Below are 51853 nucleotides of genomic sequence, written 5' to 3' on the forward strand. Positions count from 1 at the left end.
TCCAGCTACCCCTCTCTCACCACCCTGCCCCGCCCCAGCCCAGCCTGAACTGCCCTGGCCCCTCTTCTCGGCCCCAGGGCTCCCCAGGTCACAGACAGACGGCCAGGCAGACCAGAGCCTGGCCCTGGGTCGGGGCAGGGAAGCCAGGACGCGCTCCAATCTGCCGCCGCTCAGACTAGCGCTTGGAGAGGCTCGAGTTCAGGAGCTGAGCAAAAATAAACACGGGCTATAAATAAGCCCGTAGATGTCTTCAAGGCCCGAGCGCGACGAGGAGAGGGTGCCACCGCAGAAGTGCTCACTTGAAAAATTCTAAACGCGTCAAAATAACTTTGATAAACTCGCAAAGACGCCTGGCTCAGGGGAAAGGAATGGGCCCCGCGCCCCGAGAGCCCACTTCCCGCGCCGCCGCCGGGAGGGCCACCGCGGGGCGGGCGGGGCGCGGGGTCCCCTCTGGCGCCGCTGACTCACCGCGGCCCGCGCCTTAAAAGGGCAGTCGCTTCCGGGGCCGACCCGGCGTTGGGGGGGGGGGGGCTCGTTGTCACCTCCTGTGCCCTCGCTCGGAGTGGCACCCCTTCCACTTCAAGGCTGACCGCTATGCCTGATCCTACGTCTTTCAACCCGGTGAGAACCCCCCTTCCTCCCCATCCCTTTCCCCCTCTGTGCCTCTCTCCCCCATCTCCCTCCTGCCCCTCCTCCTTCCCCTCGCCCTCCTTCTCAGGGGCAGCTGTTTCGGCCCTAATACATTCTCGAGCACCCACTCGTCCTCCCTGGTCCCCATCTGAGAACATCCCACGCCTCAAACAGTCAGCGCCCTCCTGGGCCTCTCCCTCGCCCTCCAACTTCTCCAAAGCTTGATTGACACTTCCTGACCCACCACCGTGCGCCTGCCATCTCCTCAAAGTATTCTTTTCAAAACAAGAGGATTTTTATGTTTATATTGTTTCAAATTTAAAGAGGTTGCGGAACTTACAAACAATCCCCCAAACTCTTGGCCCAGATTCTCCACTTGTGAACGTCTGCCACATTTGCTTTAGCATTCTCTCTCTCTCTATGTATATACGTATTATTCTCTAAACCATTTGCAGGTAAACTGCAGATGTCATGTCTCCTTATCCCTAATTACTTGGCTGTGTCTTTACTAAGGGCAAGGACATTCATGGCAGAGTCAGCAAAAGAACAAGACTCAGGGATGCCCAGTGACCTCTGAGCCGCACAGTCCGGTGGCCTGGCAGGGTTCATTTGGCTCGACCTTTCTGCCCTTTGGTCTCTGTCTGTCTCTCTCTCTGTGTCTCCATCTCTCTCGCTCTCCTCTCATTCTCGCGTTTCATTGGCTGCTCTCCTGCCTCCCTTCCGAGGTGGGTCTCTGCAGGGTCCAGCTTTCTGTCTCATTTACAGCCTCTCCCTGGAGGAGGCCGTGGACTCCCACGGCGCCCGCGGTCACCCATCCTCGATGAGCCTGGACTCTTCAGCCTGGGCCCCCTCTAAACTTCTACGTGAATGTCCACGGCTTTCCGGGAGCCGCTCCCTCAGTCCAAGTCCCTCGCAGCTCCTCCACTCATCGCTGTAAACCGGCCGTGTCAAAGAGCTGGAGTCATCGCCCCTGCACCCTCCCTAGCTGGTGACCAAGCAGACACCCTCCCTCACCTTTGAACTCTGTCCCCTCCAGACTCTTGCTTCGTCGTTGGTCACGTGCCCAGGCCTCCTCTGCTCTGACTCTCTCATCCACCTCTTCCGTCCTGTGAACTCCTGGGTCAAGCCTCCGCCGCACTTGCTTCTCAGCCCCTGTTGGCCTGGCTTCCTGCGTGGGGCCCCTCGCCCACCCAGAGCTGCCATGGACGTGATCAGGTCCTGTCTTGACTGAAATCGCTGCCCCCTGGGTTCTTCCGTGGGTTCCAAAGAGCAGATTCGTGGGTCCCTGAAAAAGCGTTCAGTTGTGGGGAGAGGAGGGAAATATTTTCTGGGGAAAGGGTTGGACCTTTCATCAAATTTTTGACAGAATTTGTGACCTCTCCCCCAAAGAAAAGAAGCAACTGGCCTGTGGGTTAAAGTTCAAATTCTTTGTGGGATCCAAGACCACTTACTTTTGCCTCAGTCCAGCCTTCCCAACCCAGCTCCCAGGGCTGCTCTCTGCAGCCCGCACATCCAGCCCAGCGCTTCCCAAGTATGCGGGTCACAAGAATGACCCCAGGTACCGGGTGAAGATTCAGGCTCCGGGCGCTCCCCGTGCATTCTGATTCAGAGGGTCTGAGTGGTGGTGTGAGGGTGAGCATGGAGGGAGCCCCAGGGATCTGTATTTAACAAGCAGGGGTTCTAATGGGGAAAAGCCGGGCTAGAATCAGCCAAGGGCTTTCTTGCCTCCAGACTTTTGCATACGATGGAGTTCCCTCTTCCGTAATTTGCACCCACTCCACCCCTCCATTGATAAATTCCTATTTATCCTTCAATGTCCAATTCAAACATCAGCACCCTGGATGAAGTCTCCTGTAATCATTCTCATGTTAGAGAGGTCGCGGCAACGCCGCTGTAACACAGACCCCCGAATGCTGAGGCTTATCTGAGAGGGATGTTTCTCTTCCCTTTCCCGTACCAGCTGGGTGGTGTGGGCCTGCGCGGAGGCTGTGCTCCCGCAGCTCATCCTTGTCTCTGCGTGTTCCAGGTAGTGGCACTCGTCGCTGTGGCTGAAGCCAGGTCCCTGCCAAGCCTGTCAGCAGGGGAGGGAGAAGGGAGAGTGAAGGGGGGTCGTGCCAGTGTGTCAAGACCCCACCAGGACATTGCACACCTGATGGGAGCTCACACCGGCGAGAACTTGGTCACATAGCCCCACTAGCTGCAAGAGAGGCTGGGAAATGTCGTTTCTAGCAGGGTGGTCCTGTGTCCACCTCTCACAGCTGCCTGCTCCGGCCGAAGTCATTGCCATCTGCTCAGACAGAATGGAAACGAGGATGTATTGGGCACTTGCCATGTGCCAGACATTGTGATGGCCATTTTCCGACGTCATCCCCTTTCACCTTCACCAGTGTTTTACCTACACTGAGACAGCTGGGCCCAGCTTGGCTGGGCTGCTGCCTCCCGAGTCATGCTCTGCGGAAGTCCTCCGTCTCAGGGCGCCTCTCTAGGTTATTTTTTTGCATGTCTGCCTCCCCCACTGAGTATGTGCTTAATAAATGCTCTACTAAGTGGTGAATCAGAGTGGGTTCATTAAATTAGCTCATGAAAATTACATAATGTCACCTCACTGGGTTATGTTGTAGGCTATTTTTGTTTTTCCTCCTTTGTCCCCTGAGCAGTAAGTAGCTGTCAGTCCCTGCAAGCGCTCAGGCAGGGTGTGGACGCCCACCTCAGGGAGGTTGTATTGGATTAGATGAACCCCAGGACCCCCACAGTCCCAAGGAGCTGTATTTCGCCTCCACCTCAATCACAACTTTTGGCAATAATTTTCATTCTTCCACTCGGCAAATCTGTGCTAAGGGCCACCCAGTCCCAGGTCCTCTCAGTGCTGAGCACTCAGTCGTGTACTAAGGAGGCCACTGCTCTCAGGAACGAGCATGGGATGAAAAGACAGATAGTAAACCCACCAACAAGAAGACAGATGGCAACTCAGACAGAGATAAGAGCCAAGAAGAAAATAAAAGAGGACAAGATGAGAACTATGTGCCTGACGACCAGGGAAGGCCTCTCCAAGGAGATGACAATTCAAGGGACACCGAATGAGAGAAGCGACAGCCATGGACAGCTTTCCCAGCAGAGAGAACAAGCCCCAGTTGGAGTGTCTGAGGTTCCCAGAGCAGCCAGGGTGGCCGGAGCAGAGCAGGCGAGGAGAGAGATGGGAGAGCCAGGTGGGGGCCAGGTGGCACAGAGACGCACAGACCAGGGGGCGGGGCCTGTTCTAATGGGACAATAAGTCACGTCCAGCTATGAGCCGGGCAGTGATGCGATCCTATTTAGATTGTTGGACAGTTGTCCCAACTGTTGTGTAGAAGGTGGATTTTGTAGAGCTGGAGTGGAAGTGGGCTCCCGATGGGAACATTTTTGAATGGTCCACCAGAGAGCTGACGGAGGCTGTGACCAGGGTGATAGCAGTGGAGACGAGAAGCGGCAGGTCTGTGTTCTGTGAACAGCCCACAGGTCTTTCTGAAAATGCTTCTTTTTAGATAGCTACCACGTCCTCATCTCCTGGGGCATTAACACGTATCATTACATCCCCTGGAATCAAGGGCTCACAACACAGGACCGTGTGGTGGTCAGTGTGACAGCCCCTCTCCCAGGCTCGAAGGCTGCATCTTGTCTGACTGCAGATTATACTCATGGGTGGGCTCTTCACCTTGGCCTGAATCCCTCTTTGGGTAGAGGTGATCATGGACAGTAGCCCTGCCTCCATCAAGCTCAGTCCCATTGGAGAGACAGACAGTGAACAAAGACAAAAATACATGTAAAATGACACCTGTGAGGAGAGGTACACAATGTCAGGACACACAAGACGGGCTTTGACCCCTAAGAGCAGTCAAAGGAGGCTTTCAGGAAGCACTGCTGGAGCTGACACTGGGAGGAAGGAGTGGGGTGGAGGCATGTCAGCAGAGTCTGACATGTGCAAAGGCTCTGGGGCAGGAGGGTCAGTGTTCCTTCCAGGAACCATTATTGAGCAGATAGCAAGGAAGGTTGGGTGGGGACCAGTGTGGGTGTGTGTGTGTCTGTAGCAGAAGATGGAGGCGTTCCTTTAGGGTCTCTGGTCACCTGTGAGGATGGGCAAGCAGCTCAGAGGCTTGGAGAGCAGAGAAGGTTGATAAAGGCATTTTGAAAACAGCATTTCCCACACTATTCCTGGTTTAAGGGAAAGCTCTGTTGCTGAAAATGCATATTTGACCCAGAGATAGTAAGTTTCATTTGAAGCCAATGGATTGTGATCCAAGTTCTGAACTCTCTCCACTAGCCTAAAAGCGATCATCATATAAAATCAGTCTAGCACTGGGGCCGGCCCCGTGGCCGAGTGGTTAAGTTTGTGCGCTCCACTTCAGCGGCCCAGGTTTTCGCCGGGTCAGATCCTGGGCGCAGGCCTAGCACTGCTCCTCAAGCCATGCCAAGGTGGCGTCCCACACAGCACAGCCTACAGCTAGAATATACAAGTATGTACTGGGGGGCCTTGGGAAGGAGGAGGAAAAAAAAATCAGTCTAGCATTTATAAGCCAAGATGGCACTGACATTCTTGGGTAGGATTCCTGAATTATCCTACAGAGGGAGAAGAAGAACAGCCCGGTCACTCCATTTATCCTGGTGAAAATTCCAGGGCAGTCCAGAATTTGCCAAAAGTGCTGAAAGTCGGTTCAAAAGAACTCTTGCATACCTCCCCGTCCAGGGCCACCGCCTGCTAAACGCTTCCTTATTAAAAAGAGAAGATGTCTCTTCAGGCCGATGAGAATGAACTACTCGCTAGAATACAGACGACACCCCCTAATATTTTTTTCACTATTAACTTGGAGCACCTGGAAGGAAGGAAGGCCAACCTCCCACCATGTCTGCCCTGCTTTTTAAGTGAGTTCACTGGGGAGAAACTGTCGCATTGCAAAACTTGAGAAATGCCTGCCAATCCAAAAAGTTTCTGTAACAGGAACCAATACGCATGTAAAAGAAAAATCAAAAAACTAGAAGGAGGAAGGTGCTTAAACACATATGCTTTAAAATGAAAATAATTTTTTTTAATAAAAAGATAGCTTGGACCTGATTTAAAAGAGAAAAAAATTACAGGCAGTCAGGGAACAAAAATTAAGATTTGTTTCCTACAAACCCTGAGACCATGTATGCTGGAGGAGAATGTGTGTGTGTGCGTGTGTGTGTGGGGGGGTTGCATTAGCGCTCAGTTTCAGAAGTGTCAGAGTGTTCATACATAATGATACCCCAGGCCGTCCAACCCTCGGAACTTCTCCCAAGGAAATACTTTGAATGAAAAAAACCAGTTGTGTGCACAAGATGCTTATTGCTTCGTTATTTGCAATATTTTAAAGAAGTTAGACTTTATTCTGGAGAGAATGGGAGCAGAGTGTTATATGTGAGTCAGATGGTCCGGGGCGTTTACAGTCAGTGCCGGTGTGGCGGAAGGGTTAAAGGAGAGGAGGACAACAGGTGAGGCGCTGGTGAGTTGTTCTAGATAAGGGGTGGGGAGGGCCTGACTAAGGCCGTAAACTCCAGCTTAGTGAGGAGAGCCTAGTCAAAGGGATGTTTAAAGGATCATTTAAATGTGCATAAGGAGAGAGAAGGAAGAATCTAGACGGACACTCAGTTTGAGTGGATGTTGGTGTAGCCAAAGAAGATGGAGAACACAGGTGAATGAGTTTGGTGTCTGCCTGTCTGACTGTTTGGGGGCTGAAGTGAAGGGGTGGAGGGAGGAGGCGGTTCTGTTTGGGGTATGCCGAGTTGGAACTACCCACAGAATTGCCAGGTAATGACATCCAGGAAGACGCGATGGAAAATGTGGGTCTGGACTGAGACAGGAAGGTGGCTGGAGATAAATAACAAATAAACGTTTTCCAGAAGAAATGTGAGGGCGTCAGTGGCTCTCCTCTTTCCTCATCTTGGTCTTCATCCTGTTGGTTGGGTCTTTCGGAGGCAGCTGATACTGTTGACTCCCTTCTGGAAGGTCTCTCCTCCGTGAGTCCTCGATCTCACACATTCTTCATCTTTTCTGACTTCTACATTCGTTTCTTTCCTTTCTGTTTTGAAGATTATTTAAAAGTAAATATTTCTCTCCAAGTAATCCATTTTTACTTTAGAAAAAAAAACACTAGAAAATACAGATAATTAGAAAGAAAAATTAAAGTCACAAAGCATTTTGGTGTATTTCCTTTCAAGTCTTACTCTCCCTTCCAGTGCTGTCTGCTCACTGGGTCGGGTCTCCCCCAGCACACACTCGGGGCAGCCTCTCCCTGTGAACTTTCATCACAACTAAAATTAAATAATTATTTGCATCATTACTTCTCTAAAAAGCTGAATCATTTAATGAATGTATTCATATAAATGCATTTTTTACCAAAACGAGACCAATTGGTAGACAATGTTTTATAATGTATTTTCCTCGTGTATTAATGCATCGTAACAATCTCTACTACCCCTGTCAATCTATATGATCCCTTTGATGCTACCTAGTATTGAATTCAACTGTATAGCTGAACCAAAATTTATCTCAATCTCTTGTTATTGGACATTTAAGGTATTTCCAATGTTCTCTGATCTGCTTTAGACGGCTTTAGGCGCACGTCTCTGCCTGCTTCTTTGGTTATCTTCTCAAACTGGCATCACTGGGTCGAAGATTTTCAGCTTTTGCTGGAGGTTGGCCAATTTCTTCCAAAAAGTCCACCAATTTACACTTCTACCTTTTTGTTTTATTAAAACTTCTTTTCCCCTAAAACAAAAATAGCACATATTAACAATAGACAGAACACAGGGGAGTAAATAAAGGAAGTGTGAGCGCCTACAGTCCGGGCTGCAGCTTTACAATCCCTTGGGGGTGGATTCTTCCGCATCTTTCCCGTATTTGTCTATGCAGATGCCCTTGGGAGTCAGACGTTTACTGTTAACTAGCTGTGTGGCCCGAGGCGCGTTTCGTAATGTCTCCAAGCTTCTGTTTTCTCACCTGTAAACTGAAGATGGCAATAGAGCCATGTCACAGGTTGTCCTAAGCATGCAGGGCAAGTATGCTGCCCTGTGCCTGGCTCATTACAAACTCTCAAGCCCTGCTCCCATGATACTGTGTGAACCTTTTTTCCCCGGCCAGTGATGTATACGGACATCTTTCTTTGTGCCTAGTGGACACTTCTAGCTCCAGTCTTTTAGATGAACCTCAGGCGTACAGCTCTAATCACAGACTGTTGATACCACCAATGGTATTTTGCTGACGTCACGTATTCATTTGGTCCCAGCCAACCTAGTTACAAGTTCCTCCTCCTGCTGCCCGTTCCCATCTTAGTCACTGTCATCTGTCCTGGAAGCACCAGGCAGAAACCACCAGAACACCTTCCTCCCGCTCCCACAGGTAACTGGGTTTACAGCAATTCTGTTATTCTATCTGGAGTGCAGCTGAGTCAGACAGGCCTTGGTTGAATCCTGGTCCTGCTCCTTACACAGTGTGACCACGAGCACTCACCTCTCCTTTCTGAGCCTCAGTTTCTTCGTCTGTAAGATGGGGCAACAGACCTGCCACTTAGGGCCGCGGTTCTGATGGTGAAGTGAGATAGCTCGAGTAAATGCTTAGCATCACGCCGATCACAAGCTCAGCTCTCAAAAGGGCAGCTGCAATTAGCAACATTACCATTATTGTTGTCATCTCAGGCACCTGACCTTTGCTGTGGTTGCAGTGCATTTTCAGCCCCTTATAGCACTGACATACCCCTAACCTGTCCCCATCTTCAGCCCTTCCCAGGCCAAATTTCAATGTGCCACCAAGATGACTTTTCCATGGTGTGTCTGGAGCATGTCACACTGCTCACTGTCGAAACTACCTACAAACCAATGCCTGAATTTTCTCAGCATGGTTTCTAGCCTTGTCACTCCACCTGCATTCTCTACGTGTCCCCCGCCCCCCACTTCCAACTCTCCCCATCTCTGCATCGACCTCCCGTCTATCTCTTCCTGTACTTTCCCATCCCTCAGTGTGATGGTTCTACCACCTGGGCGGACACCATTTCCCAGAACCCCAGCAGTCTCCCAGGGTGCTCAAACATTCCTTCTGGGGCTGGTCTTCCCTAATCCTGGGGGCGTTCACCTCCCCCTGCCCTGAGCCCCATGCTTGGGGCAGCCTCCACTGCCCTCTGCATCGTGGAGGGTCCAGTCTCCACCATGACACTGTGCCCTTCTTGGGGCAGGTCCCTTTTTGTCCACCTCTGCATCCATCACTGCCCCCCAGCTCCCCTCCGCAAACCCGCAGTGTTTGTTTGTTAATGGTGCTGTTAATAAATAACACTCCTCTGGGACTTTGATGTCCAAAAGCTTGCCCACAGGCCAAAGGTTTTACATAGACCATTCACCTTTCCCGTGACTTATTCTCAGATGACAAGGGCAAAGAATTCAAAAACTGCAGTGCCCCACCCCAGAACTGACGTATCCACAACGGCTGGTTCTCGTGTGTTGTGAAACGAGCCTGTCTTTGCCGTCATGTTACTGATTTTTCATTATTATGAGATGAGCATAGAAAGTACTCAATGTGTGTCTTTTTTACCCATGCAAAGGCAAGAGAACAGTTATCAGTCTTGCCCACTGGCTCTCTGGGTGCACTACAAAGAGGGTGTGGGGCTCAGACCTGTACCCTGCCTTTCTCTCCTAAAGGCATGTAAGTTTCAAGTAAATCTGTTTCATCCTGTTCAGAAGGATGATGCAACGTGACTAGAAAGGAAGTGGGGAGTTGCCTTACAACTACAAGCAGAGGAATGTCACGTCGCTCCAGTGTTCTTCACATTCCCAGAAATATGTCGTGGTTGAAAAGGAGGCAGATGACTCAGCATTCCCCTGGCTTTCGACAGATTGACCGCGGAGCCCAAGCAGTGCTAATGAGGACAGGCTGGCGGAAGGCGCAATTAGGACGAGCTGGCCTGTCCCGCGAGTCTGGGGGCTGCAGGGTGCTGGGCATGCGGAGATGAACCATGTAAACACAGCACAGTTTTCTCGAAGCTGGATTAAGGGGCCCCTGGGTCCACGTTGCGTTCATGTGAATTCTTAGCTATCCAGAGGTATCAGACTAAACTCTGTGAATTCGGTCGTGGTTCTGATTGTTCACTTTGCAGTGGGGCCTGGGGCTGTCCTTAAAGCAGGCTCCTATCCTAAACTTCCTCTCTTCTGTCCAGAAACCTGGGAGCTTTCTTCTACCTTGGTTATTCCTTCATATTTCCTCCTTCTCTCATTTTCCAAATTAAACTTTTTTTCTAGTAGAAAGACCTGGAAAATTATTTCAAGGACAAGAATTTGGCAACTGTCCCTGAAAATGAAGCACATGCTTTGCAGGGGTTTTATGATGTTCCAGAGAGTGGCCACCTGTTCCTTTCCACCCGCTCCGGGCGCCGGGCCACGGGGCTAATGAGCCGTGAGACAGGGCCAGTGGCCTGTGTTGCAGAGGCTCTCGGTTCTTCAGAGGCCTCCTGTAACCCGCGGTCTCCACGCACCCTGTCCTGCCAGCCTGTCGGTAGTCACTGATCCAAGGCCCATAGCCCAGAGCAACGCTGAGCTGTGGACACCTCCCAGGCTTTATTTCCAAACTCATATTTACTCACCTGGAAGAAAGAAAATTCAGATTTCCCGAGGTTGCTGGTAACAACCTCATATCCACCAAAGGCAAAGGAGCCCCACACCGCCTCTGAAGGATCCCTGAGACTCTCACCAGGCAAAGCCGAGTTTGTGAGGAGAAGCCTGGAAAGAGGCAGGTGGGCACCGGAGCCCCCACATCCGGCCGCCAGCATGCCTCAGCATCTCCTAGACGCGTGACCACTGAAACCAGCTCCGCTCCGTGACTCTGTTTTTTGTCCAGGTGGCAACTAAACTGATAAGGAGACAGCTCTCCCTGTACCATGTGCCTCGGCGGTGGGGGTCCACAGCCCCCTGGATGTGAACACGAGCCAGTGGAGTACGAGGCTAAGGGCTCTGGAGCTGACAGACCGGGTAGGGCTCCCAGCTCCCCATTTTCTGGCTGTGAGAGTCAAAGCTCATTATTTAACCTCTCTGGGCTTCACTCTCTGCACCTGAAGACCACCAATAACAGTGCCCATCTCAGAGGGGTGTGATCAGGATGAACTAACTCCGTATTTTTGTAAAGTGCTGAGAACAGTGCCTGGCACATCATGATGTTTGATGAGTGAATAAACGCCAAGATTCCCTCCCCAGGGAATGTTTACTACCAGGTGGTGCTTTTAAATGTGGGGTTCCCCATCTTAAGTCTTGCCCCGCGGGGTCTCTGCAGGTGAAATCTCACGGCTCCACCAAAACCAAGTGTTAAACATGGGCCGAGCCCAGCAAAGAGCAGAGGTCAGAGTGCAGCCGAGACGCAGAAGGCACAGAAAGGAAGGTCTGTGCCGTTGGAAGATGCCACCTGAAATGGTGAAAGCTGTGTTTCCCAAATGAAAGATTCAAATAATAGGAGAAGGGGCTGTTTGCAGCCTCTCTTCCACACCTCTCAGAAGAATGCTCCTTCAAAGGGTGACATCAGCTCTAAGAAACCATATTCTGGGGCTGGCCCGGTGGCATAGTGGTTAAGTTCACACACCACTGCTTTGGTGGCCCAGTGCTTGCTGGTTTGGATCCCAGGCACAGACCTACACACGGTTCATCAAGCCCCACTGTGGCAGCATGCCACATGCAAAATAGAGGAAGATGGGCACAGATCTTAGCTGAGGGCCAGTCTTCCTCAAGCAAAAAGAGGAAGATTGGCAACAGATGTTAGCTGAGAGCCAATCTTCCTCACATAAAAAGAAATCATATTCTTCACCTTCTCACCTGAGAATTCTTTCAGGCACAAGCCGAGACAGAATCCACCCCCTAACCTTCCACCATTGGAGTCATGAGGTCAGGAGCTGGAGGCCCCCCCAGGAAAGGCTGTAGCTAAAGGCTGCAGGTAAGAAAGGCTGACACGCAAGCTTGCATCCCCACCCGACCTGAGCTCTGTCACCCCTGGGCCATGGCAGAGGTTCTGATGGCTGCCCACCTCTGGTCAGGCCCTGTTTCCTGGGCATGTGGCAGTGAGGACGTACAGGACCCTGCACTCAGAGAGGACCCGCACCTAGGGTTTAATGCTCTGCGCTTGTGATCTTGAACTTCTTAATAATTTTATCCCCAGGCTTGCGGTTTGGGCGTGATGGAATGTGTGCAGAGGGCTTGGAGGCACACGCATGGTCACGCACAGTCCTGCTCCCACGGTTCATGGCTACCCACTCCCAGATCCCCTAGTGTCATACAGGACACAGATCTCCTTCTCAGCCCCCAGTCAGAGACCACTGACACCCTCTGCCCCCCGCAGGCCCTGACCCCAGGCAAGAGGGGAGTCAGGGTTGGGGGCACGCACCTGCATACAGAGGCTCAGGGCAGGGCTTCCTGTCACCTGTCGGGGGCGAGGTGGGTGGGTGATCTGTACTCCCAGGGAGGTCTGCTTGCATCCCCTATCTGAGGGAGTACTCCATTGAACAGCGAATAAAGCACACTATGACAGGTCGAGAGAGAGACCATGGAAAAAGGAACAAAGCTTTTTGAATAAGAATTTTTGCACTGCGGCCCACAAATGATGTAGTGGTCCCGCCTCTGGCCTAACTCCCTCCTGTGGGCGTCATCTCACCTCGGCTGGAGCAGCTGGCCAGGCTGAGGAGCTCAGGTTCCGGTATTTTAGAGTTTTTTGTGTTACAAAGCTGAGGGGAGGTCCCCTTGTCATCCAGAAGCCACGTGGGGTGGTGGAATGAGCCTGCCCACTCAGCCCGCTTGCTGGGGTCTCGTAGTTTTCGGGCTTGGTCACCACAGCCCGAGGCCCACGTCACCTACCGAGCCTGACTTCCTCACCTGTGAAAAGAGATCAGGTAACACGCTTTTCAAGATCTTTTCTATCTCTTAAAATATCTCATGATTCTGAGTACACAATAAGGCCCATTTTCTGCTTGTGAAAACCTCATGTTGTAGATAATATAAGACCCTCCAGTTTCCTGGCAACAAAAAACTTTTATAATTGTTGATGGTGAAAAACAACAGAAAGGGGTCTATGTTTGAAAGACCATTCTATGATCCAGATTTATCGTCTGAGAAACTTCACTGCATCTCGGCCCCTGGGCTTGGAGGACCATGAAGGGAGAGGTCAGCAAACGTCCTTCTGCCACGGGTCAGGGTGGAGTAAGGAAGGCCATGTATAAGTCAGGGATACTTAAAATGGCTAAAACCCTCTCCGTGACAGTGTGCCCTGATTTTCACTCTGTTTTAAAATTTCTTTTATTGGGAAATTAATTGAAAACGTGAGGCTTAATTTAGCATCGTATCCTAAATTGGCCAGCATCATGTTGGCCCATGAGGTTTGTGCCACTAGAGCCTAGACGGTTATTATTCTCTAAAAGACTATGGAAATATGCTTAGAAAAGATATAAGAAAGTTCCAGATGGGTGACTGAAGTCTCCTCTTCCAGATTGTCCCGTAAGTCCAAAGTCACCCAGAAAAGAGAATACCCAGCCTGCTCCATGTCCTGGGTGCTGTAAAAATTCCCAGCAAGGGGTTAATCCTGCTGCATCCAGGAAAAACCTTTTCTGGGCTGAAACTGAGCTCTTTGACCCATCCAAACCCACGTGGGGAACGTGACCCACATGTAATGTCCGAGATCTTGTTCTCTACTCAAATCTATGACAGACAATTTTCCACTCATAAGAAAGAGACTCATATTCAAAATTCCCGAAAATTACTTTTACTTTTCCCTAAAGTGGGACATACAGTCTAAGAAACAGTATTATCACCTCATTAAATGTGTCAGTAAGTTTTAAAATTTGGGATAGAAAGTCAGTTAACACTTGGGGACATGCAATGTTTGCCTGGGAGGTGTCCCTATCGTGGCAAATATTTCCTACACTTCAGGCTGTTTTTATCTGTATCTTTGGAAAGGAGTTTGGATGAAATCGAGGAGACCAATGTTTCCCTCTGGCATCCTTCCAATTTGATGAATTATCCTTCATTGTGAGAGTGTTGGCGTTCTTTCCTTGTTCCACGCAGGGGCCAATATCCTAGAACAACTCACGTGGCCCCAGTGAGCAAAATTGTCCTTCGGGATAGAGCACAGCTGGGATTTCAGAAATCTTGTTATTTCAGGTTGTCAGGCTGGCCCAGGAAAAGGGCCAGACAGCTGTGGGGAAAGAGTATAAGGGAGAGATAGTCATCAGCAAGATTAACAAAAGGCTTTAAAGATTGTGTCATAACAACAGATGCTGAAAACGGTTACAAACACACATACTGTTATTCCTTCTGGCCCGAGCGATTTCCTAAGACGGTGAAATTAGCCACGAAGGAATTTCCTCCTTTACTCGGAATGGAGTTTTGGCTGAAGGTCCAAGATGTCTTGAAAGGAAGAGAGAAGACAGAGGCTTTGATTTCAGCCCCTAAGAGTCTTCTGGAATTTTACAGCAGGTGCAGCAACTGGGGGCAAATATGTGATGGAGAACAAGAAGCAACCCTCTTCTCTTCAAAGCTGTGGTTGGTGAGGTCCCAGGGCTTGCTTAGGTAGGAAGGATCTAGCCAATTCCAGGACCAAAACTTCTCCCTCTATTGACACATTCTGGAAAAATGACTAAACCTTTCTGTACCTCAGTTTTCCCAAGTGCAAAATCAGAAAAATTATTTTAACCCATTTTATAGAACGGTTGCAAGGAAAACACAACCATGGGTAACACTCGAGAGGGACTTTGCTTGTAGCTAATTGGCACATAAATGCTTCAGACTGTCAGGCCCTGGGGAAGCCTGCAGGCCAATCCTCCTGATTGGAATCTATTGTCAGGGCATTAGTAAACACGACCTTAGTGAAACAAAAGCATAAGGAGACCAGCACATGCACTGTGCATTGTGCCAGAACTTTCCATCGTGTGCTGCTGAACTGAGAGACCGAATACTTCTGTCCTCTCCCTCGGCCCACTAAGGAAAGTATTTTTATTTCATTGCATACATATTTTCCTCCTTCCCTTGGTCATGAATCAGAACACTTTAGAGCCAGAAGGAGTTTTAGGGCTATTCTCGTTGTTTCCCGTTTTACACACAGCAGGTCCTGGAACTAAGCGGCCCGAGTTTTCTGACTCAGGGCATTGTTCAAAGGAACCACCAAGCTCAACCCAGCCACAGCTGGGGCAACAGCCCTGCTCACTGTTCCCACTACAGGGCGAGCTAGTGTGTCAGAGCGTTCTTCCTCGGACCTCGTTGACATGCGTCTTTTTGTAGAAGGCTCGCAGTGGGCCAAATGCTGAAGGGCTGGGCTCAGGACCGGACTCTGGGTCTGTGGAGGGAAGAGGTGGGAAGTCAACCGTTGTCTACAGAGTCCTGCCATGTGCTCGGCGATGTGGTGGGTTATCACATTGTGATCTTCACCATAATCTTGGGAAACAGGCGGCGTATTCCCATCCACGGCCATGGGAAATGAGGGTTAGAAGTGTAAGCAACTTCTCCGGGGGTGAGAGATCCAGGCTTCCAGCCCAGATTCCGAAGCTTGCCTTCTTGCCACTCCCCCTCGGGTGTTATCAGAGAAACTGTGTCCTGGGCAGATGACCAAGGCAAGGACTTGGCCTCAGGGAAAAGTCTGGGATGGATTCCTGAAAATGGAGGATAGGCTTGAAGGAACAAGGCAAGAAGCCAATTCACAGGCCTGGGGTTCAGGGAGGACAGAGCTAACTGGATGCCAAGACCGGAGCTGTGGGCCCTGGAGCCCTGCACAGCACTTGCCCTCTGTCCTGAGCAAACACAGCCCCTGTTACTTTTGACTGATGGTGCCTTGACTCTGGAATCTGGCAGCCCTCCTGACTTTTAACCGAACGTTTTATGCTGAGTCAGCTGCCTTGTGAACTCCTTTTAGCCACAACAGCTGGTCACTGAATGGGGACATGGAACCCCCGGATACCTGATGGAGAGCTCCGCGTCACGGTACACAAAGGTTACAAGCAGAACCGTCAGCCTGCTGGCTTTTGATCCTGCCTCTGTCACCTACAGCAGTGTCAGCTTGGGCAGGTCACTGAGGCTCGGGGTGCCTCAGTTTCCTCATCTGTAAAGTGGAGGAAATAACGGATGATAACTGTACCCGCCCCGTAGGGCTGTTTGAAGATGACATGAGTTAGTCCACATAAAACTGCTTCCAACAGCGCCTGGCACATAGTAGGTGCTCAAAACTAGGTGGTTGTCTCTGATTCCTGCACACGCCCGTCACAGCACGGGGCAGCACTCCCCTAAAGGGACCTCATGGGGACCTTATCCAGGCTGGGGACACGCTGTCTTCTGAGCCAGGCCATTCCGTTTTTGGACTGCTCTGACTAAGAAAACGCTTCCTTGCTTTCAGCCAAATCCACCTCCGCGCCGCTCCCACTCATCCTTCCCAGCTCTGCCAGCAGGCAAATGTCAAAAAAATATTCTCGAAAGAGAGGACACAGAATGTAAATAATCATGATAGAATCGGGTTGAGGAATGACAGTCGTCCTCGCAGCTGCCATTGCCGCAGGGAGGCACAGCCCGGGGTGAAGTCAAAGACCTTCGAGTTAAATTCGAAAACCGGCAAAAGTTCTTAGTTTTTCTCTGCTGCCTTTAGGAATGCATCAAACAACTTCCTTCTCCATTCTCGTCAGACCATAGCATGCTGCCGGACGGCCACGAGACTGAGGGAAAAGTCGCTGCACGTGGGCAAAGGTGATGGTCACAAGGGCGGCAGAGCTGTGACCTCATTCCCTCGCTACGTGCGGGGCGCCCTGTAATCGCCGGGCGCCCAGGGAGTGTGCTGGGAGGCGGCGGCCCTGGCGGGCGGCCCTCCTGTTTACAGAGCCTCTCTGGCGTCAGGTATAAGATCATGACCCATGCAGCCCTTCCTGCCTCCACGGCGTGTACTGTGACATAAGACGACTGCACACATCTTTTTCTAGAAAGATTTGACAGCCTAGCTCGCCAACGACTCTTGTTAAAATGATTTGTAACAGAGATTTTGAGTGTTACAAGATGAAGAGTTCTGGAGATCTGTGGCACAGCAACGTGAATATATTTAACCCTACTGAATTGTACACTTAAAAACGATGAAGATGGGAAATCTCCTGTTAGGTGCTTTTCACCACAATTAAAAAAGATATATAAAAAAGAATGAAATGTATAGATGAAATAATATGACAAAGTTGCTTGAAAATGATACAAAAAGATGCAAACGTTCATCAAGCTGTAGAAGGATGATTTATGCGCTTTTCTCCAACATTAGACGTGATTAAAAAGTTTACGTACTGAAAATAATAGCAGAGGAGGAGGAGGTAAGGGGACTATAGTTGAACAAGATGATCCGTGAGTTTGCGCCCGCTGCCATTGGAGGGGTGCTAGTCTGTATTTGTGTGTGTTTGCAAATTTTCATAATAAAAATTAGATTGCATGAAACATTTACAATGTTAGAAAAAATGATTGGAACATTTCAAGAATAAATCACTTGGAACTCAGGACATGGGTGTGGACTCCTCTCAGTTGCTTCCGGCGGGCAGGGGGGAATTCGGTGCCCAGTACGTGATGCAAGAACTGCCACGTCGTGTTTCTAAATCGAAGGTAATGTGGCTCTGAAGGACGGCAGGGCAAGGTGGGCACAATGTCAGTCACTATCGGGGCACTTTTGTTCCTCTGAGTGTTCGTCCGAGAATCCAGAACAAAAAGAAGGGGCCCATCTTTGGTCCACGGCAGCCGGGGCCTCCTTTCCCCATCTCCTCTGGCTGAGCATCGCTGGAGTCTCGAAGGCCCTGGGGGTCCCATCTCTTGCGAGTTGTCCAAGGACTTGACCCCTACACCCCTCTCAAGGTCAAGTGCAGCCCCTGCCCCCGCCACTTCCCAACAGAGGAGCTGGGTACAGTGGGGCCCTCCCTGCACCCACAGGGCCCTCCTCGGCCCTGCACTTCCCGGGCCCAGAAGCTTTCTGCCAATTGCCCTCGGTCACCTCGGACGAGCCCTCCTCCCTCACCGTGGGACAATCCAGTTAATCTCCCTCCACGGGCCTAAAATAGAAAAGATTTTTAGCTCCCCCACTCCAGCGGAGGCCGTAAGAAGCTCACACCTCTCAAATCAACAAGGGGTTTTGGAAGGAAGGGGTCTGTCCTTCGCCCGTGCCTCCACCGGGGTGGGACCAAAACAGACACCCAAGGCGAGAGTCCGGGCTTCTCCTTAATCCTCACCAAGTCAAAGTGGCTAAAACCGTCAAACTCAGAAGCCCCCCTCATTACTCCATCTCTGGGTCCCCAGTGAACTCTCAAGATCACCCAAAGTGTGACTTCTGGGCAGGGTGGCTCCTAGGATCTGGTGAGATCCCGTGAAGTCAGGCCTGGGGTGGGGGTCGCCCCAGCGCCCCCTCCTGCTCCTCTGCCATCAGGTGAGAGGTTGGGGCTGGTGACTGGCAGGCAGGGGCCCGTCGGCCTGGGTTCTTAAAGCTCAGAAAGAAAAAATTGTGTTCGATAGACAGAGCTTACATGTCCTGACTTTAAAACTAATTGTTAACTAGTGCTAAAACTAAACGTTAACCAATGCTGAGGCCATCTCCTCGCTCCAGGTTGGTCCTTCACCCCTTGAAATCAAGCAACCGAAACAACTAGAGCACTGATGGCCTCCTGATGGACAGTCAGTACGGCCTTGTCCCCGGAGGCCCCCGCTGCCTGGCTCCAGGGACCACCCCCTCTGGAGCTGACCTCCCTCGGCCTCTGGAGCGCAGCAGCATCTGGTTCTTCTCCAGCTTCTCTGGCCACTCAGTCCAGTGCTCTCACTGGCTGCCTTTCTCCTCCCTCCTCCTGCACGTGGAGGTGTCCAAAGGTTCTGGCCTTGGACGCCACCCCCACCCCAGCCTTCCCTGCCCAGGTCATGACCGCTCCTAGCAGACCGAGGGCATGAACTCCCTCCCGCCTGTATCAGCAACGGGCCCTGACTCAGGGTGGGAGGCTGTCCTGGGCACCCGACCTTCTCTCCCTGGAGCCCTGGCCCCACCACCTCGCCGCCTGCCCCAGCACTTGGGACCCCTGCTCGGTCACCAAGCCCCTCCCTGGGCCCCCTCTCTCAGCTCCCGAGTTACAGAAAGCTCCTGGAGGACACAGGGCCCCACCGTCCCACCAGGTCCATCCTTCTGTACACCTCTCATGTTCTTCCTATCAAATCCCCCAGCCCCTAATATAGGAGTCCTTCTACTCGGTCCCTGAGACCTCTCTCCATCCTCTCAGAAAACCCCAAACAGGGCAGGGACGTTGAACCCACAGTGTGGACTCCCAGACTGGCGCTCGGGTTAATCTCAGGGAACTGTTGCTTCTCCACGGTCTCTACCTGCTTCCGCTTTCAGGGGAGGATGTTCCTCACTTCCCCTCCCTACAGGCTCTGAGTCCCTTCCCAGACCCTCTGCCGAATCGCAGCTCTCCCTTCTCTTGCCTGTGTGGCCTCATTTCTCCCAGCCTCAGACTTCTCATCTGCAGGGTGGGAATAACTCCACCAGCCCCAGACTGGGAGCCTGTTACCCAACGAGCACTCGTTTCAAGGAAGCCATGATGGTGCCGACGACCATGGTGTGCCTGCCCCTGGTAACGCACAGATCAATCCAGAACGTCTCCCCTTCCCTGAGGGCACACGTACTCGCAGCCCTGCCGCACATGTTCGTTCCGAGGCCTGCGCTCTGGAGTCTTTGTCCCCATGAAATCCAGTCACAGCGCTGCCCGGCTCTCGAGTTCCATTCATCCTCCCTTGTCGGTGCCCCGCTTCACCCAGCTGTGGAATCTGCAGAGGGAAGAGGCCCGATGGGTGGTCGGTCCAACTCTGAACGCCCTCTGGGTGCCCTTCAGTCTTTTTCCTGTGCCCTCCCACCACCGCCGACATCACCAGATGTTGCTTCCTCAGCCTAAACTCCCTCACCCTACAAATATTTTATGAGTACCTACTATGTGCCCGGTGCATTGCTAGACAAGGTGGTGCAGTCACGATGAAGATGAAGGTGGAGGAGGAGGAGGGCAGGAGGACGGCTCTCGTTTACTGAGTGCTCACGTGCCAGGCAACGGCCTGTGTGCTTCACGTATTCGGACTCGTTTAATTCTCGTATCAGATCTGTCTACTCCTCGGAAAACCCCAGTGACACGGGGGCGCTCCTCATCCTTGTTTCACAGATGTACAAACGGGCTAGGCTGCCTGAGGTCACGCAGCCAGCGGAGAGGCCACCTGATCCCGGGGTCCCAGGCTGCCAGCCCCTGTGGGGACCACACAGACCGTGTCCCTGGAGGTCTTCTCTGTTGGAGAAGGGGAAGATTAACAAGGATGTGGACCCAGAGACAACGCGATGAAGTCAGAGAACAGAGGGCTGTGGGGAGGCTCAGTCAGGGAGGTGGCCGTAGACCAAGCTGGGAGAGAAGTGGTCCCAGTTTCGTAAGGTGTGGATGGAACAGCAGTGGGTGGAGAGCGGCCAGGACTCAAGCTCTCTGCCGTCCTGGGTCGGGGCCTCACTCAGGAGGAAAGCCACAAGGGACAACGTTGGGACAGCTGATGAGGTTCGGATACGGAGTATGGATTGGATCGTGGCTCCTGTTCGTTTTAAGATTCCTGACTTTGATCATTGTGTTGTGGTCATGCATGAGAAGGTCTTAGTTGTTAGAAAATACACAGTGAAGTATATAGGGGCACAGTGCCTCTTGCTTACTCTCAAATGGTTCAGAAAAAATATTCGTGTGTGTGTGCGTGTGTGTGTGTATGGAGAGAGCTAGAAAGAGGGAGAGAGAGAATGATACAGCTAATGAGGCAAAGTGTCGACAAGTGCCTCTGGGTAAAGGGTATATGGAGCTCCTTGTACTGTTCTTGCAACTTTTCAGTAAAATCACAAGATCTTATAGAAACCAAACAATACTCATCAAACACTCTAGAGTGACTGACTGTGAGAGGGAGGGGAATGCAAGAGGGGCCAGGGGAAAGAATAAAAAATAGGGAGCACAAAAGAAAGAATGATGGGGGGACAGAGGAAGACAGAGAGAGGGAAGGAGAGAAGGAGGGAGAAAGAGGGAGAGAGAGAAAGGGAGAAAAAAGGGAGGCAGGGGAGGGGGGAAGGAGCAAGTCTGTCCCTCGTGCTCTCTGGTTCCTGAGCACGCTCACCCCTTCTCCTGACTTCAACTTTTCACTTCCAGGTCATGACTCCTAAATTCTTATCTCCAGCTTGGTCAAGCACGCCAATCCTGTATTTAGAATTGCTTGGCACAGGACGCTCTTCGATACCCCACCGTTACTATGATTCAGGACCCAAATCTACCTTCCACCTCCTTCCCAGCTGACCCTATTTTCCCCAGGGCCCTCGCCGTTCCTCCAGGGGCCAGCGCCTCCCTAGCCTTCTTCCCCATGTCCCTGTTGTTGCCATGTCTTCCTTCCCTTGACCTGTCCCTCTCTTCTCCTTCTCTAGTTCAAGCTCTCAGAACTTTGCCCCAGGATGACTACAGTGGCCTCCCACCTGGGCTCCTTTCCCCAGTCTGTGCGCCTTCAATTCAGCGACCATTTGTGGCCAGCCCAAACTTCCTGCAACACTGCCACTCTCCTTTAACTCAAGAACATACTGCACGCCAGCTCACCACTCTCTCGTGTCTGATTTTCTTCCCAAGTGTTTGTCTCAGCTTCCAGCTGTATCACATGTCCTTGGAAGCAGCACTAAACAGATCTCGTGGCTGGATGCATAGCCAGGGAGGGTGATAGACTCCTGATCAGTTAAGGGGGTTTTCCTTATTTCTGATTCAGTTATCCCTAAAGAAATCCTCATGCTCACCTTACATATTTGGAGCAAGAATAGCTGAGAATAAAAGGAAAGCCCAGGGCCTCAGGGCTGTTAGGGTCCCTCTTCGGGTGTGCCCGGAGGTCAGAGGGGATTCTTCTGATGACCACGAGGCTCTGCCCACACCCGCGCCAGAGGAGCTAAGGCCACGGTGGCGGCTTTGTGTTTTCATGTTTCCCACAAAAAGGAGTTAAAAGTATGACATTGCTTTTAGAACATACATTTATTTCTGCAAACATTCCAAAGCTCAACCCACATGAAACATACTCCCTAATCATTGGCCGCTTCCTAGTTTTCTCTTTTCCCAGCCCAAGACATATGGTTTTGATATCATAGCAAACAGCAATTGATTCTAATTCTAGTTAATTCAAAAACAACTCTAATAGCCTAGTCACTGTTCAAACAAGGAAAGGCTGGGTGCATTCGCCTCCTTATGTCACCATCTGAGTATGGTCATCAGAGCTAAACGTCTCACAGCCCCCCAGCCCCATATATGTAATTTCTTCTTTTTTGATATTTCATCATCTCAGCTCATAAAAGAGAGAACGATGTAATGCCTAATAAATGCCAAAGAACCTTTTCGAGAAGTGACACCAAACATGGGCAGAATGCCTAAGCTAAGTTTGCTCAGGCAAATATTCAGATATCTGTCGTCATCCACCTTGTCATCTGAGATGCTGGTTCATCAGCAGGTTTTGGAGAGGTTTTGATCTATCTGATTCCAAAGCACTGTGGTTTGAGCCCACCCATGATGCACATGCTAGAGTCTCTGTACCACTGGGGAACAGGTACCAAAACACATATATCCTCCCAGAGCCACAATAATATCATCAAGGACCGCTTACTGTGGGTGGAGGTTTTTTTCACTACAATGTAAACTTCCTGTTGTGATTTTAACCAATTTCTTCTTGTCCGGTTCTCAGGGGAGATGGTAAAGAGTTCATCACAGTTCTCTGAACATGCTTCAGCCCTTCTACATGAACATAGCATCGCTGATCCTTGTTCTACGGACCACCTGCTATGAACTGTTTGTCCAGGTGCGATGCATTTTTCTTGTTAATTCCCAAGTTCTTCTCTGTTCTCTTTTAAGACTAGGACATATACTGGCTATTCACGGATCCAGAGGAAAGAAAAGTGTCTTGGCCGTAGAAGGGTGTTCAAACTCTGACTTAGGCTCCTCAGACGCTACATACAAAACAGCTGGCTTAGTGAGCCTCCTGCTGTCTCCCTGCACAGACCCGACAATCTCAGAGGAGGAAGAAATCTCAGAAATTCTTGAGTCCATCCTTCTCCCATGTGAGCTTCCATGGAAGCCAAAATCAGCTACAGTTATGGTCTTTAAGACACAGGTGAGAGGTACGTCCAGAATTATCCACATATTTGACTCCCTCCTCCTGCTCCTGGTTTTCTGCTGAAACAACCCAACAAATGTGACTGGACAATTCTGGCCACTCTAAAACCCTCACTTAGCCCCAGAAAGCCCTGGGACGGAAGCTGTTTGAGAAAGGCCACTGCAGGGAGTCAGGCAGAGGCTGAGCAGGGGGCATCCGCCAGGCTGTGGGAAGCAGGGTGATTTCCCGGGTGGCTTCAGGTCGCTGGAGAGGTGGCTTCCATCCTCGCATCCCCTCCCTCTCCCATCGTCTCCCTGGACCGCAAAGAAAAATTAAGATGCAGCATTAAAATAAATTTAAAATACTCCCTCCTCCCACTTCTGACTGGGTCTAAATAGATGACCAGTGACCAACACTAGTGGCTTTCAAAGTTTGCTAGCGATTCCGTTCAATCGACGGCCTCAGCCATGCCTTTGTAAATAAATTCTGCTGAAATTACCCAGTTTGACTGAGCCACCAGTCTCCTGCAGAGAACTGGACTAACGCAGAGCTCATTTCTTCCCCAAACTGACCTACAAATGCAACACAAGTCAATTCAAAATCCCATTAGGGCTTTTCTTGCCTTGGTTTGTTCTTAAAAATTGACTAAATGATTATAAAATTTATTTGGGACAAACGTATGAAGAATAGCCAAAACTTTTTTTTTTTTTTGAAAAGTAGTGTTGAAGGGGAATTTGCCCTGAAAGTTCTAAACCCATTATTAGGCTATAGTAACTAAAATAACAAGTAATGGAGAATAGTAAGTTCAGAAACAGACCCAAGTGAATGTGGGAATTGAGTATATGACAAAAGATACCATGTTGAAATATCTTAAAAAGATTATTTAAGGGGCCAGCCCCGTGGCCAAGTGGTTAAGTTCATGTGCTCTGCTTCGGTGGCCCAGGGCTTCACCGGTTCAGATCCTGGGCGCAGACATGGCACTGCTCACAAGGCCATGCTGAGGTGGCGTCCCACATGGCACAACCAAAAAGACCTACAACTAGAATCTACAACTATGTTCTGGGGGGCTTTGGGGAGAAGAGGGGGGGGAGAAAGATTGGCAACAGATATTAGCTCAGGTGCCAATGTTAAAAAAAAAAGATTATTTAAAAAATTGGGACAACTGACTCCTGATTCAGAAAAAAGAGAAAGAAAAAAGCTAGATCCCTACCTCATATCTTTTACCAAACTAAATTCTAAGTGGATTAAAGAGTTAATGTTTTAAAAATATAGGAAAGTGTTTGATGAAAGCATAAGTAAATATTGTCACAATGCAGGAATGAGGAAGAACTTTCTACGCCACGGCAAGAAACCATAATTTTTAAAATCCTGAGATTTGAAGACATAAGTATTTATACTTCTGAATGCAAAAATACTATAATCAAAGTTGAAAGACTGAAGATGAACATGTTTCCTGCAAACGTAAAAAAATCACAGGTTAAATTATATAAAGATGTGTTACAAATCAATACAAAAAGTTGAATTCTCCAATGGAAAAATAGACAAAGACAGTGATTAGACAGTTTTTTAAAGGTGGTTGATATGCTACAAAAAAAGAAGTTTCATCACCTTAGTAATCAAAGATATTTGAATTAAAATGAGATTTTTTTAGACTATTGTATTTCAAAAATTTTAATAGAGGAACCACTGTGGATAAGCATATGAGGGGCTACATTGGTGGGCTCTTTCTGGAAAGATAGTTGCCAATATCTATCAAAGATCTTAGAAAGGTCAGCATTTTTATATACTGGAGAAATAAAGCCACAAATGCACAAAGACACACAAAAAAGTATAAGATTGGCCACTGTGGGGCCATATAGAATAGCGAAAACTGAAAGCGAGTGCTATGTCCAACGAGAGGGGTTAATTACACAATTGCCAGACTGTCTTTCAATGGAGTACCACACAGGCACTTAAATTTGCTATATTTGTTGACTTGGAGTGATAGCTATATACAATGTGACACAAAAAAGTAGTAAACAAAACAATGCCTGTTAAATAACGTCATTTCTTTTTCTCTTCCTCCCCCTCCTCCTATTTATATACTACTTCCCACCCGCTAGGACGGCTATGACCAAAAATACTGAGGGTTGGTGGGGATGTGAAGAGATTGGAATCCACCTCCCTTGCTGCTGGGAACCTAAACTGGTGCAGTTGTTTTGGAAAACAGTCTGGCAATTCCTCGAAGATTAAATATGGTGTCGCCATGAGACCCAACGATTCCATTACTAGGTGTGTACCCAGAGAAATGAAAGTGTATGTCCACACAAAAACATGTACACCATTTCACAGAAGCATCACTCGTAACCGGCAAAAAGTGGAAACAACACCAACGTCCATCGACTGAAGCATGGACAGAGGAAATGTGGCCCATCCGTACAATGGAATGTCATTTACCATAAACAGGAGTGAAGTACTGATGGATGCTACAACCCGGATGAATTTTGAAACATTATATTAAGTGAAAGAAGCCAGACATAAAAGACCTCGTGTTCGCTAATTCAATTTATACGAAATGTCCAGAGCAGGCAAATTCATAGAAACAACAAGCAGATTAGCGGTGCCTAGGGTTGGGGTGGGAATGGTTTGGAGGTAAATATGGGGTGATTGCGAATGGGTATGAGGTTTCTTTTTGGGATGATAAAAATGTTCTAAAATTGATTGTGGTGATAGTTGCACAACTCTATGAATATACTAAAATCCATTGAATTTAAACGGGTGGATTAAATGACATGTGAATTACACCTTAAGGAAATTGTTTAAATAATCTATTTATGTGTAGAGAGGCACAGAAAAAACTTTGCAAAGTATTTTTTATTGCATTCATAATAGTTTATAACATTGTGAAATTTCAGTTGTACCTTATTATTTGTCAGTCACCATGTAAGTGCACCCCTTCACCCCTTGTGCCCATCCCCCAACTCCTTTCCCCTTGGTAACCACTAAACTGTTCTCTTTGTCCGTGTGTTTGTTTAACTCCCACATATGTGTGCAATCATATGGTGTTTGTCTTTCTCTGTCTGGCTTATGTCACTTAACATAATACCCTCAAGGTCCATGCATGTTATTGCAAATGGGACAATTTTGTCATTTTTTATGGCTGAGTAGTATTCCGTTGTGTATATATACCACATCTCCTTTATCCAATCATCAGTCGATGGGCACTCGGGTTGTTTCCATGTCTTGGCTATTGTGAATAATGCTGCATAAGCCTCTTTGAATTGTTGATTTCAAGTTCTTTGGATAAATACCAGTAGTGGGATAGCTGGGTCATATGGTATTTCTCTTCCTAATTTTTTGAGGAATCTCCATACTGTTTTCCATAGTGGCTGGAGCAGTTTGCATTCCCACCAGCAGTGTATGAGGGTTCCCTTTTCTCCATCCTCTCCAACATTTGTTATTTTTTGTCTTGGTGATTATAGCCATTCTAACGGGTGTAAGGTGGTATCTTAGTGTAGTTTGATTTGCATTTCCCTGATGATTAGTGATGCTGAACATCTTCTCAGGTGCCTATTGGCCATCTGTATATCTTCTTTAGAAAAATGTCTGTTTTGCACATTTTTTGATCAGGTTGTTTATTTTTTTGCTGTTCAGTTGTGTGAATTCTTTATAAATTATGGAGATTAACCCCTTGTCGGATATAGGATTTGCAAATATTTTCTCCTAGTTGGTGGGTTGTCTTTTCGTTTTGATCCTAGTTTCCTTTGCCTTCCAGAAGCTCTTTAGTCTGATGAAGTCCCACTTGTTTATTTTTTCTTTTGTTTCCCTTGCCCAAGTAGACATGGTATTTGAAAAGATCTAAGACCGAAGTCAGAGAGTGTACTGCCTGTATTTTCTTGTAGCAGTTTTATGGTTTCAGGTCCTACATTCAAGTCTTTGATCTATTTTGAGTTTGTTTTTGTGGATGACAAAAAATATTGGTCTACTTTCATTCTTTTGCATGTGGCTGCCCAGTTTTCCCAACACCATTTGTTGAAGAGACTTTCCTTTCTCCATTGTATGTTCTTGGCTCCTTTGTCGAAGATTAGCTGTCCGTAGATGTGTGGTTTTATTTCTGGGCTTTCAATTTTGTTCCATTGATCTGTGTGCCTGTTTTTGTACCAGTACCATGCTGTTTTGATTACTATAGCTTTGTGGTATATTTTGAAGTCAGGGTTTATGATGCCTCCAGCTTTGGTCTTGTTTCTCAGGACTCCTTGGGCTATTCAGGGTCTTTTGTTGGCTCATATGAACTTTAGGATTCTTTGTTCTATTTCTGTGAAGAATGTCATTGGGATTCTGATTGGGATTGCGTTGAATGTGTAGATTGCTTTAGGTAGCATGGACATTTTAACTATGTTTAGTCTTCCAATCCATGTTCATGGAATATGTGGAAAGTATTTTTAATCAGAATGTTAATAGTGGTTTTCTTTAACTGTGGGGTTATCTTCAATTTCCATTTGTGTACCTTCCAGTATCTTTTGAAGTATGTAAAGATTGTGCATTTATACAATCAGAGAAACAAGACAAATCTCTTAACTGTTCAGGACTGTTTTTAAAACCCTTAGGTCTAGGACTTTTACAAGTGGGGCCCCACTCCATCGCATCAGACAGATTAAAATGCCCTGGAGCCCCACGTTAACTGTACTTCTTTCCATGAAAATATTTGAAACAACTCATAATTTTGCCTTTGAAACTATTAGGCTACAAAAAACATTTATAATTGGCTTTGACTTTCTCAGCAGTCATCATGCAAACTTGGGAATTTGTGCAAGGAAGAAAATATGTAAACTACAGACAGTTTTCCAATGTGATAAGATTTTTATGAATTTGACATAATGTTACCTTTCATAGACATTTAAACATTGTTTATTTTTTTCAGGGTTTTGGTTTCTGTATTTAGTAGCCGATACAATTTTTGAGGCCCTCAATACTTTGGTGGGCCTGAGACAAGCTCAGAGGCCCTGAGCCCCAGGCCTGTGGGGTGCCAACATCCAGGGCAGGAGCCCTCCCCATTGGGGTGATGTCCACCTGTCTGTGCCCAGTGCCTAACACAGGGATGGGAAAATAATCTGAACTCACCAAGTATCTTTGGATTGATAGATTTATGGAGGCTTCAAATCTTTCAATCCTCCTTAAGAAGTGTGATTTTATTTGAAAGTCTTTCCTCTATTTCAGAGGAAAGTATTTCCTTTATTCTCCATAGACAAGGAGAACATATGTTTGCATTCTTCCATTAAAAACCCTACATGTTCTTGAAAAAGTAATCAAGATGCCTCTTATCAACTGTTTTATTGATGAAACAATCCCGGCTCACTTAACTAGTCCCTAAAAAAACCTAGTTTTGGGGCCAGCCCCATGGTGGAGTGGTTAAGTTCGCACGCTCTGCTTCAGCAGCCCAGGGTTTCGCTGGTTTGGACCCTGGGCGCAGACATGGCTCCACTCATCAGGCTATGCTGAGGCTGCATCCCACATGCCACAACTAGAAGGACCCACAACTAAAATATACAACTAGGTACTGGGGTGATTTGGGGAGAAAAAGCAAAAAAAAAAACCCTTAGTTTTATGATCAGTTATACACCCTGTCCAGTGTCTATGTGTCATTGCCAACTCTTACTGGGTATAACATTTCATAAATGTTTGACTGATACAAAACACAGGGGAGGATTTATTCTCCCAAATCATACTGCTGTTTTCATTTTATTTTAAAAGCCAACTGTTACTCAGCTTGTGGTCATCCCTGATCCCATGCTCTTTATCTTTCTACCTTGGATCTCGTTAAGTTTTTCCCCATCCCATATTTAAATGATTACTCTTTCTTCTATAACTACTGTCTTGGAATTACGTACTGAGTTTTATAATTTTTAAATAAATTAAATTCCATTTTGTTTTACAGAATTTTAGCTACTGGAGTTTCAATGAATGCACAGTTTGGCCAAATGTTGGATGTCCAACCATTAAACCCAATATTTGACTTAAGATATATGTTTCCCATAAAATAAACTTCCAGGATATAATAGAATATCTGAATATTTTTTCTCCTGAGGAACATTAGCCCTGAGCTAACATCTGTGCCAATCTCCCTCTATTTAACATGTGGGTCACCTTCACAGCATGGCTGACAAGTGGTGTAGGTCCATGCCCCAGATCCAAACCTGTGAACCTGGGCCTCCAAAGAGGAGCACACCGAACTTAACCACTAGGCCACAGGGCCGGCCCCTGACATTTTATTTTAAATATTCAAGCATTAGAACTTCTTACATTTGATAGTCATATTTTAAAGGTTTAATACAGTATGGAAAAATCTCTCATCACTGTCAACTATATCGCTCCTACAGGCACAGTTACAATATTAAATACGTGTTCATTTTCAATTGATGACAGAAGAATAAAATAGTTTAATGTTTCTCACTTTTTGCTAATACATTCTTCATTTATTCAAACTTTTTATATTCTGTGCTATGTCTGGATAGAAGGTAATTCATAATTAATATATTATACATGAGTTCAGAGACTTTCTCTTCGTGAGACTTTGATGTTCTGCTTGTAATTCATCCTACAAGCCATGAAGATTTCCCAAATGCAACTTTTCTCAACAGATTCGTCACCTAAACGGATTCAGCTATAAATTTATTATAGTCTTTAAATATTTTGTTTCATGTCATAAATGCAAGTCACTAAGCAATTCAACAATTAAGATATAATCGAATCTCTCTTACGCTGCCTTACACAATTATTTACATTTTTATAAACCTTTTTTGGCACTCTGCTCTTCTTAAAGTTGTCTAGCTAATACACTCTCACTATTCATACTAAGAATCGACCTATCTCCCTATTTGTTTACCTTTTTGAATGTTCTTAATAATTGTCTTTACACATAAAATTAACATTGCTCACAATCAATTAGTGCAGCATTTTTTTCTTGCAATAAAAATTATGCATGTTTTCTTCAGCTGACTGAAGGATTTGGGGGCAAAGAGCACATAGAAGATATTTTCTCCAAGCGGCATCTAAAATACTTACCTATATCGTGAGAGAAAATCTACCGATATTAACACAACATCCCAATTATAATCCTGACATGGAGCTGACTAGTGACAATCACACAGCAGGTCGGGGACGCCGGGAATGGTGTGGAGGTGGGCATTTGGCTCCCCTTCCAAAGCCAAAGCGAAAAACCAGATTTGGGCCAAATGCTAGGGCCAAAGCTAAATTTTGTGCAACTCTCTATCAGTCACAGGGCATGGACTGTGGGGCCAGATGACCCGGGTTTGAATCCTGGTTCTGCCACTTGCTGGCTGTGTGACCTTGGCTGAGTCACTCTCTGTGCCTCGGTCTCCCCATCCGTAAGGTAAGATGGGGGTGATAAGGTACCGCCTCACTGGGCTGTGGTGCAGGCTTGACGAGAGATTTGCCAAGCGCTTAAAAGCGTGCCCATCTGATGGTGAGGATAGTGTGTAAGTGTTCACTGTTGCAGTTTTTAGCATTGTTATTACTATTAATTCCATGCCAAGGAAACTTAACTAGTGATTTATTGCTTTTAATGGACTCTAGTTTAAGACAACGAAAAGGAGAGAAATCAGACAACAAGAAACAAGCTATTGGGGCACACAGATCTTCTGTATTGTTTAGAAAATTTCAAAAGAACATCAGTGATAAAGTTAATCATAATTCCATATCATGCTTTATCCTATATAAGGGTCTTTTAATTATCTGAGTAAATGGTAAAAACTTTTAATTATAGAAATTGTCAAACATACACAGAGGTGGAGAGACTAGTTTAAGGAACCATATGCGCCCATCACAACCTTCCACAACGGGCGACATCCCCTTCTGGTTTAACCGAGCGCATTCAACCTGAACCCCTGAATCCCTAGGTGACAGTCAGGGCAGCCTGGAGCCAGCTATCCCACAAAATCACACTTTCTAAGGTGTGGCAGCTTTTAACTTATCTGAGCGATGGGAGGAGGCAGGAGGAATTTAGCTCTAGTATAAACATTTATGCTAAAGAATCATTTTTCACATTTTTTATTCAAATTATATTCCAACTCTTGACAATAAAAGAGGCACAAATCACTTCGGCTGCCTTTGGTCTTAGCAGCCCTCACCAGTGCCAAATACTCTTGCTGCCAACAGATCAAATAAAAGCTCAAGAACCTCTGATGTCGACAGACTAAATGCAGACTCATAATGGTGGCCTTGTCTTGTTGCACCAATGCATTCATTTACCAAGATACCCACATCCTCAGGTCCAGAGAACTAGACCCAGCAGTGCCCTTCAGGCTTTGTCATATTGTGGCCATCACAGAAAATGCAATGCTTTAGGCACGCTGTGATAAACAGTTGGGGATGCTCATGGCCAAGTGCCCAGGATCAATAGGTCTGCCATGCGTTTCAAGCCTGGATGCCCTGCACATTGTTTGGGAAGCTCCGGACTGCAGCAAGTGCTTTAAATATACCGACTCATGTAATCCTTAATAAAGAAGGCACTACCATCCTCTATTCATGGTTGAGGAAACTGAGGCACAGAGAGGTGAAGCACCTTACCCAAGATCACACAGCCAGAAAGTGGCAGTCATCACTGGCATCAGCTTCTGTGCACCATCAGCCTCTCTAGGAAACCTTTTCTGATTATCCCATGTTTCCAACTTAGCGACACCGTGACATGTGTGAAAAACTCCAATTCATGGCCTCGGTTTCCATACACATTTTCACACTTCTATCTCATCTTTCCTTTTGAGATGCCATGCTAGATTCTAAACTGCTGGAGAGCATGCACAGAACAAAATGCTGGGCACAGAGTGATGCTCACGTACCTCTGGCCATATGGTTAGCCACAAAGGAACTAGTCAACTCTTTAACATCTATAGACACTCAAAATATTTGATGATGATAAAAATGAGGGAAAAGGAGAAAGGCAAGCTCTGTGGCAGATTACTAACACACTGTTTTGTCAGCATCTGATGGGTCAAAAGAGTCCAGAAAAGAGAATACTTCTACGTTCTTCATCTATAAAGATGCAGACGTTGAATATTTTAGCTTTCTCGTGCTTTTCTGCTCTTACACATTGAGAATTTCTTATTCTTTCTGGCGTCATTTCAGATCTGTGTTTTGATCTCTGTGAATTCCTGAGAATGCCACCATATCACCTAAATCACACTCCATCCGCCCTAAAACAAATCTGCAAAGAAAAAGCTTCAGCAAGCTCAGTAAGGACCTGAAACCGATGCCAGTGTAGACTGATATCACGCTAACACAGAATAGGCTGCTGATACAAATAGGCCATTGTTTTGCAAAGTTCTTGTTCCCCAGAATAGCACAATTCTTTCTTTGGGTTAAGATGAATCACTTAAGTCAGGAAACAAAGTGATTTTAATAAGTAATAACCACCATGACGCATCTTATGTACACATCTTATTTACACAACGTTCGCATCATCAAGGCCACGGCCTCAGAAAGAAGGAAGAGAAGGAAAAGCATGAATGTTCACTGAGCACCTACGATCTGCCAGGCAATTCCGCTCACATGGTAAAAAGCGTGGGGAGACAGGTGGGATTGTTCTTGATTTCCAGTAAAGAAACAGACTCAGAGAGATTAAGAAACACACCCCAAGTCACACAGCTTGAAAGTAATAGAGAAAAGATTAGGAGCCACTTCTGAGCAGCACAAAAGCCCACATTTTCTCCTCAACACTCTGCTGTCTTTTTTCCCTGAGAAAAGCTTTGAGAAATTATGTGGATTCATTAATTTCCCAAAGATTTGGTTTCAACCCTACACCTAATTAGAAAATAACATTTTCTCAAGATGCAACACTTAATAGAAGCACTACTGAGGAAGAGCCAGAGACAATCAACACGCCCGGATTGTCAGGCCGCTTGCTTTGATCACTGGCAGAGAGATGTGACCGTGGTACTCACATTTTCCAATGCCCCTCATTAAGATGGGAGAAACTTAGATATCACAATATTCATAATCCTCCCAAATATAAACGGGTTAAACTCATGGGTTAAAAGGCAGACATTATTGTCCTAGGAGAAATTCTGTTTGGGAGACATGGAAAAGTTGAGCATAAAAAGATACACCAGAAAAATATTAACCAAAGAAGAACTGGCATAACTACATTGATAGCACAAAAAAAATAAACTCTAAGACAGAAAACATCACTATACAATAATAAAATTTTCAATCTACCAGGAAGACATAAGAATTCTAAGTGTATATGAACACAGTAATTTTTTTTACTAATTTTTACTAATTTTTTTATTAGTAAGAAAATCTCACATCCTATAAATCAGAAATTGATAGATGTTCAGGGAGAAATGGACAAACCCACCAACATTTCTCTCTCAATTATTAGTAAGTTGAGCAGCAAGAAATAATCAATAAATATATTTGGATAATTTAATTAACAACTTTGATCTAATGGAATATGTAAAACCCTGAATACAAACAGAGAATGTCCATTTTTCTTAAGCACAGATGAAACGGTTATAAAAATTAATCAGATATGAGGTCATAAAGCGTATCTTGACAAATTTCAAAATATAAATATCACATTCATCACATTCTTTGAACACAATGTAATTGAGTGGAAGTCAACAACAAAAAGATAAGATGTTTTCATACATTGGAATTTTAAAAACAGATTTCTAAATAATTCATGGCTCAAAAAAATTATAATGAAAACTTAGAAATACTTGGAACAAGAATATTTTTAAAAACACATAGAATTTGTGTTTTATAGTGAAAGCTGCACTCAGAGGGAAATGCATAGCTCTAAATACTTACATTTGCGAAGAATAAAGGCTGAAAATTAATGAACTAACTCCACCTAAACAAGTTAGGGGAAAAAAACACAACATAAATCCAAAGAAAGAAAAGAGAGAAGATAATAAAAAGAGTAGGCATCAATGACCAAAGGGGAAAATGCCGTACAATAGAAAGAATCAACAAAGCCAAATGCTGGTCCTTTGAAAAGACCAATAAAATAGACCAATCTCTGGTGATATTGAACAAGAGAAAATAAAAGACAAATATTTAACCATAAACCCAGAAGAAGCTATTTAACTACAAATATAGTGCAATTAAAAAGATAAGATACTACAATAAACAGTTTATGCTGATATAATTGGCAATTAGATGAAACAGACAAATTTCTAGAAAAATATAATTTATTAATGCTGACTTAAGAAGAAATAGAAAGCTTAAATAGTCCTACAATTATTTTAAAAATTGAAACAATATTCAAAGTCCTACCGGAAAACACCAGGCTCAGCTAGTTTTACAGGTAAATTCCTCAAAATTTTCGCAGGATCGATTATTCCAATCTAAGAAAAATTCTTCTAGCACACAGAAAGGAGAACACTCTCCAACTCATTTATGAGCTCAGTATAATCTTAATTAAAAAAAATCAAGGTCAGTAAGAGAAAGGAAAATCATAAGTCAATCTTATTCATAAAAATAAGTGTAAAATTCTCTTAATAATTAGCAAAATGGATCCAGTTATGTTTTTAAAAGATAATATCATATTATTTCAAGAACGCAAGGTTGGATTGACATCAGAAAACCTACGAATGTCATCACATAGAGAAGAATTAATGTTACCCAAAGAGAGATCTGGCCTTTGTTCCAGCTCCTGGAAGATATCCTCTAAACTCTTGAAATTTCCTGAGTAACAGGAGTGTCTTTGTTATTCCGTGGGCCCCTTGGGCCAGACCTGAGAGATTACGTTAATAAGATGACTCAGAGTGGGGGCTGGCCAACTATGTGGTTAGAGTTGAAGCTCTGGGCCACTTGAAATCAACCCGACCTGGCAGGGGAGCTGTTGCTGGACACTGAAGTCTACCACGTGGGCAATAATTCAATCAATCACGCCTACATAATGAAGCCTCAATCAAAATTCTGGACACTGAAGCTTAGGTGAGCCTCTGGGGTTGGGAACACTCTGCATATTGCCGCACACTGATGCTGGGAGGGCAGTGCATCTCTGAAGACACTGAAGCTTTGAGCCTGAAACCGTCTCTTTTCCAGCTTCTGCCCTATGTATCTCTTCCCTTGCTGGTTCTGGTTTGTGTCTTTTTGCGATAATAAAACTGTAATAGTCAGTAGAGCACTTTCCTGAGTTCCGTGAGTCATTCTAGTGGCCCTGAGGGGGTCTAGACTCCTGAATTTATAGCCAGCTGGTCTGAGCCAGGGTGGCCCTGGGGACCCCTGAATTTGTGACTGGTGTCACAAGTCCTGGGCAGACTTGGCGGTCTGGAGGACTGTGCCCTTCACCTTGAGTTCGGCCAACTCCGCGCAGTCATTCACCACAATGACAGATTGAATGAGAAAGAACATTTGATAATCTCGATGGGTACAGAAAAAGCATTGATAAAATGTCCTACTCATTTCAATAAAAAAGAAAAACCTTTAGTAACTAGGATCAGAATAAAACTTACTCAACCTGATAAAGAGACTATAAACAAACGAATAGTGTACATATTAAATTGTTCAATGTATTCCCTTCAAGATCTGGAGTAAGACAAGGATGCCACTATCACTGCTTTCCCCCCAAATTTACTGGCATCCTAGAAAATGCAATAGCAAGAAAAATAATTTCAAGGCACAAGGATTAGAAAGGAAGAAACAGGACAGTTATTTGCAAATGATATGGTTTTTTATATAAAAAGCCCAAAAGAATAGAAAGGTACATCTTTTTTAAATAGTAAGATAGTTATGCAAGATGGGTGCCTGTAAGAGCTATATTTTAAAAAAAAATCAGTTGCATGTCATAACATAGATTATTCCTGAAGACAAAATGCTAAGTGGGGCGGAAAAACTTCTGGAAGATTACATACAACACAATACCATTTCTATAGAGCTCAAAAACCAGAAAAAATAAATAATAAGCAAGCATACATATATACGAGATAAAACCGTCTCTACATATGTAAAAAAAAGATGCCCAAGCAAAAAAATATCGACCATAGTATTATTTGTAAAAGCCTCAGACTGGAAACAACGTGCATATCCATCAACAAACAAATGAAAAAACAAATGTAGTTTATTCATACACTAAAACTTTACTCCACAATAAAAAGAAGTAACTCTAGTGGCCGGCCAGGTGGCGCAATGGTTAAGTTCACACATTCCGCTTCAGCCGCCCAGGGTTCGCTGGTTTGGATCCGGGTGCAGACATGGCACCGCTTGGCACGCCGTGCTGTGGTAGGCGTCCCACATATAAAGTAGAGGAAGGTGGGCACAGATGTTAGCTCAGGGCCAGTCTTCTTCAGCAAACAGAGGAGGACTGGCAGCATTTAGCTCAGGGCTAATCTTCCTCAGGGGAAAAAAAAGAAGTAACTCCTGATGCTCTAAATAGTGTGGATGAATCTCAACATGATGGCAAACAACAGTAACAACAAAAACTAGGCACAAAAGAGTAAATGCTGTACGATTCCGTTCATACGGAAGTCTAAAGCAGGCAAAACCAATCCTTGGAGAGAGAAAAACGCATAGTGGTGGCTCTGGCAGGGCAGACAGGATCATTTGGGAGGAAATACGAGGGGCTTTCTGGGGTAATGGAAACAAATTTTCTGAATGGGATAGTAATTCCATGGGTGTAAACATTTTTCAAAACTCATCAAATATACGCTTAAAATCTGCACATTGTTTTGTATATGTTATACTTCAATTTAAAAAGAATATATGTGGAAAGAAATTATATAATCTGAAAAAAAGAAAAAGTAAAGACTTGCTTAAAATTTAAGATACCTTGAGGGGGAGGGTTAGGTAGGGTCTGGGGGGGGATCGCATATGCAGACACAAGCTATTGGTGACGCTCTAGTCTTGGTTCGGGTGCTGGGTGCAAGGATTCACTGTATTCTTACACCTTAATTAACATATATGTTACCTTCAATATTTTCTAAGTATCAAATAATATATTTTTAAGGATATTGAAAAGAAATCACTTTGGGATGGGAAAAATAAAAAAAGATTCATGGGAGAAGTAGTACTTGAAAGAGAGAGAAGAGTTGTATAGACAGAGAGGGTGGGCAATAGAAACTGTAGACAGAATGCCAATGTGGGCAAACGCAGAGGGAAGATGGAGAGCGAGGCCTTTACGAATGACTGAAACGCTTGCTGATAGCCCGTCTTACATGGTTCTCATTTCTAGGATGGAGATCTTATGTCACCAATGACATTAACATTGTTGAGGATACAGACCATGGAAAATACAATTTTTTAGCATCTCTCCAAGAGCCAAACATTTATACTATATAAATGTAGCAGCTGGTTAATAAATGAATGCTGCATCTGACTGGATTCTATGGCTGAACAGAACACTAAAAATTAGGTGCATTTTCTTTCTCTGATTATTATTGAATTAAATTTACAGGCGAAGTTGATGAGGTAAAGTTTTCAGTTATGTTTGTGTCTGTGTGTGTGTGTGTGTGTGTGTGATGAGGACATTCACATGGCATAGCTCAAAGAATACTGCCATTTTTGATAGCACATGGAATTACTGAATATTGTGATTTGCTACAAAGTATTTGACAACAGTATAAGTCCTAAAATCGAATGCAGTTGGGACCTGAAATTGGTTGGATAGCTGAAATTTTGAGTGAAAGCAAGCAATCATAGAAAGTGAAATATCCAACCCCTAAACGTTTTATGGTAATGGAACACGTGTGAGTGAGTGCATTTTCAGTTGACATTCTTGTGATGAAGGGCCTTTCTCTTGCTCACGGGTCTGCCAACTGGAGTTAGACTGGGTTTTGCATGCACCCCTAGTCCTGCAGCGTCTGCAGGGTCCACAACGGCCACCCATCTCCAATGGGCACTCAGCATGCGGGAAACGCCACGTGTCCCCGTGTTTGCTTCCCCACTCTTCAAGATACACCTCCCACCCTCTCCCTGATCGTAAATGCCAGCACCTGTCTAAGTGGGAGCCCCAGGAGAGCAGCTTCAGCATCACCTGGGAGCGTGCTGGAAACAAATCCTCAGGCCCCGCCCCAGACCTGCTGACTCAGAAACTCTTGGGGTGAGGCCCAGCTACGTGTTTTAACACAATCTCCCCGTGATTCTGATGCAGGAGAACTCTGCCTCCCTTCAGCTGAGTATCTTTCCTCAGACTTCACTGAAAAAAACCAGAAGTGAACAAACCTCCCACTGCAGGAACCACCACCTACTCCTGTCCCCACGCTCTCAGCCTTCTTTCTGTTCTGACGTGTGCTGCATCTAGGAATTATCCTTGATTCCTTTTCCCTTCATTTCCAACTTCCAATCCCTGGTGGAGCCCTGTCATCATCCACTTGTGTCCACCTCTTTGACGGCACCCCAGTTGGAGCCATCGTCTCATGCCTGGATTCCACAGTAACCTCTTCCCTGGTCTGGCTGTTTCCACCACCAACACCCAGAGTCCCCTCTCCACCAGTGTCAGGATGCTCTCTTAAAGTGTAAACAGATTCCACCACTGATCTGCTCAAACCCCCTTACAATGGCTATCCCACATACCTGTGCGAAAGCCCTCTATGACCTGGCTCCTGTCAGCCTCCTCACGCTCCTCACTCTGTTTCATCGGTACTCTTGCTCCTGGCACTCAGCTACGTTGACCTTCTTTCCTGCAACATGCCAGGCTCATTGCCACCTCAGGGCCTTTGCACAAGCTGTCTCCTCTGCCTAGAAGGTTCTTCCTCGACCTTTTGTGCTGCTGGATTCTTCTTGTCTTTCAGATCACAGTTTAAACAACACAGAGATGTTCCCAACTGCCTGATCTAAAGTAACCATACCTGACACGACCTGGCTATTTGTCTGTCTGCTTTCCCCCGCTAGAACCTCAAAGGGCAGAGGCTGCCAGGGTCCTGTCCGTCATCCCAGCATCTACAGCAGAGCACATAGTGGGTGCTCACTACCTCTTAGTAAGTGATGAACAATGTGGAGAGGGAAGACGGGGAAAGCTGGGTTAGAAAGGCTCATGGATGTTGTGCTGTGTGACTCTTTGCCAGCTGCTCCAAAAAAAAGCCTTCAGTGTAACAGATGGGTATTTCTCTTGAAAGCCTTTGAAGTCAGATCTGTGCTTCTTTTAGCTGTGTCACTGTACCAAAATCACGGTTTATCCGAGTTACATTTTATTTAGAATTTCCGTAATCTCGAAAGCTACTGCTCTCCATAGATGTTAAAGTACAAATAAATGCTCCAAATTCTTATGATCTGTGCTTAGGATTAATTAGAACTCTTTCATTTACATGCTCAGAATGATTACATACATTTCTAAAAACCTGCATACCCTTCCTCATGGACTTGGGCGCTATTCCCAACTCCCGCACACCCCTCCCCCAGCTCTCCCCGTGGCTTTCTTGCCTTGGTGCAAATCCTCAGCCCTCTTTGCCTGCACCTGCTGGCCACAGGGTACTAGTCACACGACTGCCAAAGGAGCCTGTGAAACACTGATCGTATCAAATCGATTCCTGCTTAAAGCGCCAGCAGCTCCTCTTTGCCCTTCAAGTCCCCAGATGTCACGCAGTTCTTTGCAGGTGGGCGCCTTTGCAGGCTGGCTTTGATTGCCCCCACTGGGCCACCACCCTTCAACTCCAGCGAACTTCTCGCTGCTCCCTGCCCTCCTCTCTTCTCCCTCCCTGTCCCTGCCTGTCCCCTCCTTTCTTTCCTGGTGCAACCCTGTCCCCTGTGAAGCCGGTGGGTTGTGGCTCAGCTCAGCCCTGGTGGTGAAGGCAGTGTCCTGAGGAAGGAGCTCCCAGGACAGCAACGGCACTCTCCTGCATGACAGCGCACTTGCATTATGTCCCGGGGCCTTTACCTGCTCTTGCCATTGAGTCCTCCCAAGAGGAAGACCGACCGGCACCGTTCTACCGTTCTACTGGTGAGAACACGGAGCTGACTTCGTAAGGTGGGCGCCCCTGGCGGATGGTGGAAGTCAGCAGGGGTTTGGGCAGAAGGCTCTGGAGCCCCAAGCACACACGGCCCTGACCGTCTCCTTGTGCTGCCAACAGCAGAGTGGGGCGTCAGGCGACAACTGTGTCAGTTGCGCCCAAGCTCCTGCTGGGGTTCCCCACAGCTACAGTGGGGGCCTCCTGGGCCACCTGCAGTCTGCTTCCTAGAACCAAGGTGACAAGGCTACCTGCTTGTGCACGGCCTGGTCCTCACAGCCTCTAAACCCCCTGCAGCTTGCCCTTCTTCCCAACGAGGATGACAGGAGGGCACCGGGCCCAGTTCTGGAGCCACCCAAGTCCGCTGCGGGCTGTGGAACCAGGGATCTGATGACAGACAGGGTGCAAATGGGTCCCCCTCCCCTGAGGGGCAGATACGTGGACCCTGGTGTAAGGGCAGCCCCTCCACATTGTTATGAGGCTGCGTTTGAACAGGAGGCAACTCTGGCCTTTGCCACTTTTAATTTTTTTATGTTTTTAATTAAATTGCCAGGGTCACTGACACCCTGCAGAGACTGTGAAACATAGCCTTGCATTTTGTTAATGATACACCGTCTGTTTGCTCACGCCGTGTGGTCACATGATCTTTGCTCTGCAGAACATCCTGTCTCACTGGCCTGAACCGGTTTGTGGTGAAATGCTTGGGAAGGTGCCAGAAAGTCTCTCTCTCTCTTTCTTCTTCCTTCCTTCCTGTCTTCCTTTCCTTTCTTCCTTCCCCCTCCTTCCTTCCTTCTCTCTTTCTTTCTCTCACCTATTTTAAGATTGGCTGTTGCTGCCCAACTTGTTGGCAGAATTTTTGTTGCTGCCCATGACACCTAATGCCCCCATTTCCATTGCACTGTTCTTGCCAGACTCCTGATAGGGGCCAGTGAAGACCAGATAACGGGGAGCCATCAGGCCACAGGGGGCATTAGGGGGCAGTACCACCCACCCAAGGCTCAGAGGTTGCAGAGAAGTCAGCTGGACCCCGAGGAGGTAGAAGCTGAAGCTGGAGAGCCCCTCTGAGCTGCTGATTCGCCTTCACCTCGCACGTTCGTGATCATTGGCTCACGTCACACAGAAGCAGATGAAATCCCTGAAGGGTGCTGCTTCTGGGTATTTTTGAGAGCTTTGAATTTTATTCATTTCAGTTACGGCCAGGCCTCAAAAAAAATTAACGGAGGCACATATTCTGACCTTCTGTGGAAAATCCCATCGTTGGTTGAACCAAGAGACAAAGGGGGGAGAGAGAGGGAGAGGGGGAGGCAGAGGCTGCTCTGCATACTCCGCGTGTATCTTACCACACGCAGGTGCGGCGGAGGGAGCGCGGGGTGAACCACTCGGATGCTGATCTCGAGGAACTTCATGTTCATGTGGAAGAGGATGTAGGGCCGTGAAACATTATTTATAAAACATTCAGAAGCTCCACAGCTCCAAAGTGTTGGAACACCCATGTTCAGACACGCACCTATGTGGCCTAACTCAGAGGCTGTGCCTCAGTCGCTGTGTGACACTGTGTGATAAGGTGACAAGCCACTGCAGTAAGGGAGTTAGTCCTGGGAGTGCACCTCTCAGGGGACCAAGTGACCGGAGCACCCAGGAGGTTGTGGGTAGGGAACAAGGAGATGCTCACCCCACAGGAATTTAAAATCCGAGACGTTTCACACACGTGGAATCTCAACCATGCACCCGTCAGCAATGACCCCTTAGGCACATCTCCCTCCGGCTCCACGTCTTCCTGATGATAAGGACTCCCTCACGGCGCCCTGTCCCTTCCCTTCTCTCAGATTTCACTTTCTGGTTGTAATTTGGCGGGAGGGGGCACACACTCTCTCTCTCTCATTTCACCACTTCCTGGGGGGCTCTGATTACAAGGTTTAAGTTGTGCTTGCATTCCTGTGTATGTGTGTGTGTGTGTGTGTTTACTCCAATAGATGGACTTTTTTCGCAGAGAATATGGCCCATGTGGATGATTCATCCTTAGGTGTTTCACACTTCGGGTTTATGAAATACTTCTCCAATCAGCGGAGAACCAATGGCCCAGAACTTCTCTTATCACCTTGTGATAGGAGTTTGCAGCCCATAAAACCCAGCTGCACACTCCCTGCAGAGAAAACACCTGCACCTGGGCTTCTTGGCCCCGAGATTGTTATTTAGTCACTTGTGAGTAAAGGGCAGCCATTGTTCCTCCTCTCCCTCTGTCACTGAAGAGAAGCAGTCCTGCCACCCCCCCGTCCCCCCCTCCCCCCCCCGCCCGTGGGACAGCTGCGCGGGCCCCTTGCTGGGACATACGGGTTTCTCGGAGTTATCTTTCAGCCCCTGCAAGTGCACTGGCAATGATGGTTTTCCTGGACAAGCAACGAGTGATGTTATTCCCAGTTTTCCTGAAAATCCAGTCAACACCTCTGTGCTGACACAGTTTTGCTAAATTAACTCATACTGCTACTGAATCGCTCATGTCATTATTTCTAAATAATGGGGCTAATGAAAGTTACAGAAGACAGATGTGTGATCTGCAGCAAGGAAGAAACATGGCGCGCTTTCCAAGCTTCCGTCAAGAACTCCGGTCCGGCTTCATCAGTGAGCGCTTCGTTTTTATGCATAAAACAGCTGGGGCGCTGCTGTTACCCAGTGTCAGTGGTGTCCCTGTGGACTAGAGCATAATTCACTTCGAGAGGCCTCGACCATTGTGACGCTGGCATTGTGCTGGAAACACACCTGCTGTTGTTTCTTTTCTCTCATCCACACCCCAGAATGGGATAATTTTGTAATCCAAAGAGAGCAGCAATGTCTTACTGATGCATCTGCTACAAAGTAAAATAAGATACAGAATGAAGGATGGATGTGTGTTCGTGCAAGAACTGTACTAAAATGCTCCATAATGGAATCTCTTCCTAGGGAGGGTAATTGGGGAATGGTTATTCTTGAAGCAGCTGTGCTCACCCCTGGAAGAAAAATAGGGAGCGGCTGTGGTCCTTGAAAGTAGCGATCTCCTTGAAAGTAGGATCTCGTTGAAAGTACTTCCCCTCCTCAGGGCCTTCCTGGCGCTTTCACCTCCCCGGCCCTCCGCCCACCCCTGCCCCACCCACCCCTCAGGACTTGGGTCAGCCCCGCCTCCTACAGCAGGCAGTCCAGGTCCTCGCTGGCCGGGCTCCAGATGTGGGGTTTTATCAGTTGAGACAAGCTAGGTCAGGCCACAGTCCTGTCCACCCTCCAGTCCTCTATGGCATGTCCAACGTGGTCTAGAAGGTCCTGGCCGGCAGAGTCACCCAGGCAGAGGGAGGCTCCATCGGTCAGGCACTCCCACAGTGAGCGCGGCAGGGGAAGGAAACAGGATGCAGTGCACGCTGGCCCTTAGAGGTGCCACCCGAGGGGACACATGTCTCTTCCGCTCGTGTTTCACGGAGTCAAATGAAACCACCCCAGCCACAAAAGGCGTGGGAAGTGCCATCCAACAAGAGCCTAGAAAGAGAAGAGCCATAAAGTTCCCATAAAGTGACTTCCATGGGGCCCTGTCATCACGTGTGGTGCCAACTTAGCGCAGGGGACAGCAGCTGTGCAAATGCCACCACCTGGAGAGCCCCAGGCTGGAGGAAGGGGAGATCGCTTGGCCAGCCCAGGCCATTGCATCGACATGGCTGAAGCTGCAAGTGGCACGTTCAGTCCCACAGGTTTCTTTCTCATCCACAGCTGCGCCCCTGCTGCCTGCATGGGGCCGGGCACGAGGAGGCGCTCAGCAAACCCTGCAGAGTAACGACGCCCTCACAGCTCACCGAGGTCCTGTGAAGTCACTTGTGTCGCCCCAATTATATGTTCAGCCTCCTGAGCAGAACCTTCTGTGCCCTCCCGAATTCAGTGAGCATGTGTGTGCTCAGCCCTAGACTTGGAATCGGAGGAGACAAACCAACCCCAATCTCTGACCTCGAGGGTCTCAGGCAGACTCTAGCGGCGAAAACCAGGAACGATGTGCTGCCTGCCGTAATCCTGCGCGACCGAAGCATTCACAACCAGCCTGGAGATGTGGCTGGGAGTGTGGAGGCCACCAGAAACGTTTTCCCTGAGGAAGTGAGGTTGTGTCCAGGCCTCAGGGAGAAGGCTTCTGGTGGGTTGACAGGGACAAGCAAGGAATTCCCACTCAGAGACCAGCGAGCCGAAGCACAGAGAGCAGAAAGTGCTTTTTTCTCCCAATGAGAAGGCTGCAGGGAGGCCAGACTTACAGGGCAGATGGTGAATGTTGACGGCTTTGGGAGCCACATACTTTCTCTGTCACATTTTCTCCGTGTGTGTATGTGTGTGTGTTTTACAACCCTTTAAAAATATTCTTGGCTGGCAGACCATACAACAGCACAAAAGGCTAAGACACACCCACCAGGATGGCTGTAATCAAACAGACAGATAATAACAAGTGTCGACAAGGACGTGGAGAAATTGGAGCCTTCCTACATTGCTTGTGGGAATGTGTAATGATGCAGCTGCTGTGGAAAAGTCTGGCAGTTCCTTAAAAGGTTAAACATAGAGTTATCACGTGACCTAGTGATTCCACTCCAAGGTGGACACCCAAGAGAACGGAAAACATACCTCCACACAAAAACTCGCACAAAAATGGTCACAGTGGCATTATTCATAATAGCCAAAAAGTGGAAACAACCCAAATGTCCATCAACTGATGAATGGATAAGTAAGATGTGGTATATCTTTATAATGGAGCAATACTCGGCAACAAAAAGGAGGGAAGTACTGATTCATGCTACAACATGGATGAACCTTGAAAACATTATGTGAAGTGAAAGAAGCCAGTCACAGGAAACCATTTGTGTCGGATTCCATTGATATGAAATGTCCAGAACAGGCAGATGCACAAAGACAGAAAGTAGATTTATGGTGGCCAAGGGCTGGAGGGGATGGGGGAATGCGGGGTGACAGCAGATGGGTACATGGTTTCTTTTTGGGGCGATGAAACTGCTCTCAAATTAGATAGCAACGATGGTTGCAAAGCTCTGTGAATACACTAAACATCACTGAATTCTTTAAAAGTTTGAATGCTATGGTACGTGAATTATATCTTGATTTTTAAAAAATGGTTTATTTTTTCTTAAAAAACAAAAAGCAGACCAAGGGCTGTCGTTTGCCAAGTCCTGGGTTGGTGAATGAAAGGGAGCACCTGGACAAGTGAGTAGAAATTTCCACAGTCTTGGAGGTTGTGCTAAGGTGCTCGGACTCGGGCCTCCAGGAATGAGGAGGAACCGCCCAAGACCTCAGCGTGGAAGAAACACGACCAGAGATGCTCAGGAAAAACGGGGCAGGAAGACCAGCCGGTGTCTGCTCTGAAATGGCGAGAGGGGTGATGAGAGCCTGGACACGGCGCCAGAGGAGGGACGGACAGGGGAGGGTCCTGCAGGTTCTGTGGAAGAATCAGTAGGCTGGACACTGGCTACTCGTGAGTGGAAGAGAAAGAGAAGCGAAGATGCCTGCAGTTTCTAGATTGGGCTCAATGCACAGATGCCTGAGTCCTGGGACCCAGGAGGAGGAGCAGGCTGACGAGTGGGACATGAGCATCCCTGGGGCACATCTCATCCCAGGGGGGCTCTGAGGCTCCTGCAGGGCTGTATTCTGTAGGCGTGGTGTATTCTGTATGCGTGGTGGAGCGTGTCCACTACGTGGAGGAAAGTGTGTCTCTGCCCAGAAGGAAGAGAAACTGGGGTGAAAGATACCGATCCGAGAGCGGTCAGAGGGGAGCTAGGGCCCCAACATAAGAATTCCCCAGGAGAGCAAACAGCAGCAGGACCTCAGGAGGCTAAAGATGGGAACCACGGAACACTGGCATGTGAGGAGCAAGGAAAAGGAAGGAAGAGATCTGGGCAGGAGGAAGTGGAAATGGTCAGGGAACCAGGAGAGGGCCCAAGAAAGCAGTTCATAAAGGAGGGCGTCGAATATTCCAGGGTGGTGGGGTAGAGGCTAGGGGCCACCACCCAGCTTTCTGAGAGGCTGTCTCACAGCCTGAGAGGATCAAGCCAGCCCGCAGAGCTGAGGAAGAAATGCGAGGTGGGCAGCAGGAACAGGAACGGGGAGGAGAAGGTAGGCGAGGCTGTAGAGGGAGCAGGAGTCTGGGGCAGGAAGATCCTGCATCCTGCCTGCTGGCTGAGGAGGAAACGCTGCTCCAGGCGACCGGTGGAAGCAATCCCCATTTCTCAAGAGAGGAGAAGGGCTCAAAGATGAGAGGGGAGAACCTTCCCCAGAATCTGGTGAGGGAAGGGCACTGGGTCTGGCTGTCCGAAGCACCTGCTCTTTCTCCTGCCTGCGGGGAGAAGCCTGGGGAGCGAGGCCCAAAGGAAGCGGGAAGGGACAGGGTGGGGGTTCACCTCAGACAGGAATCTAGATGCCTCTCCCTTGGGGTCAGGTTAGAAAGCTCAGAATGTAAGGTTATACACACACGTCTGTATCGAGTGTGAATTTTAACAGAACCACAAAAAACTGTCCTTGTGATGGTGAGTTGTATGTGTCAGCGTGGCCAGGCTGCAGTGCCCAGTCATGCAATCAACACCGACAGGGCTGTATTCTGTAGGCGTGGTGTATTCTGTATGCGTGGTGGATTCTGTAGGCGTGGTGGATTCTGTAGGGGTGGTATACTCTGTAGGTGTGGTGTATTCAGTAGGTGTGGTCAGCGTCTACAGTTGGTTGGCTTTAAGGAAAGGAGACGCCTCCTGACAACGTGGGTGGGCCTCATGCTATCAGTGGGAGGCGTTAGGAGCAGAAACTGAGGTTGCTCGGAGAAGAAGAAATTCTGCCTCAAGACAGCAGCATCAGTGGTCACCAGGGGCCAGGAGCTGGAAGAATGGGACTTAGTATTTAATGGGGACAGAGGTTCAGTTGGGGATGATGAAAAAGTTCTGGAAATGGGTGGTGGTGATGGTTGCACAACAATGTGAATGTACTTAAATGCCACTGAATCCTACACTTAAATATGGTTAAAACGGTAAATTTTATGGTATGTATATTTTACCACATACACACAAGAAAGACCGCAGCATCAACTCCTACCTGAGTTTCCATCCTACCGGCTCGTAGCACAGATTTCAGACTTGCCAGCCCCCATGGTCACGTGAGCCAATTCCTTGAAATACACTCCTAAGGTATCCATCCTATTGGTTCCGTTTCTCTGGAGAATTCTGACCGACACAGTAATGTTGTTTATTTCTTTACAGTTGAACTCACCTGTTAACCATTTGGTAAGGGAAAAACCTAATATTACCATCCAAAGTAAGTCTGGGGGCCGGCCTGGTGGCGCAGCGGTTAAGCTCGCGTGTTCTGCTTCGGTGGCCTGGGGTTCGCCGGTTCGGATACCGGGTGCGGATGTGGCACTGCTTGGCAGCCATGCTGTGGTAGGTGTCCCACATATAAAGCAGAGGAAGATGGGCACGGATGTTAGCTCAGGGCCAGTCTTCCTCAGTGAAAAGAGGAGGATTGGCAATAGTTAGCTCAGGGCTAATCTTCCTCAAAAACAAACAAACAAAGTGTGATGCCTGGTTTCAATTCAGTTTTTTGTGTGTAATCAGCTACTCTGGTCAATTTGGGATGCTCCCCACCCTCACCCCATTCTTCTTTCCTCATCCTAGGTGGGACCTGGACTCAGGGGAGGTTTACACGGCATCTCAGTGTCACGGACAGAGATATGCATACCTGGTCCATGATCCTCTGTTCTCTCTGGCCTCTCCTGAGAGCAGCCTGTCCTGCCAGGTCTTGGGCATCACCCTCCATCCCTGTGCCCCTGCGATGATGGCCAAGAGTCTGTCGGAGCCTCCATCTGTCAAGTCTTACACTCTGTTCTCAGTGACCAAATTTAAGGCTTCTTCTGGCCCACCAGTCCTCAAAGTCACTTCTGTGTCCCTCTTAGTGTGTTGGAACCTCTCATCTGTTTCTTCCCAACCACACTGGGTGTGCGGGTCTCTGTAAGGCTGCCCTTGAGCCCATCTGCATAGATAGCTTCCGCAGCCATTGTTCCAGGAGCTTCTCTGCAAAGTCTCCACTCTCCAGGGCCAGGCGGATGCAGGGTCAGGGGAGAGCATTTTTAGGGTTGAAAATACCAGACTACATGTGGATGGCACGGGTAATGATGCAAATCATCATTAGAAAATTCTTATCTTTCACAAAGCTCAGACTTCCTCTGATCCTGTTTTCTTTTGAGAAGTGCTCTGTGCAAAGAGCACAGAACAGCAATGAGGAACCTGGGCGTTCGTCTCAGTTCTACCTTGCCTATGTGATTTGGGGCAAGTTCCTTAATTGTCCTGCGTCTCGGTTTCCACGTGAACAAAACAAGAAGAACACAGTGGGCTGCTTGGCTGTTGCAGGCTGGGTCTCATCTCATGTCCCTTGGCGAGAGCTCAAAGGTCCCAGGATGTGGCCAATGTACGCTCAGAAGCTCTTTTTCTAGATTGATTCGCATTCATATAACTCATGCAAACAAATTACAAATTAACAAAGCAGAATAAATGTAACAATATAATTGCCAAGTGAATTGCTTTTATCCACGCCACCTCTGACATCAAACGTGTGGGTCTGTGTCTCACACCAGCGCCAACTGGGTGTCCACGAATTCAGTTCAGTTCTGATACTGCTCAGAGATAGCGTCAGACCCCATAGGTTAAGGGCTCGGTCCCACATGACTGTCCCCACTTCAGATGCCAATCACAAGTCCCCAGGCCACTCATACTTCTGACCAACTGGATATAAATCAAGGGTTCCCATAACTCCCTCCTCAGGTTCGATAATTTCCAGAATAGTTCACAGAACTGAGGAAAGAGCTTTAAGGTCATGCACCGAATAATGACATTTCTGTCAACAGCGGACAGCATACATGTCGGTGGTTCCATAGAACTAATGTCACCTAACCTGGGTATGTAGCGGACTACCCCATCTCAGTTTGTGTAAGTACACTCTGTGATGGTCGCACAATGATGAAATTGCCTAATGACGCATTTCTCAGAACACATCCCTGTCCTTAAGCGATGCGTGACTGTTCTTACTATTACTGGTTTATTATAAACAAAACAACTCAGGAACAGCCAAATGCAAGAGATGCAGAGGGCAAAGTATGTTGGAAGGGGTGTGGAGTTTCTGTGCCCTCTCGGTAGTGCCACCCTCCCAGCACCTTGATTGTGTTCACCAACCCAGAATCTCTCCGACCTCCATAGTTTAGGGGTTTGTACGGAGGTTTCAGTAGGTAGTCATGACTGATTAAATCTTTGACCACTGGTGATTAACTCAGTCTCCAGCCCCTCTCCCCTCCCTGGAAGTTGGGGGCGGAGGGTGCTGAAACTTCCAACCCTCTGATCGCGCCTTGGTCTTTCTGGGGATCAGCCCCAACCCTGAAGCCATCCTGGGACCCCCAGCCACCAGCCGTCTCATTGGCATACAGAAGACACTCTTATCTCTCTGGATTTCAAGGGTTTTGGGAGCTGTGTCCCAGGACAAAGAGCAAGTATCTATTTCCCATTGTACCACACCAAGGGTACTGAATATTTGTGTCAATGGGTCAGCACCTCTCTTGCCAACAGTGAAAGCTAACGCAGTCATCCAACCGGATATGGCTTGGTTAATATGAGAAGAGCATGAAACTCATGGAATAGCGTCATCAAGCTGGAATAACAGAGGGAACCCCCTTCCACCAGAGATGAACCCACCCTCCAGACAAGATTCCTCAATTATTAACCCCCAGAGGTTCTTTACAACACATTTGATTGTGTTTAAAACAGAATCGCAGTGGTGGGAGGCCTGGGCATAATGGATGAGGGCAGCAGTTAGGCCAGGCAAGAGGAAGATGGGGAGGCAGCTGCTCTGAAGGCCACGGGATGGAGACAGAGCGACCGGGCAGAGGAGTGAGGAGAGGCTCTCTGGCCCTTGGAGAACTGGGTTGCTGGCTGTGCTGTGCTCCAGAGGCCTGCCCCCCCAGCCCCCTCCGCACCTCCCCCAAACCGCATTCCCAGAGAGGCGGAGACTGAAACCAATTGTTCCTGCCAGGCCTGGGCAGATGTGGGCCTTTGCCTTCAGCTCCCCGTCCTTCAAAAGCTTCCAGGAACCACAAAGGCCTGGCTGGGCCAACAGAGCAGATGCAGAGCAGAACACAAAAGAAGCGACTCATGAGTTAATTATGTGTAAACCTCATTGCAAAAACCACATTGCTTTAAAATTTTTTTAAACCACCCGAACATAGTAAACTCCATCAGGGCATGCTGGGTGGCTCTTTAAAAAGATGGAATGAGAACCCATAGATCCTTAGCAGGCCTGGGATGCAAACCTCTCTAAACCTTGGCTTCCGAGGATACGGTCAGAGGAGGTGCTTTCTCCCCTTCTAATAGTCAAGGATTATGTCATTTTACTGCTTTTTCCCTTTTTACTCTGTTTATTTTTTTTCTTACTGTTATTTCAAAAATATTTCTATTTTTCAAAAAATATGTAATTTTTAAAAATTTCTGGTTGTGCATATAGCCTATGTCTTTCCTTTTAAGAAAACACACTTTTTCCAAGATGTATTACACAGAAACGGCTTCCTTCCTCATCTGAAGAAAGGGAAGATCCCAAAAAGCAAAAGCACAATCACAGCCATAGTTTTTTTCTTTAGATTAAAATGCCACTTATATTTCTCACTTCTGACAACAGAATTATTTAATATTCAGTGTGGATTTGGTTTTCACAAGACGACACTGGCATTTACGTAAGGCATGCTTTATCCTGGGCTCCTAAGATAGAGCAAGCTCCTTTAATAATAATTCCCAGAACACCGAGTCCACCGGCAGGCAGCACAGAAATGCTGCATTAGCCGCCATGGAGCAGCCACTCATCCATCATTCCTGGCAGCTCAGCCTACTAGCAGCCGGGAGATGCTCATGAACAAGTCCTTTGTCTTCAAGGGATGAAGAACATCCAGGCTTTCGCTCACTCTAGAGAGACCCCGCAGGAGGGGTTTCAGCATCAGAGTCTGCAACCTTCACGTAAAATGGCTGGAAAGTCACTGATGGAAAATTAATGCCCTTTCTAAGGCTTGATTCAATAGCTTTAAGATTCACTTAAATAGCTTCATCTTTACCACCCCATAGTTACAAAAAATGTTTCCAACCAACATCAAACCAAAAGTCTCCCCAGCGGGGGCTGTCCTCCCCCAGGCAAAATAAAACACACCCACCGGGAACGTCAGCGCAGGCCACAGAGGGCAAAGACCCGAGTCACGACAGCTGGGATCTGCTACGGAGCTGTCACCGCTCCCCAAAGCACACTCGTGACACTTAGCAGTCAGGCCAGCATGAAGCGTGACGAGCTTTTCCTTTTAGGCTGAATTATAGAAAGCTACTGTTGTTTTGGTGAGGGAGCGGAGGGTATGAGAGGGGCAGGGATCAGAATTCCCTAGTCCTTTTCACTGCTGATCTATAACCCTGAACTCATCTCTCCACTCCTAGGTCTTGTGAAATGGGGCTTTCTACCTGGATGCTCCAAAACCTGTGAGCCCAAATAGCACACGTCCTCCTGGGAGGCACGCAAGTTGCTTAAGTGGGACACCGTGGTCGTGCAGACAGCAATCGGGCAGCCTGCTTGAAGGCGGTCACGTGGTCTCCTCCTTCTGGGTGGAGTCCCCCGCTTGACATCATGAATGCCCTGGAATTTGTCCTGACCCAGGACAGTAATTTCATGTTCGCGGAAGGGTCAGGCATACTGCTTAACGGATATCCACCGAGTCCTAGAACCAGCTGTGGTGTCAGCCAGCTGAGTGCCAATGAGCAAACCATTTACATTAGTCTGGGCCCCTTCATCTGTGAATGAGGGGGACTCCCTGGTCTTCAAAGTCCCCCTGTTCTAACATCTAAGACATGGTGATTTCCTCTGGTAACGCAAGGAAAGGAAGAAGAGGATTATATCCTAAAGCCCTAAATCTATCATAATAAGAACACCACTTGTGCATTGATTTTTTAAAGCAGCCCTTCTGAAAAAAATTGAGCAGATGAGATGTATAAGTGTACAAAACACATCTGGCCCAGCCTGGACTCAACTAAAAGCCAAGGGACAAATCAATATTCGTAAAAATTGATCATGATAAGCACACATCGACAAGAAGGATGTTTCCATCCTCCACTGGACTCAACCCCACAGATGGGCCTTTG

General features: G+C 47.4%; 6 long non-coding RNA genes across 6 annotated transcripts; 3 read left to right on the plus strand and 3 right to left on the minus strand.

The window, feature by feature from the left end:
* The first annotated feature begins 246 nt into the window (after nt 1-246).
* Nucleotides 247-3184, plus strand: LOC139082001 (uncharacterized). The gene is made up of 3 exons (XR_011537596.1): nt 247-621; nt 1396-1845; nt 2657-3184. It is a non-coding gene; the product is annotated as an uncharacterized lncRNA (long non-coding RNA).
* A 4164-nt stretch (nt 3185-7348) lies between these two features.
* Nucleotides 7349-8731, minus strand: LOC139082002 (uncharacterized). Its single transcript, XR_011537597.1, has 2 exons — nt 8132-8731; nt 7349-7628 (listed from the first exon to the last, which is right to left on the minus strand). It is a non-coding gene; the product is annotated as an uncharacterized lncRNA (long non-coding RNA).
* A 4649-nt stretch (nt 8732-13380) lies between these two features.
* On the minus strand, nt 13381-16342 carry LOC139082003 (uncharacterized). The gene is made up of 2 exons (XR_011537598.1): nt 13937-16342; nt 13381-13828 (listed from the first exon to the last, which is right to left on the minus strand). It is a non-coding gene; the product is annotated as an uncharacterized lncRNA (long non-coding RNA).
* A 5316-nt stretch (nt 16343-21658) lies between these two features.
* Nucleotides 21659-34529, minus strand: LOC139082005 (uncharacterized). The gene is made up of 3 exons (XR_011537600.1): nt 34408-34529; nt 33592-33634; nt 21659-23099 (listed from the first exon to the last, which is right to left on the minus strand). It is a non-coding gene; the product is annotated as an uncharacterized lncRNA (long non-coding RNA).
* Nucleotides 22114-29214, plus strand: LOC139082004 (uncharacterized). Its single transcript, XR_011537599.1, has 3 exons — nt 22114-22242; nt 22378-22491; nt 24888-29214. It is a non-coding gene; the product is annotated as an uncharacterized lncRNA (long non-coding RNA).
* A 4750-nt stretch (nt 34530-39279) lies between the features above and the next one.
* LOC139080906 (uncharacterized) lies at nt 39280-48210 on the plus strand. Its single transcript, XR_011535755.1, has 2 exons — nt 39280-39688; nt 47321-48210. It is a non-coding gene; the product is annotated as an uncharacterized lncRNA (long non-coding RNA).
* The last annotated feature ends 3643 nt before the right edge of the window (nt 48211-51853 follow it).

This window comes from Equus przewalskii, chromosome 2, assembly GCF_037783145.1.
Source record: "Equus przewalskii isolate Varuska chromosome 2, EquPr2, whole genome shotgun sequence".
NCBI lineage: Eukaryota > Metazoa > Chordata > Mammalia > Perissodactyla > Equidae > Equus > Equus przewalskii.